The 72,089-nt window shown below is 39.3% G+C and overlaps 3 protein-coding genes and 1 long non-coding RNA gene across 5 annotated transcripts in view; 3 read left to right on the forward strand and 1 right to left on the reverse strand.

Annotated features, from left to right (window-relative positions):
• LOC139149879 (uncharacterized) overlaps positions 1–4,834 on the reverse strand; it is a 16,732-nt gene extending 11,898 nt beyond the window's left edge. The window contains exon 1 of one of the 2 annotated variants that reach the window (XR_011556161.1): positions 4,378–4,834. This is a non-coding gene — a long non-coding RNA (uncharacterized lncRNA). The remainder of the gene's footprint in view (positions 1–4,377) is intronic. The other variant, XR_011556160.1, reaches the window with a different exon arrangement.
• A 15,123-nt stretch (positions 4,835–19,957) lies between these two features.
• Positions 19,958–25,838, forward strand: LOC139149882 (sarcoplasmic reticulum histidine-rich calcium-binding protein-like). Its single transcript, XM_070721886.1, has 5 exons — positions 19,958–20,233; positions 21,411–21,482; positions 23,494–23,548; positions 24,507–24,543; positions 24,858–25,838. Exons 1-5 carry the CDS (start codon positions 20,021–20,023, stop codon positions 24,922–24,924), a joined length of 444 nt encoding a protein of 147 aa, XP_070577987.1. The 5' UTR covers positions 19,958–20,020; the 3' UTR covers positions 24,925–25,838.
• Positions 25,839–26,152: 314 nt separating this feature from the next.
• Positions 26,153–28,908, forward strand: LOC139149880 (citrate synthase-lysine N-methyltransferase CSKMT, mitochondrial-like). Its single transcript, XM_070721885.1, has 2 exons — positions 26,153–26,299; positions 27,151–28,908. The coding sequence occupies exons 1-2, from the start codon at positions 26,197–26,199 to the stop codon at positions 27,843–27,845; spliced, it is 798 nt and encodes a 265-aa protein (XP_070577986.1). The 5' UTR covers positions 26,153–26,196; the 3' UTR covers positions 27,846–28,908.
• A 25,486-nt stretch (positions 28,909–54,394) lies between these two features.
• The window catches only part of LOC139149883 (muscarinic acetylcholine receptor M1-like), a 173,555-nt gene continuing 155,860 nt past the window's right edge, over positions 54,395–72,089 (forward strand). The window contains exon 1 of the mRNA XM_070721889.1: positions 54,395–54,586. The gene's annotated coding sequence lies outside the window, so the exon portion shown is untranslated. The remainder of the gene's footprint in view (positions 54,587–72,089) is intronic.

The raw sequence follows: 72,089 nt of genomic DNA on the forward strand, positions 1-72,089 counted from the left end.
TGTTCCGCTACAGCTAATCGCCTCGCTCACCACAACCCTGCAAAGACCCGTACGTAGGGTCGGTGACTTCAAATCCATTTTTGGACTTGACGTAAAAAGCCAAATTACTGTCGAAATTCAGCGTTCTTGGGCCCAAGTCGTATCCCTGCCTACCTCAGCTACTCGATCGCTTCCAAAATGCCAGTCTTTTATTCACTTTTCGTAAATAACCGTCGATGTCGGCAACTCTCTCGCTAGCCCTGTGTACGATGCTGTGTGTTAGCTGTAGCGGCCAACACACAACATTGCGTCCATCAGCTTTCCATTTTGCTTCTTCGGCCCCCGTTTTCTACACTGCTTATACTGCCGGCAGTCATCAGCCATGTTGGATAGCGTCTCTTATGAAGACGTGCGCGCATGCGCAACATGGTGCGTAAAAATTTACATGATCTCCTCAAGGTATAACGATAACGCTGACAGTAATCCGGACCGTTAAACAAAAAGAAAATAATAACTCGCGCAGTGGTTAGAAGGCCATGTTTTCACTAAAATTTAAGACATTTTCCAGTACAATGTTACCTCACAGTTTTCTCTAATAAAAAGATCATATTTCAGGGGTTCAGAATATGAAATAATCACAAAATCGCTAAAATTTACAAAGGAACCCGAGTCACTACCTTAAAGCTCCATAAGCTGTATCTTTTGGCTATTTTTTCAGAACTTTTGTTTTGTGGTTTCCCTACACTTTCTGCATTGAATCCCTAATTCGTAATTTAATGCCAAGTATTTAGCATATCAACACAACCTAAATGAGTATAATCTACGAAATTACGGTATTGTTGAAAATTGCACTCAAGCCTGGACTAGAATTCATTTGTAAACAATAAACAATGATCACTACACACATACAAGCTGTGTTGACAAAAAGAATACTTGAAATTTCAGCATGACAAACTTTTTAGGATCAGACACAGTAGTTGATATACAGAAGCAGAACACTGAAAAACTTGCAACAAGTTACAGCTTATGTCCCTTTAAATCCCACGTTGACAGAATATAGTATTTTCCACAGAAGATTCAAGGGTTTTACATGTGTGTTGATGTCCCCCAAATTTCTAAAATGGTCCCCTTGGGACAGGAGTAGGGGTTTACAGTGACCCCCTGTTTTGACATCCCAGATTGAACAACAACACTGACAGAGGTGAATGTTTTCACCTGTGACGTTGCATGTTCTGTTCCTTAGGAATATTACCAAAATCAAAATGACTGTTAAAATTGAATTTACTCATCACATGTTTCACAAATGTATTGTTTCCTACTGCAGTAAAAGCCAACATCCTTCAGAGCTGAAGTAAGTTTGTGAAAATACAGTAATTTTGGTGTATGTGCAATTTTGCACAAGGTAAAGATTGTGCTGTGATTAAATATTTGCCCAAACATGCAAACACTGAGGATACTGTGCATACCTGCACTGAAATCTTCACATAAAGTGCACAGAGTAGTCTAATGTATAATGCAGAGCGCTGAATGTTTTCAACTTAGACATTGTATGTTCTATGTCCTTAGTAATATTACCTATTTTTGAAAATGGGGAATTGCGAGGTGTAAGTCTTCCTAAAAGTTTATTTTCTAGAATCGATTTTCATTCTAACATTACTCAAACCTAGCGGCCAATATAGCTCCGCTGTGTAACTAAGGGATACTGTCGCATACAGTTGTCTAGCAGCAATTCCTTGCAAGCTCTATTTTGGAGGCCAAAAGAGTACGCGACAGCTTTGAAAAGAATTGAATTTTTATGTATAAAAATGTGAAAGAACCTTGAGGCTCCCACCTCAATATCAAAACGTTTATGTTACAATATAATTTGGTCTCGACAAGTTTATCCAGCAAAATCGCTGTAGTGAATATCGCCATGCATTCTGGTCATTTTGGATAAAATTAGCATATTTTTAATGCAAATTCACGTACTTGTCACATTTAAGGTGTCAGAGATTCAGAGATTGTTTGTAATTGATATATTTAACAGCAACGCGGCTCGGAGCAAAGAACAGGAGCTGTTTCCAGACCGGTTGGTGGAGGGACGGTGATTCACATTGTATCTATGAGGAAACCTTTAAATCTTATTTTTCAATACAGAACTAGCCACATCTGTGTATTTATAGATGCTTGATTATTGATCAATATTAATGTACTTAATTAGACTGAGCTGGTTACTAGTGAATGTTGGTGCAAGAAATTTGGTTTTTCGAATAGTACCGGATGGTGAGAATAGCGTTTGAAAGCAGATGTGAACAACAAATATGCTATTGGACTTTCACCCAAGTGATTACATGTTTCTAAAGGTTTAGGGTATTCTTTGAAAGTTCAAAGGTCAAATAAGAAATTTTATGTCAGTTATTAATAAACATCAAATAAGACTGTGACACAAAGGACAAATGAAAGTTGGGGGCAATCTTTTTCTTGAAAACACTTTTGAAGGGTGATTATTCTACATTTTCGAAGCACCAACCAACACCCCAACCCTAACCCCCCCCCCCCTGTGTTAGCGCTGGGTTTGGAAAGCTGTTAGCCACTGTGGCGAATAGTGACAAATTTATTAGCCACAGATAAATTTTATTAGCCACACATTTTACGAAAACAAAGCATTGTATAATGCTATAATCTCCAATGTCAGTTGCATGCACAAGAATAAACTATCAACACATCAACCTTGTATCCGATTGTCTTCATTTTAACACTTGAAATTGCTTGATTCTGGACCCCGATGCAAATCGACAGCAACACGCAACGTTGAGACCACGATTAAAATGAACTGCAACACGGAAGGTTGGGACCGCGATGCAAATCAACAGCATGACAGCAACACTGAACGTTCGGACTGCGATTAAAATAGAAGTTTGGTTACACGGAATTACGTTCCATACACGTAGTGTCTTTGTCACGTCATACAAGACGTCGCGTACATGTGGCACAGACGTTCGGAACGTCATCAAACGACACTTCTACACGTAGTCTTAATTACGTGTAGTAATTTTTAGATTTTCTTGGTGATTTGCGGGAATTTAGACAGGAAATCTCGTTAAGTATGAGTATCAAACATCTTTGATATCAGAAAATTCCGTAGAGTTCACGTGTACAAGACGTACGTGCTATGATTTCCTGACATAAATGAAATGTTGTCGTCTAATTCAACTTTTTACCTGAAGCTGTCACAACAATTTCCCTAAACCACATAAATAACTGTATTACAGAAAATCGGTAAATTTAATGGGAGGATACAACGAGTTTGAATAGTCCTCGCGTAGAGAAATTAATTGTTTCTTAAAACTTAGACAAATTTTGTAAGTTTCTCCAAAAAAAAAATACTGCAAAATTGACCAAAAAATCACAACTGAGCATGGATACGCGTACGCCACTGTGTGCCTTCAGAAGTACACGTAATTAGATTATAACCTCTCCAATGAACAGCAAACACGGAACGTCGAGAACGCGATGCAAATCGACAACAACACGGAATGCGTCGTTGGGATGGCGATTTTAATGAACATCAATACAGGACCATGAGGACCACGATGCAAATCGACCACTATTAAAATAAGACCTCGATTAAAATGCGCAACACGGAACGTCTAGACCACGTTGCAAATAAATTTCAACATCGAACGTTGTGACCACGATTAAAATGCTTATGTCTGCTGTAACAAAAGTTTCAATTCTTGCGCGTGTTCGCTTTGCTTGCTGTACACTGGACAAACATGACGTCAAATTTATCGCGAGACTAGGGCTCGATTGCGTCTGCCTGCATTTTCAATTCTCGCGATAGTCATTTATGTGTATGCTGTACACTATGCAAATTGACGTCAAATCTCTCGCGAGACTTGGCTCGATTGCAATTGCGTACGTCGGAGAGAACAATACGGAAGTAGATTTAGTTTTTTCGCGAATCGCCGAAAGAGAAGCGCAGATCAACAAAAGACTAAAAAACCCCACGTTTTTGCTTATTTGCGGAATTTTTTCAACAAAAATCACTTTCGCCACTGTGGCGAATTAGGATCGATTTTCTTCGCCACTGCTGATTTCAATTCGCATTTGCGAACGTGGCGAATGGGCAGCGCAAACAAAGCCCCCCCCCCCCCGGTAATTTCTGTACAGTCCCTCGCCACGAAAAGGTCACATTAGCATGAAGTTGCCTGGGGATTAGATGTTCATTGTTTATTGAAATTTTATCAGCAATATCGATGATTTAAACAACACAAACGTTAAACATTTTTGCAAGATAAAGACATTGCTGAACACGTTTATACGAGAAGGAGTAGACGTATGTAAGAAAAGACACTTGGGCTGGTTACATATGGCTGGTTAAGAATAAGACAAAGAGGAAAAGTTAACTATACATACCTGTACCTGGTATACTGTGTACACGACCGCCGTCCAGCTGATGCAGGACTCAGCAGCGATCGAGGGGGTCGACCTTTCGCCTGTGCGAAAAGAGTTGCCCTCTTCCGTCCAAATTGCTAAAATGGGTTGTCGAGTTTCGTCCCGATAGAATGGAGAATAAACTTGCTGCTTGTCGAACCGTTGAGCTTCTGGTAGTAGCTCTAAAACGTAACTAAGTTCATGACATCGACACGATTGGACGACTCTCCAGTTGTACTAGATTAAAACGTACAGCGTAGTCGTCGAGATGGTCCAGGATTTCAAGGTAGACTGTAGACATTCCTAAACACGGGCGGGACATGTCAGTAAACGCTAAAAGATGAACGACTGGAGATTTTGATCATGGTTGGCGGTACGTGCAAGCGCTAGCGACGCCACGCCGACACCACACTGGGTCTTCTGATTGACCTTTGACCAATATGGCTTACGGCTCCTTAGGTTTTCAAATATTCACGAAACGAACTGCGAAGAATTTGATGATAACTATCATTTTTCACTCAATCTTGAAGAAAATGTTATTTTTTTCGCTCTCGTTGGACAAGAATATTGCTAACTTAGCCCCATCTTCGTCTTACACCAGATAAGTGTACAAACTCAAGGGCAGCAGGCTAGAGGGTCAGTTTTGCCGTGCTATCAGACTGCGGCTTGTATTGTATTTACGCAATATTATCCTCATGAATATTCTGTGTTACGCACACAGACGTGCCAAACCCGTGCACAGAACAGGAACATCGAAAAAAGCTGTTCCGAGGCGATTTTTGAGGGCAGAGGAAATTTTAATTTTGCTCAGGCAGGGAACATGTTTTTAAGTGGCAGGGGAGCAAATTTTAGTGTTTGTTTTGTAGGGCAGGCCCAGGGCAGATATCGGTTGATTGACCTGGGACAGGGCTTGGCGAAAAACGAGGAGAGAGAAAGCTACTTTTAAAACGGGGACAGGGGAAGTTGAGCCATGGTGTTTCTGGGGATTGGGACACAGGGCTAGTACTTATAACTTTTCATGTCTGCAGGGGAAAAGGAATGACAACATTTTGAGGGGATTTTTTTCCAGGGCAGGGGAAATTGGCAAGTTTTTTTCGCCACAGGGCAGCTTCAAAAATTCATAGTAGGGAGGGGAAACGGGCAAAAATAAGTGGGGAGTGGGTTTGAGTGCGGCAGGGTAGGTCGAAAAAGTTTTAGTGGGAGGGCAAATTATGAATTAATTACCCTCTCGACTGAAAATTAGTCAGTTCACATTGCTTGCCGTGCACACTATATACCTTACCATTAGTAAGGACCCCTTTAAAAGTGAATTGTTCGTTGGCTGCACCTGGCTGAACCGGATATTTGGCGAGGTCTTTTTCAAAATAGTAAAAAATAGCAGCAATTAGGCCTAATTAAAACTTTGGGTAAGGCCTGTAATCGTGTGTCAGTCATACTACGAGGTACCAAAACGACTGAAGACAGTATTTCCGAACCAAAAAAACGGGGGTGTCAAAGAAAGTCGATAACTAAATTTTAAAAGTTGAATAAAATATTCATGGTCGTTGCTCACTGTTGATTAATTCGTGGAAAGTATCGTGTCTCCCGACTTTGATTCAACATACCCTCTCTTTCTTTCTTTTTTTTTGTCGATCGATAAAAGTATTTTAATCTTTAATATTCCATCATTTGTAACCGATGTCATATCCAAACCTACTATATTTAGTTTCTGACGAAAATACAAGGACGTGTCCAATGCGCCAACGTGGTGCAATATGTTTTGAGACATTGAAGAAATATTGTTGTTCGGCCGCGCTCAACCAGGTTGCTCCAGAAGTAAGGATGTCACAACAAGGTCTAGGCGAAAAGATAACGAATCAGTTATAATAAAACACGGTTTTTAGTTGGATATCGTATCTGTTTCAATTTCTGAATAAGCTTTGGAATCAGCCTGGTATAATAACTATCAACCTGTAGGCACACCCCCCCCCCCCCCTATGAAGGGAAAAGCGAAATATAAGCACTTTTTTATGCAATTCATCATCATCGGGTCACGGTCGCGATTTCACATGCGGAACTGAGCTCGATGTTCACCACAACTTGATGTGGGATTTGATGGAGCTTGGAGGTACCGGTATGAGTTAGGTAGTCAGAATAACAAAAGATTTATGCATCAAAATGTACAGATTAATGTGACTGAACTATCGTATGATTTGTTTGCTGATTGACGTTTGGGGCAAGGCGGCGAAAGTCCTAGGCCAAAAGAAGAAGTACGCAGTCGAATCACATAACCACCGGTTTCCATAGGTACTGTGCTCAATCCGGCCCTGACTTATGCTCCCGTCCTGTTTCCAAGAATAAGTTTTCGAGCTGCGTTGCTAAGCAATGTCGCTAAACAACCTTGACTCACCCCCGAGCCGATTTTTGATGTCGTTGATGCCCCTGGTGAATGTTAATGAGAGTGTATTGGCAATATTCGAAAACACACCGGTACAAAATGTAATGCAGCTCTCCTATAGTTATGTGTCAATTAATCAATTTTCGTCGCAGTCACATCAATTTTAACAAAGTTGAACTCACAAGAGAGTGTTGTCTGCTGACTGCACATATTTGTCATATAAATGAGCGACATTTGCGATGGCAACCCTAACAAATCGAAACGAGAGAATTTTGCTAAATATTATGATCTTAGTTGTCCGCGGATTATAAGATTATAAAGTTGTTATAAAACGTGCCTGTCTATAGAATTCTTTGGAAGTCTTGATCGCTTACGTCGTACAATGATTCATAATAAACTGGACAAGTAGAATTCGGACGTCCGTCAATTCTAAATCTCTCATGCAGGATTTTTTTACTTAATCAGGCAGTCTGGTATAGACCATCTTGTAAAACGCTCCATCTCTATATACTCGCTAACTCTTTGCAATTGGAATGCTTTGCCTGGGAAAACAATACGAAAAGTTCAGACATGTCGCCATACGGTATATTTTCTATACACTTCGGGGGAAGAACAAAATATAAAATGCTTCATACTTCATAATTGATTTTATTGGTAATACAAACAGATGAAAGCCGATGTACATCAGCTCTCCTCAACTTTATTACATTTTGACTGTATTTTGGATAGTGTGCGGTTGTTGGTGTACTCTTTACATGTAGCTACCGCGAGACACATCTGACTGCGTTTCCGCTGTATATCGTAAATGTTCTTGTTCTGTACAAGTTTACGAGCATTTTCCTCTCGCCAGTCGTTAATAACCCGTTCCAAACGCCAATCATGTGATTTTACCCACCCAGCAAACAAACAAAATCTGCCACACATCCAGTTAAAATATTGTTTCACTGCCCTTAAAATATCCACTGTCATTAAAAAATAAAACGATTCCCCTGCCCCTTTTCGATGAACAGCTCCGTTGACTACCTGTACCTGAAAATTTAGCGTTCTTTCAACTGTCACTATGTTTCTGGTCAGTTTCTTCGGCCTGGGGGATCTCAGGCCATGGAATTTTACCCGAATAACCGCCGTCGCCCCACAAAATGGAGTGACCATGAAATTAACAAATCGCACAAATTGCGTAACTTCTCACCCGTAGGATGGGACTGAGAATTAGTCTTTGACTGTTGAGAAGATTTTGCGGTCATGTAACGTCTCTTGTCTTACCAATCAGATATTGTTCATTTATATGTTTATCATCAAGGGGAGGCGTTAGAATCTAGTTTCGCCTTACAGAAGTTTAGCTATGTTTTGTTGATCCTTTGACAAAAATGCTATCGGCGCGTGCCATGGGACCGCAAAGTCATGCAAACACGTGCTTTGATGCAAATACTGTATTGCTGATGCGTCAGTTTTCGGTGCGGAGCTAAATCGTGGCGATCAACAGTGCTCAGTGAACGATGGCTTGAAGCAGGGGACCTGGGCGATCTTCACCGCTCCTAAAATTAAAGGCTGTTTTTTTTTTCAGTGAAAACCGACTGTTTTGGAGAATGCCCGAAATGTCACCACCATTATCGTTTCACCTCTTTGACACTGATAGTACTCGCACCATACACCATAGGCGAAAGAAATCAGTCCCCTGGGGTAGGGAGGGAGTTTTTTTTGTGCAACGGTTTACCTTATTTTATTTTATTAATTTTGACTGTGATATTTCAAATAAAGTTTAACTCCAAACCGTCTGACTGCTTTCTTGATCATCGAAATCTTTATTTGAAATACCACAGTCAAAATTAATAAAATTACTTTTATTAATTTTACCACAGTCAAAATTAATAAAATTACTTTCATTAATTTTGACTGTGGTATTTCAAATAAAGATTTCGACTCCACACCGTCTGACTGTTTTATATATACCCAACAAGTCCTTATCTCCTCTCCAACGTGTGTATACACCATTGTAATTGCTCCGAAAACATTGCCAACTTGCTAATCCGTTGTCGGTATCAGCGGATTAAGTGATTGAGTCAACACCACAGCCGCCCCACACATGTGGGACGGATGTGGTGTTGACTTAATAAGCCAATCCTCTGATACGCTGATACAAGTTGGCAATGTTTGCGCAGCAATTAGAGTGGTATGTGCACTGTTTGAAGAGGAGATAAGGACGTTGGAAACACAGTCAGACAGTTTGGATTCGAAAGCTTTATTTGAAATATCACAGTCAAAATTAAATAAAATCAAATAAGGTAAACCGTTGCACAAAAAACCTCCCACCCCGGGGACTTTCATCTGCCCCCTGTGCATACACAATGAACCATTAATTACAACACCGTCCCTCCACCTAGGTGGGTGGAGGGACGGTGATTACAACATCGCTTCAACCCGTGAAAACGACAGGTTGAAATCTCATTTCACATGCATATGTGCAAATCCAAAGCCAAGACGGCTTCATTTAGATGCAAATGAACGAAGGGTGCAGTTGCTAATCATAATATCAAACAAAGGACAGCCGACTTCTAAGAATACCTAACATTAAACTATTTCCCCATCGATCTGCGTATCATAATATGAAAAAAGTTCTCTGGGAAGGAAAGCAATTCTATAATTTTAGCGTAGCATTGCGGTGTTTTTGTCCAACAGTAAAACCATATACAGAAACAAAGCCTGTGGTTAAAAATGAGCTTACGCGGACCACGGTCCCTTGGTGGAGGGACTGTGCACGGACAAGTACAATGAGACATACACTGATTTTCTTGATTTCGTTAATGCTTTCCTCTGACTAATTTTTCTTTGATTTTTTTCCTTCTGAGTCCACAGTAGAATTGAAAGCCATCTAGTCGATCGACACCCGTGACACACTTGTAAGATGTTATCTTCGATACCTCTGATGTCCGATGCAACATTCTCTTCGACAAGCTTGCTTGACTTATTCTACCTGCAACTTAAAACTTATAGTGATTTTGTAGCTCATTCTTTACTATTTTGCGTAGTATTTGATAGCCGGTACGTTCTCTCGATACCTCGACACACTTGTCCGACAACCTCTCAAATGGGTTATTTCTCCGGGGAATATATTGGCTATGAAATGCGGACCTGTGAACTTTTATCTCATTTTTGTACTAAATTGAACTGACTTGGCTTCAATGTTTGTCGGCTGAAATATTTTTTTCATGATTGTTTAGAGAGTTTACTGGCGCAATGGTAATTGACACGTTTTGTACAAAGAAAACACCGTTTGAAGGACTTCCTCTGCGGGAAAAGCGTACCCGTTTCACACGATCTACATTTGTTCACCGTCCCTCCACCCACGGAGGGACGGTGATTTGTTGCATAATTGTTCATGTCAGTGGCTTTTCTGCATTTTGGAAAAAAGTTATCTTTCTATCATTTGTCTTTCACTCGTAGTTCTGACGTCGCGAAGGTCGGACGAATTCTGATCGCATCGTTTAGATGTCAAAGGAAAGTTTCACAAACGGCGATTTTCATAAATTCTCTCGGATATTTGAGGAAGCCATTAGGCCGATTACCTGACAGCCATGATATAGCTGAATGATCTGGGCCTGACCTACACTTTGACAACTGTAATTACCACGATAAAAAATTGCGTTAAAAAGACTGATAGCTTGTGGAATAAAAGAGTTTGCGTAGCGCTGGCTACCGGTGGCCTACCGGTGGCCTCCAGCCAGTCGTTTCAGCCCATGTCGTTACGATCTCAATTTCCGGCCGCAAGTCACATCGGCATCGTGACCTAAGTCGTTTCAGCATCCCTGTTTCGATTTTTTGTTTTGTTTTGTTTTTCTTGTTGTTTTTTTTTTTTTTTTTTTTGGGGGGGGGGCAAACTTATCAGTCATTGACTGACTAGTCGTATTCGTAAGCTTGATTGACCTTTGCCTTCTTACCTTTACTTTTACGTGCATTTTGTTTTTTCTCCAACGGATCCGCCTTCAAGCTTTTGATTTATCAGCGGCTAGTGCTATCGATAAACTTGTGTCACAGAATTGAAAATGATGTGAAGATATTACTGTGTTTTACTATGTTCCCTGTAAGATAGAACATGCTAATGTTGACACTATACGTTTTGGAGCTTTACTTTGTAACAACTTTAATCTTAGGCTTTGTAGGCAGTCCATCGAGGTAGCCTGTGATAAATAGATGTCGCGGTGCCGAAACGACTTACGTTAGAAAACAGAGAGGCCGACACGAAACGGCTTGCGGTCGGAATTTACGACTTTATGCCGAAACATCTAGAAATTTAACCCGGAAATAAATGTTAAAATACGTGCCAGGAGGGACCGTGGCCAGTATCATGGCGTTTCCAGTCAGTGGACTTTTTCAGGAATTTCCCAGTTTTCACTGAAGCGCCATTATAAATTGACGAAAGTCCATCATGTGTTTTATGATAATTGCTTATTGCATCTGTCTTTGAGGTTGCGGTATTTTGTAAGTATATCATAGTTCCCAGCGATATAAACATGATAGTGCTGGTTTGCTCACAGTGGCAAGAAAATTCATATCATGCAATTGCAGATTCCATCGCGAAACATGAGGTGTCAAGAGGTTAGAACTACATTTACACATAAGTACCAGATACACCTCCATGCTCTATTGTATTTCACATTCAGAACAGGCGTGATCGGCGTTTGCGAAGAAACGCTTTGCGTTGTTCATGTAGTTATGTGTTTAGGGACTGTCGTTGTACATATGATTGTCAAATTGATAAATCGATGTATAAATAAGCGACATTTCCTATAGTATATGTATTCTTGGCAGCTATTCTATTCATTCGAGGAGATTTTCAGGGGGATAATTCACTTCACTCATGGAAACACGGTCCCTTGATCGTTCGAAACGTCAGTCGTACCGGCTTACTGTCACTCACAACTTTTTATCCTGTTCGTCCTGTAAAACATCGGAACATCGTTCCGTCGCAACTTACTGAAACCACGGTATTTAGCGGTTCACTGACCTTCAAAAACAGGAACAATTGTTTTCGAAAGTTTGCGTAATATGCCTTTTTTTCTATAACACGACCCTAACTTACACTAAACTTTTTTTCGCATTTCAAAAATTACTAGTGAACTTTCTTAATTTTATAGTTTTTTGTGCGTCCCTATTGACCAGCCAGCGTTTTTGAATGTAAGTTTCGGGAAACTTATTTTAGGCTCAAATCAAAAGTAGCACGCGCGCACCTAAGGACCTCAGTAGGTAACGACATCGTCCAATTACTGATCAACGTCCAGCCAGAATTATTGCCACTTCGATCCTGATCATTCTGACCGCCAAGCTGTTTGTGTGAGCAGTCAATCCATGGCTAATTACAAATCAAATCAGAGTGGATTGAAATGATTCAAAGTTAAGTACATCTATAGTTATGAGGTAAAGAAGGCGCTAGGCGACAATGCGTGCTGGTAGACACTAATGAATGCCATGCTACCGTGCCTCGGAGTGAGAGTTAACACGTTCTTGAACGTACTACATGCAGTATCTAGAATTAGCTTCGCCTTAAAACGTGCGTTAACATGAAGAAAAGGAGTGAAATGAGAATTTCCCTTGTTGGAAGTGACTAAAAAGGGGAATCAATGTGGCCGCGGCAAAACTAGACGTCGAATAACTCCTGTCGAAATGGTCCGGGTGTCCAAGTGAAGCTGGCTACCGTCAGCCTTTAGTTACTGGGAAGACTACATATTTACTGGGAGACATTCTGTGCTAAAATTGACCGAGGCTGCTCCACTATTAATGTTCCTTTATATACCAGAACTAAAAGAGTGTGGTCATAGTATTAGTAAGGCACGTAACTGAAGCGAATCATACTTCCTGTGTGTTACCCGAGCGCGTTGCTTATGTAATCACAACGGACAGTAGTGACAATTGCCCCGTCTGTCCACTGACGCCACTCGCTAGCAACTTCGACATAGTTGAGTAACCCTGCTCGAAACCATATTTTCTATCCAGTTTTAGCTCCGTAAACCACAAAGTGCATGTTAAAGACAACGTAGATCACTATGTTAGCACTATAGTTGAAAATTGCAACGAATCACCCTGCTGAAACGTGCATTTGGGCGTATTTGTAGATTCGACGTACACGGCCTGTAACAGCTTAAGTGTGAGATTTAGGATGTGTAAGTTTCTGCCGGTCACACCCCTAGGAAATATAAGCTGGCTTAATCGACGGACAGGAAGTGGATAAGGCGCGTTTACGTTAGCTATAAAATCGTAAACGCCCGATTTCATACAGTGTATATATATATATATATATATATATATATATATATATATATATATATATATATATATATATATATATATATAATGTCGGACGTGTTGCTAAGTTGATGGATTGAGAAGACACCATGGCATCTGATTGGTCGGACTTTACCATCGTTCTCAGATAGTAACGAACTTTCCAACACCGTGGGATGTGCGGGCTAGCCATGCACATAATCATAAGCCAATATGTTCCATAGCCGTGCTTTATTTTCCAAATGAATTACATGTCATGATAGCATACCAGGTCGCAGATGGTTTTTGCTGTGAAGATTACGTTAGTTTTCGAAAGGGTTTATCTTGCACGTGACATCTAAATGACCTTGTGGTAGATTTCTTTTCTTTGCAGGTTACATTGCTTTGGTTTCTTCTGTTTGTGCGTCAGCTGCTGGTCTTACGCATTTTTCAAGGTAATCCTGCACCCGACCTCGAAACGGTCTTAGTAGACATAATATCTTTCTTAATCTTGTTTTCCTGCTTATATTTTGATTATTTTGATTACCCGTTTGTTGTGATTCCCTTTTCTATGTCTCCCTTAAAAATGGATGATGACTTTCAGTGATATTTGTGATCGACAAGATAAAAACTCTAGAGTCTGAGACAAGATAAAGACTCGTGATCAGTATCACGGATGTTGATGACCTGTCAGTTAGATGCAAGATTCAATCGTGTTTCCGCCAACTCTGTCCAGGTTACGGTTGGCAGAAACTCATACACGACTAACTCTTGCAGTCTACCTTTCAACACACTTACGATAAAAAAATAAGTAAACACGCGTGTTGAAAGAAATATTCTCCTCATATTCACGCCGTGAACATGTTCTCGTATTCTTCTCTCAAAAGTTTGTCGTTGAAGGTTACGGAGTCAGCGTCGGTAGCACGAGGCATGTACACAGGCAATGTTATCGTTAACATTCTATGAATTCTGGTCAGGACTATGGATACACTGAGGATGCGTTAATGGGTCGAAAGATGGACAAAGAAATAATTTTGGGAAGTAGGTCAAGAAACCGTTTGTCGAAGAAAGAATCAAAATACTGGAAAATACACCAAAAGTTACATCTATAATAGCCTTTTCTTTTCAGCATCCAAAAGTAAATCGGTTTTTCTATTGACCAGGTTTCGCGAGTCTGTGAAGCCCAACATGATTCCTGCTACGCCTTAGATGATGATGATGATGACCATGATGATGATGATGATGGTGGTGGTGATGATGATGATGAAGATGATGATGATGATGATGAAGATGATGATGATGATGATGATGAAGATGATGATGATGATGATGATGATGATGATGATGTTGTTGATGATGATGATGATGAGGATGGTGGTGATGATAGCGATGATGATAATAATAACAATGAAGATGATGAAGACAACAGTGGCGTAAATGATGACATCAAGTTCAAAGTACTTTGACCAAAGAAATTGGGGTTCAATTTAACCTAGGTTAAATAACTTACCCTCCTAAGGATAAAAAAAGTATCCGCAGAAAGTAACCATATTAATTGAAACTGGCAAATTGATTCCGTTTGTAACGTCTTGAAACAATTTTCAAAAATGCAATTATTCAAAACCAAGCAGCTGGAACGATCTGAACACATGCCTTACTGTTTCAACGTGGGGCAGGTGTGTTATCGTCTGTGGTTATTTTGTGGTTATTTCGATAATGCAGGTCTTACCGCCGACGGATGGCCCGCTCGGAAATTAACGCCCGCACAACAAACACTTTTAGTTTTACGGCGCTAGAAATCTTATCACATATATATTCACGACTGTGGTCTACCAGAGAATATCCAAAAGTAGCACATGCGATCGGATTCCGAGTGTCAGCGACAACTTAAAGAACAACGCAGAGATAGGAAGTGTCGGCCAAGACTTGAGTTTTGACACATCCATATATGCTGCACTGTGTGTGTCTATCGTGCTATTCTTATTCACATATAAGTTAAGTTGTATAAACGAGATTTCTTTTGACTTACATGATCTCTTTTTTTTCGAATAAAAAAAATAAAGAACGCGTCGCACGATTCCAGCAAATCGAGTAAATGAATTTTTATGACACTTGTGAATGCAACTTGCTAGGACGATATTTTACGAAATGCGGATGAGCCTCTTCCAACTGAACGGACTTCTTAGTGTATCGTCTCTTCAAAATGTAAGCAAATCAGTTCGACGTCGCTGTAATGCAATTGTTAAGAAAACGCGACACAATAAATATATTTCACCCGGATGAAATCACAGTCTGCATCTAGTTGCATTCATCTGTTATGCATTTCATGCTTTTATTCTTTTTGAAAGGTATAAGAACCTTGCCATTCTTTCGCACAGACGTGGTGATTGTGTGGATATATCCGTCTGATGTGTTTTCTCTGACGTTTCTGCTTAAAGAAACTGCCACACCGCATCGATCATGTACAGCTTGAATCACACGGTGAGCACTGGCAGGCGCTCGCCGTCAACGCCCCGGAGTCGTGCTGATGAATTGCCCGTTTCCTGCGCCTAAACGATGAGACGGCACCTTCCGTTGAAACACGAAAAAAAAAACGTCGAAGTTGACTGGAAATCAAGTTCCATGGGCATTCGGCGGAAACCGTTGCATGCGCCAGGAAATTGAATCGCGCAACGGCAGAATAGGGTTCCTCCAAAACGATTAGCCACTCTGACACCATGCCAAATTTTAAGCGAGATATTTGTCGGCCGTCTTCATTGTCCAGCTGGTGCAGGAAGCCATTCCATCGGCGATAGAGTGCGCGCGCCACAGAGTAGTTGCGTGACAGCGGGAAAGCCAGGAAGTCGATTGAAAAAAATCATCCGGAATTTCGCTTTGTAATATCTTGACTTATGATTTCTTGATTTTCTTTAAATGGGTCGAGAGGGAAGATAAAGAAAAGCTTGTAATCAGGATCATTGTGATGCTGTGTTCCTGGATGCTGTCCGGTTATTTCCTTGATCGTAAACTAAAAAACAAATCAGTTTCATAGGAAATGCCAACTTGTGAGTTGACCGTGTATCTGCATAGAGTGAAGGGTAGGTAAGTAATAAATATTCACTGTCAAGTCTTTTATTTTTCCAAAGTTTATGCTTTGTCCTGTATCGAACAGGACAGCAGGGCCGGGTGCCCCATTGCATGCTGCACAGTTTAGCAAAAGCAATACAAAATTACACAACTATGAAACGTGGACGGTGAGTGTATAAATACTCGCTTTTGTCATATTTCTTTATAATTTTTATGTTTAACTTAACTTGCAAAGACCGTGTCATCCGTTGTAGTGACCCGACCTATACCCTTAGCTAAGATCCCATATTAAACTTTGCATCTACAACCGACATGTTAGTCCCCATGAGTTGTTCTTACCAGTTCAAAGCTCTATCAGTTCCAGCATCTCGGTTTGTTTGGTTTTTTGTTACATTGCCTTCCAAGATAATCGCACATCATGAAGAAATTGTATTCTTTTGCCGGATAATTTTTTCATTTTCTGTTCGATTTATCCACTCTCCCTCGAATTCTTTTCCTTTTCAACAGATTTCGCCAGTTACGTTCTATCGCGATGTTTTGTCTGTTGCCAGGTAGCCTTTATTTCGTGGACTTCAACTTTAATTGCTCAGCATTGTCAGTGTTTATCTCCATAAAACAACTCTGTGATTTTCATACCCTTTTAATTTTCAGTCAGGAAAGACCGTTACGTATATGATTGTTCATGACCAATTACAAGTCCCAAAAGGTAACCAAAATCGACGCGTAATAATCGAAAGCAATATCTTAAGTAAATTTCCGGCGGTGATTCTTCGCGCGATAATAATGGCCGCTCCTATGCGGATAATTGTTTATAAGATGTCAAACCGTACCAGACTTTCAAAGACCACGCATGCAGTTCATCTCCAAAGTCGTCTGCAGCTGAGGAGAAGTTGACACACCGGAAACTACTCCGGACATCAAGAACACGCGTGCCAGAATAAGGGATACGCCAGGTCACAGGCGTTCGGAATGCTGAGTATATACGTGTAGTAAAAGACGCCAAACAATCCAAGTACCTCAGTGTTGCAGCCAGGACGCGCCCTGGCGAAAATGTCCCCATAACGGAACCCGTTGTCCCCCATTCTGGCGCACTGCGGGTCACCCCGGGCGCACTCATGGCTCGACTGTGTCAGAGACATTCTTCTTGTCTGTGACTGTGTTCAATGGGTGTATTCTGCAAGTAATATGAGTGGCTGACGATGGCCTCTGTTTTTCATGTTATACTTTGAAGCTTTATATTTACTTACTTTCGAAGCTGTGATTAAAAATAACTATGACACAGCACTTGATTGTAGTCCGACTGAACTGATCTGATTGAAGACAGATATGGTTTATACTGTTTTTGCCTCAAATTAAAGCATAGCGACGTGGTCTCGATTATAAGCTTGAGTTTTGTTCTGTGAAACTGATTCATGATAAAATAATACAAAATTTGATTTGACTGTCCCCAAATTGTGCAAAATGTCCCCAAAAGTAAATGTTAGTAGGACACAGTGTCCCCTGGTTTCAAATTCCTGGCTGCAACACTGGTACCTGTGCAAAGAACGAACGATTGTTGTCTCCTCGGACGTAAAAAATGCTCTTAAAGCATCGGGTTGCTCTGCGTGGATAGTTCTTGGGCACTACTTCGTCATAAATTTGTACACGGCTACTATAACATTTGTAAAACACGAATACTCCTACGATAATACTCTATTTTATGTCTCACATAGCTCTTTTATGGGAAACGCATTCCATGTCAAGTTCTACGGTTTGTCTTATAGGCATGAAAACGCGATCTGGCGGGACAAAATGTACACCCTCTAGCGGACTTGAAAAGATAGTTAGAGAGAGAAAACGTCTGGTTAGAGCATTCGACCGCTGAGGGCATACACCCTAATAACTAAAACCATTCGTCATGATTGAACAATTATATGCGTTTCGAAGATTAGCATATAATTACTATCTATTCGTTACATAAGAGAATTCCTTTGATTGACGCTTGTGTCACCAGGTGTTGAATGCGTATATATTGGTGTAAAGGACTTTTGTCTCTAGTCTCGGTCGAAATTCCACGATGTCCACACAAGTATTTTTTATGTGTATATTCTCTAAATCTTGTGATGCAGTTTTATAGACCTTGTAAGTCCGTTGCCTTTTGACAATGCGTTGTAAGGGGGGAATTGTGTAAATAAAAGTGGTGAGTCTTTCGAGGGTATACAGTACGCTCGTGGGGTGTGACGACCACCGAATACCGCATATTATCGCTGTTGTGTATCATTTACTTATCAATTCTCGAAGTTCAGTATAGATGTTCATATCCTGGTAGAGGGGAGGTGGCATCATCATGACTGCTGTATATGACCGTAAAGTTTAATGAAATATATGATAAAGTAAATAAAAATCAACACATTTTCAGTTTAATCATTTATGTTCTTTCATAAAAGATCGTGACAAACGTAAAAATTGGGTTTTTATGTTATTTTTTTGCCTATAAGCTTCCTAATATACATGCAGACGTGACTTCAGTCATCATTTTGTTCGTTTTTGGAGTTAAGAAACCGCGCTATAAACTTAATGATATTACTGCAACACTCACCATGCACAAGGAGTTTAAAATTCAAGGGGAGGCGAAGATTTGAATATTTAATTGGATAAGGACACGTGCACGTAGAGCAGGAGGTGTGACACGCCGACGATCGACACAGCATGGATGAGTATTATGTCCAATGTTGTTATTGATAATTGTACTCTAGTTCGGACAAGAAGTTTTCAACATGCATTGAGGGGAGAAAGAAAAATAGTTTGTCCACTGGAGCAGAAGTGATGATAACATTAACAAAAGCTAAAGCTGCTGATCCTTTCATACTTAAGACCAAATGGCCTAAATTCGATCTATCTATCTATCTATCTATATATATATATATATATATATATATATATATATATATATATATATATATATATATATATATGACGTTATCAATAGGACGTTAGCAGTTGATCCCAGGTGGAGAGTGGAGTGGAATAATATAGAAAACTTGATTGATACACACTACCACACCCAGTTGTTTGGTCCGTACGTATTTTAATGAACTTGTGATGGTATTAAGACAAGATTTGACAGCAGGCTGGGAAACTGTCTTTTACACACAGAATCGCATCAAAAGCAATAGTAGCCGATGTAGCGTTTATGTTGAATGTCCCCAAGTCGGAGAGGACTCGGCAACTATAGTAAAGAAGATCAGCCGAGGGCAAAGTACAGTGAGAATGAAGTACTCTGCAGAAAACGTGTCAAGTTCTTGAAGATTGTCAATCCTCGCCGTATGCTGTCTGAAGTCTAGCATGGTCAGTTTTTACTTGTCAGCTGTAAGAGCACATTCGTGACGTAAAAAAACTGTTTCATAATTAAATTGCCTCTCGGTAGCATGTAATTATTGCCTATACTCTCCTTGCGGCATGCCGTAACTTGGTTCACTTTCTCGTCTATCTAATAAAGGCGCACTCAGTGCATATGTGCATGCAATAGGTGTAGCATCTTAAGGTGCACAAAGATTTAAATTACAACACAAACTGAAACCTACATTGCAATAGCCAACGAATATAATTTACGTTATTAAACTTGGATACAGAAAAAATGTTCAAAATGCCATCGAAGACACTTCGAATTCCACCTTGTATGGGCAGGGGACTTAAAATTTTCCCAGTCCATTAGTGAACGCCGCCAAGAAAATTTGCAGAAACCATATTTATTTACTATAATTTTAGTCTTTGGTGCAGAAGGAAACTCTCCATATCATTAGCCTCATGTACGGTCCCTCTGTGCCATTAACAAGTGCGCTTTCAATAACAAAGCGCGCATGTGTCACTTTCAGTCACCTTTCACCCTCAGGTCAAGTGATCAGCTGACTCCGTTGTTAGAGTAACTCTCCCCCGCTCTACTCAGCCATGGCGTGGACGCGTACCACCTCGCTTGCCGGCGTCGCTCTCGTCGTCCTTCTCGCTCTCTGTGCAGAGCGAAGCGTCGTCGTCCTCGCCGACGACGTCGACAGCTCGGCGAAGAAAACCGAGGACGCCAAGGAGCAACCCAAGGAAGATGAGTCCCAGTTGCACTCCCTGTACGCTGAGGGCTCCCTGTGCGGATATTGTGAATATTGCCGGGTGAGTAAAACTGTGTGCTACCTCCAGGGTAAGACGATGTCCGATTTTGCCCGGCCTAGTTGAGCCGTTTTCTCCTACATCACGTGTTTTTGGAAGGAGTCCAACGCCACTGCTTGTATAGCAGGGACTCGTGTAATATTTGTCCATTTTCACTTCCTCCCTTCACCATAAGTCGGACGCCGGCCTACACCACATATCAAATCAGCGCTGAATTCGATGACTCTCAAGGCCTGCAAGAGTGTATTAGGCCTACACGTTAACTTTCGAAAGGTTTGAGGTTGCGATGACCTCAACAAATATGATATTGGGTCTCGTTTTCGGCTTCGTAATCAAAAGGTACTAAAAGGCACTACAGTCTCTCACGTCTACAACCATGACGTGTCCTAGTTTATGCAAATAACCTCGGTGTTATAAAGTAGGCCATTGTGCGAAGGCGTTTTGTCGCGGAAGAATGTTTGTCGTGTTCAAACATGTGTACAAAAGTCTACATTTCCGAACTGTGCAGACCGTACAATTTCATCTATCTATCTATCTATCTATCTATCTATCTATCTATCTATCTATCTATCTATCTATCTATCTATCTATCTATCTATCTATCTATCTGTCTATCTATCTATCTATCTATCTATCTATCTATCTATCTATCTATCTATCTATCTATCTATCCGTTCAAGGTTGAGTCGTCCAAACGAACGAGAGAGAGAGAGAGAGAGAGAGAGAGAGAGAGAGAGAGAGAGGAGAGAGAGAGGGGGGGGGAGGGAGGGGATGTGGAGGAGGATTTCTATGCGATTTTGATTCCATGGCTATAAATGCAACGTATCTTGTGTACTAAAAGCACGAAATTGCCGAGAATAAATTGCTGTAGCATCCACATGAACACATCGCTATGTGAAGTGAGCGTTGATATTAGTAAGGAATTTAAAATCAACAACTCCGCAGTCTTTATCCCTGTTCCACGGTTTCAAATTAGCATTTCGTATCCAAACCACTGGAGAGATTATAATTCGTCGGTGACGCGGAAAAATCGATACGTTAATAATCAGTTCTCATACAGGCCAAATGAAACGTAAATACAGCGCAGTAAATGCCCGACTTCCGCCAATCATACTTTCGATCGACGAGATTTAAATGATGCTTGTCATTTTATTGTTCTCTTCCTATATTTACGTCACAGTTCTGCGATCTGTGTAAGAAGGACTGTCCCTGCGAGACAAGCCCATCCAAACCCAACTGTCACATGTGTAAGGTAAGAATTTATTACGTTCATTTCACTTCCTAATGCATTAAATCATAGTGGGTCTATGATTAAATCATTTTCTTATAATTATCCCTGGACACGCCGTCGACGGGTCGTTCGCGTGCGCAGATTCACGTGTTGTTTCGCGATCTATTAAACAAAATTACATTTATTTGCGTGGTATAATAATTACTTTTATTTCGTAATATCATGAGAGACAGACAGAAAAGGTTAATGAAACCGCATTTGTGGTCATCAAGTTGCTATGACACGACGGAGCCAGGATCCAACTTGAAGTCACAAATAGTTGCATGAATCATCAATGGAATCTTGGTTGTTGTGATCTGTATATTAAATCCTTGAATCGTTTACTTATTAAAGATATACAATTAGGCCAAAGTAATTAAATTCTTTGTTTTGCGTCCCTACCCGCTTAGGTTTTTAAGGTTTTCATGGAAAGCACACACAGTGTATTTGAATAGGAAATTTTAGGACATAACCGCTTAGCTTTTCTGAACTAAAATTTTGTTACAAATTTTTTATTTGCTGCAATCAAATTACATTGTGTTAATTTTCTTGTGTGTGTGTTTTTCAGCCGCTTGGACGCGTACCTTTTCCCATTTAGTGTGGACGCAAAACAAAGAATTTAATTACTTTGGCCTTAGTGATCATTACGAGCAAATAGAAACCATTAAATACCTCAGGCTTCTGGCATTGCCTGTAAAAGATATTTGGGGAATCCGTCGGAATGCCTAGGATACAAATATACGAGAAAAATATTTTTATTATATAAGTCTACGTGACAATATTCATGAAAATAGTTCTATACAAATATGCAAGAAAAATTGTTATGATCGAGGAGCGCCCTCAACAGAGTCTAGGAAAGACTTATCATGCAGTTGATTAAATGAGGGAAAATTCTAACTTTTTAGTGTAAATTTGTCGAAATAGTTAAGATATAAATATACGAGTAAATATATTTATCATGTAGGTTTACAATATTCATAAAATAAAAATAGTGATATAGAAATGTACAAGAATTTTTTTTAACATGAAAGTTCACAACATTCACAACATTAAAGTAATTAACTAAGGCTTAATTATGTCATCCGTTTATGAAAGTACGTCACATAGACGTAGACCGTACGTGATTCAGTGCTCAGCTCCTACAATCTGTGCAAGTGTGGTGACAATTTTGTTTTGACCCAAAGTCACGGTGTTGGATTTGTCTCATTATCGAGGAGAACCCTAAACCATATCTAGTAAAGGAAGGGGACATTCTCACTTTTTTTATGTAAATTTGTCAAATTTGTCATATTTATTTTTATTAGAGGATTTTTAAAGGTTTGCCGTTTGGTTTAGCGAAAGCTGGAGAATCTTCACGAAGTCAGGGACCATTTTAAAGTTTTTGCCAGCAATAGGGATATCAAAGTTTCGCACAGATGTACGATAGACATACTGTGTATTCAACGCCCCAGGTGAATTGTATTTATACAGTTTAAAGAAAAACATCATAAAATGCTGTTAATTGGTGTTCTTAATAGTTTTCATCTTGCAAAGCCACAGTGTTTGCCCGGCCCAGAATCCTTGCTGAAATGGACACATTCGAAGAAACCAAATTGAACATATTGTGCTTGTCCCATCAAAAGTGCGCGTCGTTACTGTTTCCCTGAAAATTAATATTGAAAGCATTGAGATTAATTTTTTACTCCGGTGTTGTTGTTGGTTCCTTGGCTGTCAATAGACAAGGGAATTTCGCGTAATCACTTGCGTTGTTGTTGCAAAACTTGGCTGTTCAGTTGCCCGAAGTTGTGCAACTGATAGGTGACTTTCTGGCGGCAAAAGAACTACACAACCACAATTATACCTACCTTCACGTACCAAAACCGACGGGACTGGAGAAATTTTGTTGCTGCCCTTGTGAAGCATCATGGGCAATAACTAACTAACTCACCTACCATGGAATTGAGTACAGCCGTACTCGAACGACATAATAACTATATTGTTTCCCTTTCTGCAGTATTGCAAGTTTTGCTACCTGTGTTCTGGCGTTTGTGATACGGTGTGCACCCCAGGTAAGTTACGTTCTGTATATTTTATGACAGAGAATTTTGTACATGACAGAATTTCCTGCACATATCGAAATCATCTGCCCTTCAATAGTCGAACTCATCCATCTTCTTGGTGTTTTTCTTACCGTTATTAGTCATATTGTCTGACCAACTGTGGCCTTCAATATTAAGAGAAAAATTGCTGAGTGCATGTATATATTGTTCAAAAAATGATAATCAGAAATACCTCCTCTTTCTTGGCTTACGTTTGGTTTTGAAAGCCATACTAGTGATCCAAACATTTCTTTATATTTCAAATTCAAAACGACCAACAGCAGTGACTGATACCGGAAAAACTTCGGATGGACTCGAACTTTCCAAGTTTCCGGATGTTTACTATGCAGTTCTGTCGCTGATTTAGTTTCAAACGTGTTTGAAATGTAGACCCCGATTTGGGACGACTGTAGAAATCACCATTCAAATTACAATTAAATTGTTTTCCGTGCTTCGTTCGTTACACAACTTTTGTTTTTTTCCCTGTTTTCTATGTTCGGCTTATAAAAAGTCTTTTAATGCACTGTTCTGCCCTCAACGCCAAATAGTAAGGTTCACAACTTCTCATATGTCGATGGTCACAGCACTTTTTACGGTGTTTTCAAACGATATATACATAACCTGCAAATGTGCAGAGAGTGTATCAGTACAGACCAGACCATTGAAGCCGCGGCGTTTTCAAACACGGAAGTTTTGAATTCTTACAAGTCCTCTTAAAAAATACAGTATTACAACCGTATGTTTTGGGCTGATGTGCAGGGTCTCGAAGGCTGTTATCCAATTGAGTGGCTGAATCTTACCGTAATAATTGAATAATACAAATAGACTCCCTAAGTTGCTGTGAATAGTGTCAATCTTCCGAGGACGCTGCGCATCAGCAGTATGTGTTACTTGATCCCCAGTTTAATTTTTGTTTTGATTTTCACAGGTGGCGTCATCGATTTAATATCTTCATCAATCTACAGGTACGTATAAAATATCCCCTGTAAAGCTTGCATTAACAATGTGAATTCTCTGTGCAATCAGCACAATAAGCATTACCCGGTAATACATGTAAAAAGCCACTCATGTACCATATAGATGCTTACAAAACATAGTTTAACGATTCTGTCTAAAGATTACTCAAGGGTGTAGTAGTCTTTAGTTTTCAAGGACATATATTAGAGTAATGTATTTCTTCTTACAAAATCGACCTTCAACCAAGTATAGATGAGCTACTTGGAAAATAGCTTTATATTTACTGACATCTAGCAACTGTCTTATCCCAATTTTATTACAGAAATATACCGAAGCTTGATTTGCTGCAGTTAACTGACGACATCGACTCCGTGAAGGACTATCTCTGACGCCCTCAACGGCAATATCTTCATTTATGACCGCCCATAGCTTTACTTGTCGTGACATTTTACCATAGATACATAGATTTGTTTTCATGTCGTGTTTCAAGCCAGATTGTTCCATGTCATGTACACGTAGCTTTATTCCAGTAATCGCTGATGTCTTGATTAGTACACAGTAGGAATACTGCGTCTTGTGCAGCGCACGTGCTCATTGGTATCCCGCTCCATATACGGAACGTACGGAAAGTGTGTGTAATGGGAAACTTGTAACTGTCAAATGATGTTTTTCATGAAGAAGTTTTGATTAATTCGGTTTGTAATACTCCAAGGAATGAAAAGTAGGCAAAGGAAAGAGTGGCAGATAGAAACGCATGGTTTAAAATTGAGGTTGAGGCCGCACTACGAACAGCAGCGTGAGATCGTCTGTGTGACGATGCGTCCAAGTCGCACAGCAACGTTTTGAAATAAAAACACAGGCCTGGCCGTCCGTGAGTTTGACACTACACACAGACTCAAAATCTCAGTTAATTATGAAAAGACAATCCGTTTAGCAGGACAATCTCCGTTCGACAGTGTATAGATTTAATCCGTATGCGTTGTAGAAGGTGTACTGTGATGCAACTCAAACAATACCAGAGTCGCTGTAACCTTTGCACATGTAAAGAGTCATCGTGGTGGAAGTCATATTCAACTATTGTATTTGAACGTGTTAAATAGAGAATATGTCATCAACCCCCAATATGGAACTGTGGTGACGTTGTTCGTCGGACCATTCATCACCAATGTGGAATCGAAATTACAGCACCCCTTTATCATCATACAATGTTTTCAGGTTAGATATTATTCAATGCCATTTTTCTTTTTGTACTGAATTGTCTCATTTTAATAAAAAATGATTACACTGTAATGGATATCAAAAATGTGGCCTGGCTTCAATATGAGTTTATCTCTACAAAACTTCTTAACTCTCTGAGTGCCAAAGTCAATTCTTGTCGCCTTTACATGCATTTTTTTAGCTTACACACCAAGTTTGATCAAAAGCTGTTGAAGAGTCGTGTCCTTTAAGTCAAAAATCATCTAATTAATTGCTGAAAATTCATAAAAATTTGTAAAATGTTGCACTACTATTTTGGCGGGAAAAATTACAGCAATCAAAGGGTTAAACTCTATTCTTATATAATGTACACAAGGAAATACCAACATCTCCGGAGCTCACAGTAAAAAACAAAAGAATTTGCACAGATCTTGAAGAGGGCATAAGTCTGCGGCAACGGGATAATGGCCGCTCCTGTCGCGGTCAATTTAGGAGCAAAGGCGAGAGTGTTTTCGTCGTTAAACAGGACGCTGCACATGTCTCTGGTATACCGTAGAATGGCAACAGGTAAGATGTTTGCTCGACAACTCTCAAGAAGCCTGAATGACCGTAGATTAGACTGTGTCGGAAACGTGCACTTGTATAGTTAAATAGACGGTCACGCTGCCTCAATCAGAGGGACAGTGTCCACAGATATCAGATATAGGATTTTATACTGGCCAGTCAGTGTACCGGGTAGGTCGCACATTTGCCGAAAGCACACGGTTATATACTGACGCCGTGCAAAATTTTAGACCGTTAGACGCCTCGTGGAGAAACCATTGACAGCAGATATGTAGGCTACATCGGAACTCTTCGACACTGAAACTGGCGCTGTTGTGTGTACGGTTGTGTTATGCTACAGGTCGTTGAGGGCGATGTTCAGTATGCGAAGTCTCCGGAGTGATCAATACTAAACTTAGAGATATGAGAAATTAAATATACAAAACACAGATAATATGCGGTATGCGGTGGTCGACATCGTGGAGTTTCGACCGAGACTGAAGACAAAAGAGCTGTACATCAATGTATACGCATTCAACACCTGGCAACGAAAGCGTCCATTAAAGGAAATCTCGTATCCAACAAAGTAATATCTGCTGATCTTCCAAACGCATGTAATTTATTGGATGAATATTAATTTATTGGATGTGCATTTGCAACGCTATATTTAGGCTACTCTCGGTGCAACCTAACATAAATTTTGGTGCCTAAATTAAAAATCTTTCAGCTATGTAAATCAGTCATTACTCATATGTGATCTATCACGTTACCGTTGCACAGGTGATATCATCTGTTTATGAAACACCTCACCCCTCGCAGGTTTCAGTGAAGATACTTACAACAGCATCACCATATTTTCTCTCTATTTTGACCAGACCGCAGCATCGTGAATAACATGGGCGACAGGTCTACATGGAACAGTTTCTATGAGGACAAGGAGAACAAGACATTTGATTGGTTTATTGAATTTGATGACGTATACGATCTCGTCAACCGTTACCTTCCGAAACCAGGTAGTGTACGACCTGGCCGAACGTTCAGCATTCTCGACCTCGGCTGCGGGACTTCGAATTTCAGTATTCAAGCGCATCAAAAAGTTCAGTGCGAGTCCCGCCTGTGGTGCGTGGATTTCTCGGAAGTAGCCGTTTCGCAGTTGGCCGCCCTCTGTACCGAAAGGATCAAGGCCGGCGCCGGTGGCCGCTCAGCGCCGGGCCGTGAGACCCACTTCGCCGTTGCCGACGTCAACAGCCTGCCGTTCAAGGACAGTTTCTTCGATCTGGCGCTCGATAAAGGGACACTCGACGCAGTCTTGAGAGCGAAAGAGGGCACGGAGGTTGCGATTTCCGGCTTATGTGAAGCGATGCGTGTGCTGTCACCTGAAGGTCATTTTTTACACTTCTCAGACGAGCATCCAGATGTTCGGCTGGATTTACTCGAGAAGGCAAGGAACCGTTACACCCATGCTAACAGGCACGTTCGCATCTCAATCGGTTTCAAAAGTGTGAATGAGAACTCACATTCCTTTGAGTATTTTCTGTACAACATGAGCAAAATTGACCGAAAAGAATAAAATATGGTTCGATGGAAACCTCATTGTAGTTTTCAAATGGGAAAGAAACAAACACACCAACACTTCAAATAATGCCAAGTTGTACACGGCATCGTCTACCTCGTTTTGCAATCCAGGATCTCATATATCGTTTTCAAAGACACCAAATACTTTACACTAGTACTCATTGTACACAAAGTTTTAATAGAAAAACCTGCAATGATAATGTCACAAGGGTGCATGGGTAAGCTTGTGGTAGCCAGTGATAATACACATATTGCGAGTTATGTTTTGTAAAAGTAAAAATCACCCTACGCAAACGTTGGAAACTGACACTTCCGAACGATTAAGACTCAAAAGTCCTACCCAGCATAAGTTCATAGAGTTGACCAAAACGCATGATTCTGTTGAACGATAGACGTTGCTCGTCTTGATTAACGTGCAAGGCCAACAGTCGAATATACCAATTTTATTGCTCTCCGTCTTTTGCCAAATATTTTTCATCCAAAAATCAGGATATATGAACCAAATGGAAAATCCTGGTGGTTTACAAAGCCTTGTCTACTTTTTAAAAAAAGCAAATGATATATTTAGATTAATTTCACAATATCTTTCACTTCGCGTGTATTTTTGTTGTATCGGATTTGCAGGATTTCTCTTTAGCGACCCGAACGGTGAAAAACAAATTTCTACTGTGATCGCATTAACATTTTACACCTTATATGCGTATACCTAAATTTTCTTGACATTGATCTTGACCCGTCATCTTCTCACATGATTTTAAAGTAGAGTGAAGTCCATTAGCGAAAACGAAAAACGCTTCAAGGAGATAAAGGTTGGCTCAAGTTGATCGTCTTAATGTAATTTCGCGAGTGAAACTCACGATATGCGGTCAATAATGAAAGGGACTGTCAATGTAACATTTGTGAATTTGCCACGACTATAGGTTCTTTTGGAATTCCATTAGTGACTTAGTGAGCAACTTCAAGAGCAAAGGTGCTCACCGTATTTGGAACTGCCGCGCTCCGTCTTTTACCCTCGCTCGGTCAACTTAATGTAATGTAAAATTACATATGATAAATCGAAAATGAAATAAACACATAAATAAATAACGAGTATCCTGTAATATACCGTCCAAGAACAGTGAAGGAACATGTAGGTTGGATTTTTGTGGTCGAATCAAAGTGAATGCAGTCTTTCGAACAGTTATCGCTTTTCACCCACGCTCCGTACCCACATACGCAAAGACACACGCTTAAGGTACTATGCGCCTCGAAAGTGAAAGACTTAAACTTTTGCTCAAACTTTCCTGAATGAAACGTCCAATCATCCTCTTACCAAACCAACAATAAAAATCGGGGGTCACCATGCAAAGTTTGGAACTAGCGAAACAAATTACCTAACATTTTGCGATATTTGAAATTCAAAATGGCCGTCATTCCTGGGGGGGGGGGGGGGAGTTAAATTTTCGATTTTCGAAAAACTGAGAAGGTGAAACTTTTTCTTTTCTCCAAGAGCTTTAAAATGAGCCTATACAAATGGTAAATCAGAAAAGCATTGTAGAAATTTGAGTGTACGAATATCTGTCCACGTCGGAGGCGCATTCTACCTTAAGCGAAAGAAACATGTTTGGATCACATAGTTTTGTCAAACCACGTCAAATTCAAAAGTTTGCCTAAATCTTGCTGAGATTATTTTACAAAATGTAGGTCAGTAGGTCTGAACTAAGGTATTCAAGACTATAAAAAAATATAGCCGTATTATTATCCTTGGCCTCATATCGGTGACGGACCGTGACGACCGTCCATTTTGAGGCATGAAATGTCATGTGACACGCTTTAATGAGACATAGGGCGCCCTGCAATCGTAGCTTTTTGTAAGCGAAAGGTTTATTCACTTTCATTAGGAAAGTGATTGATTCCCTAATGCATATTCTCAAAGAAGCCATTTCATATTTTCTTCGAATATCTGAACCCCTTCGCTTATCTCTGAGATCACTTTTTTGTTTCACTAAATTGGTGAGCGGTTGCGATAGCACACAATTGATCTTCTGCCTCGAAGGTCTCTTAGCTGGATTTGGCTTGATGGTTTGGTTATAAATGAGTATTCGTATATCGCCGTGACAAATGAGCCGACTTTAAACCTTACATCGGTGAGGAATCCCGGTCTCCTTGGCGTCACCTGTCAGTCACATGGCTGGAATAAATAGCTCATGTGATTGATAAGAGTTTCGATAAAACGAAAATGAAATTAGATTTTGCAGTGAAGAAGGGAAGCAAGCCTAATTTTGGTTGTTTGCGCTAGCTCTCTGTACTCGACTTCGCCGACCGCACCGCGCGCAACGCGTCAGTGGAGTGTTGCAAGCACGCACAAATGTTATTTTTAGCAAAGTACGCGCGCGCGAAAACCCGTGGTAGATGTAAGTTTCTTTGCGCCGCGCTTTTCTGTTAGACTGGTATTGCACATTTGATATTTGCGCGGCGTGACGCGAAAATATGAACAAGTCGACGCGTTTTTTAATAGCGAATAAGTTTAACGCTCGGGGGCTAAATGGCGACCGATGGATTCCTTAACGAGTTTGTTTTGGCAACAACTCCATTTCCGGCTGCAGTATAAATTTACTAATCTTAAAAGTCCATTTCAAAAGAAAAACCGTCTTGTCTTCGACGAGAAAACAAATGTAGACAATGTCTTGGAAAAGTGCGGCACTGATAATAGACCGGGTCAAGATTGTTTCCAATTGCAATCGCACTTAGCACGGATTTTCCATTTGACTTCTCACCATCCCCATTACTGTAGCTCAGAAAAGATGACGTGCTAACGTTTTTAAGACCCTTCTACAATCTGATTAGCTCTGTTGTGTCGGCTGTGGTATAGCTGCGATCAATTTGATATGCGCGCGGGGGTTTATATTGCTTGATTTGTGACATCCAAAAAAATGCTCTTGTCGCCGTTAATTATCCATTTGCCACGTTTCTTCGCTGATGCCGTGCCAAAGGTTACGTTTAAGTCTCACGCTAAAAGAAGCTTTTCTATATTTTCGCGTTTATTAAGTTCCAACGGCGTTGTTAATGCTGTAGAATTATGACGTGGTCCCTGCGATCCCAGAGCTGCCCTGAATTAGAGCGGGCGTTAAAGATTGGGGTCACACGTCTCGTTTCAAACATAAGTGTCAAATGGGAAAACGCTGTAGCAAGATTTCAGAATGGAGTGTTTTTTTTCAAATCGCATAATTCATATAATGTTATGTCGCAGTAACTAAAGTAATTCAGATTATTGTCTCTCCAGATTCAATCACTTCTGACAGTGCCGACACAACCGGCAACCGATCATACAATATCTTCGCGCTCTCAATCGGCCGTCCACGCGCAGGCGCAGAATCCATTGAACGACGAACTGTTTCCCGCCTAACATTTGTGCATTTTTTAAATCATACCCTCAGATTTTGTGATCTTTCACGTCAACTGCTGGAACATGGTTATGATAACGTTCGAATATATTTAGCATCCAAAAATTTCGCGAAGTTACTGTTGAAGCAAGTGACCGCAGACGATATTGCTAGACCATGGAGAGATTTATCTGAAGAATGACAGATAAGCGCCATTAACAATGCTTGCTTATATCCCTTCAGAGTGAAATAGTTTGTAAAATGGCAAGGATTATGAAAATCGTCCAACTGGCTTTGAGTTAAGTCGTCGCTCATCTACAAGTAAATAAGAATTCAAAGTAGATATCGGGAAATGAAACACGGTGAATTATTGACGACTGCCTAACGATTCATAAGGATTTGAGAGTGTTAGAACATGAAATGCTCTGAATAACATCATTCGGAAACACCCCTCAGCGCTTCATCTAACAATTTGGCTCCGTTATGTTAGATTTCCTCTCCCGAGACGCATATTATTAATATTCCAAGCTATTAAAGTCCGCCATTATTGCAAATCCCTGCAGCAAAATGTACCACTATGCTCTGTTCTGAAAGCTGTATCGCATTCTTTGAGAGGTCACTGCAAACGAAAGTAGCTTCCTTTTGGCAGGAATAAAGAACATGAAATCCACTATTATCATTACTTACTTTTGATGCTATTGTTTGATCATTGTCCGTCGTTTTGGCCCAAATTTTACCATTGTCATATATTTTCGCTCAAAGATAGACTTGCCATCAAATTTCAACTAAGTCTGCCAACAGTCTTTCAGCCACCATATTGACTATTGACGCTGGTTGGAGAATCACTCTTGTTACTGGGTCTGAACGACGTTTTAGTTGACTGTTGAGGAATTTCCTGCCTTTTTATGTAGGGGCTATCATGTTGGATTCAGGTCGTCTATTTGAGAAATCTACTATATAATTTATCAATAAATGGACGGAGGTTCGAGCTATCTTTTCAGGAGATCATAAAACTGAAAAAACGTTTATGGAATCTTTTTGAATTCATATCAGAAAGTGAATCTTGCCATTTTATCGAAAATTCTAGTCAACTTACTTTCTCTTAAAATTGTTATTTGTGTGTAAACGTGTATGAACGATTGACTCCGCCAATCATTATTATTGTCCACCACTCTTGTATTGAGCGCTGCGTCGCGCGCGATAGAGGACGTTATATAATATTCACGCCGAGCAGCATATCAATCAATCACAGGTCAACCCTTGACACCGATGTCTGCAGTAAAACACGAGTCAGGGATTTAGCTATGGGTTTGCCTTTTAATGCATACCATTAAGAAAACGAGGATCCGTAGAATATTGGGCATTAACAAAAAGCACATTAAACACGCAAAAGTGTACAAGTCTGCTAATCTAGGCTGGCGTGACTTTCCGAGACTATTCAAACCAGAGTTTCCTCTGTTGAATAGAATAGCCCCGTTCTTCAATGGAATCGCTCGTGCTATATATAGCCAGAAAACTCCAAACCGTCGAGAGCTCTTGAATCTTATCAGTTGCTCTTCCATTTCATATTATTTCCACATTCATCGCGGGCTGTGAATTGGCGCGTCAGTAAGTTGAGTAAGCATAAGTGATAATGCCTATCTCACATCGCATGTGCAGTGAGGGGGCGTTCGTGCGTGAACAGTCACAGCGCCAACACGTATATAAGTTTAATATGGCATGGTATATAGGTGGCAGCCAACGTTGGGACGAAGATCATAGAATCCCCGTATTATGCAACATTGGGCGTAACACGTTAAGAATCAAGCCATCCCTAATCGTAACTCTACTGTAGTTCGAAGACATTAAACTCATAAAATAGACTGGGTACACGAAAAGACAAGGACCGTTGGAGCTAAATATTGTCAGACCCAGGGGCTAGTATCTCCACGCTATGTATGTAACCTACCCGGATGTGGTCGAATATGGCGTCGAATCAGCCATTTTCTCCACTGGCAAACTCCCCTAGAATACCATCGACAGGCTGCTTCAACAACTAAAAATATGCAGATAAAAAATGACAATTTTAATTTTTGCACACACTTAGTTCAGAGAAACCCAAACGATCGTTTGTCATAATTAATAAAAATCAGAATCAATGTTAAAAAGTTCGGACTAGAGAATCACGTTATATGCCGAGATTTGAAATTCAAAATGGTCAACATTTTCTACACATGCGGAGAAACATTTAAAAGTTTTAAGTTTCCAGGAAAAAAAATCGACACGGCGGAACGCAATTTAAATTACCTCTGTTCATTCAAAATGACCCCACACAAGCTGTAGACCAGCCAAAAATAAGGTTGTGAATTACTGATGTATACCGGTTTGCCGACGCACATTCTTCCCTGGAGCGACCTGAGAGAGCATGCCAAGAGTTCGCTGTGTAGGCCAGAAAATATCAAGTGCTTTCCAGCACGTGGACCCAGGTAGTGTATTATCCACATCTATTCGTATCCAACTTGAATAAAGTGACATTTTTTTGAACAACTCCAGGGCTGGCTTTCTGCCAGGGGGAAGACATGCGCATCATGTTGTTTTACCGTGCACTTCACCATGATACTTCTTGTTATGTGACTGAAGTAAACTCGATAAACGGTGTCAACTGGTACAGATTAAGTTCACCTTGCCTGTCACAACATAAAGGCACAATAGCTGTGCAATAGCGCGTCATACTCTGCTCAAGTAAAATGTGAATCCGATCCTTTAAAAATTGCGATAAAAAAATGGAATCATCCTTCAACCAGATATGAACTGTAAATGCTCACGTGTTTCATTATATATTGAAGTTATGTGTAAATTTGAACCTTTGCCACATGTTTGCAACTTCATTGAAATTATTATGATCAACATAATGAACAATAATCACCGCCGATTAATTCTAAAAGGTCATGAAGTATACAAATATGTAATTAGCTGAAATAAAAATATTAAAGTAATTTTACTGCTCTTATTGTATCACCACTTTATCCAGCAAGTGTAATTACCGTTGGCCAAGTCCTTCAAGCCATATATGCCGAGCTGTGAAAGCTCATTAGATATGCAAATTATAAATAAGCTGACATGAAAATGTGAAATGACTTTCGATATTGTTTTGATCTAGTACCTGGTATAATCATCAATGTACATAGCATGTTTTGCCAACTTTGATCAAGTAAATCCCGGTATATATCCCTAATAAGCAAAGTTAATTAAATATGTAAATTAGGAAGTGGCTTTAGTAAAAATGCTTAGTGATTGTCAGTAATGTTGTATCATGGTATCTGCAATATGTGTAGCAAATTTTGTCAACTTTGGTCAAGTTAATTCAGACATATATCTCTAATTAGGAAAGTTCATTAAATATGCAAATTAGGAATTGGCTGAAGAGAAAATGCTTGATGACTTTCAATAATATTGAATTATAGAGTCTTTAATATACATAGTAAGTTTCATCAATTTGATCAAGTCCATTAAGATAAATATACCTAATTATGAAAATTCATTTAAATTAGGTTTTGGCTGAAGTAAAAATGTCTTTTGACTTTCAATAATGTTATATCACAGTATCTTTGATGTATATAGTAAGTTTCAACAACTACAATCAAGTTAATTCAGATTTATATCCCTAATTGGGAAAGTTCATTAAATATGCAAATTCGGAATTGGCTGAAGTAAAATGTTTAATGACTTTCAAAAATGTTGTATCATAGTGGCTTCAATACATGTAGCAAGTTTCATCAACTTTGGTCCAGTCATTTCAAATATATATTCCTAATTAACAAAGTTCATGAAATATGCAAATTAGGAATTGGCTGAAATTAAAACGCTTAAAGACTTTCAATAATGTTAAATCATAGTATCTTTAATATACATACCAAGTTTGGTTAATTTTGATCAAGTCAAATCAGACATATATCCCTAGTTAGGAAAGTTCATTAAATATGCAAATTAGCATTTATCTTTCATGTCACCCTTAATGGTTCCCACTGCTGATATATCTTGGTGTGATCAACATTTGTAGCAAATCTCATCAAATTTTGTGTAGTTGTTTTTAATATATATCCATTTTTTCTAAAATCATTAATTATGCAAATGAGCAAAAAGTATGCAAGCTAGACCCACCAAAAACTAATCAGTTCTTGCCATTTGCTAACTGAATATATGTACCAGATTTGATTCTGATCTGATAAGCCGTTTTTGAGAAAATGGACCAACAGACAGACAGACAGACAGACAGACAGACAGACGGACAGACAGACAGACAGACAGACATCGCTGCGACATATGCCCACGTGTGTAAACACGTGAGCAAAAAAGGTATTGTTAGGGACTGGTCAGTTTCTTCGGCCTGGGGGGGGGATGGTGGATTCATGGGGGGGTCACCCTGTTTTTGACTTTGGTGAAAGGGGGGGGGTCACCATGTTTTTGAAATGGCCAATAGGGGGGGGGGGTCATTGTGTTTTTGAATTTTGACACAGGCTCATCATTGCCTAAAATGCATCGTGTCAGCCACAAATTTCATCCAGTTGCAATCTCGGCGCGCCCTTCGGGCGCGTAACTTTAATAATCAGACATATTTTTCAGCACGCCCAACTTTAACATATCAGGCATACATATATCAGAGATATATGTATGTTCAATATTTTTCAGCATGCTCTTCGAGCGCATTACTTTAATATATCAGACATTTTTCAGCACACCCTTCCTGTGCATTACTTTAATATACAAGACATATATATCAGAGATATCAGGATGTTTCACATTTTTCTCCGCGCCCTTCGGGCGCCATACTTTAATAAATCAGAGATATATGCCAGGGATATCTTGATGTTTGCTAAGTGAAAGTGTACTATTATGAAATCTGCATTTCATATGAAAAGCATGACAAATTCCTGATACTTTTCTGTTCTCTCTATGAGAATTCAGTATGAGAAAGCAACATGCACAAATATCAATGTTACAAGAAAAGGTCATCTCAGACTCTGCACACATCAGATTTGGCTAAAATGCCTCTCTATGGTTCCTCAGGAGATTTAATTGGATGGCTGGCAAGTCTTAACACCCATCAAAGTTTTTGATTTACTGCTTTTTCCTGTTTGATATTAATAATTGACATCCATTTCTGTACAACAGTTCAGGACATCTGGTTAAGCATAGAAAGTGTGAAATACATTCACAGCTCATTCAAAATGTACTGTATTCAAACTTTAAGATTGACACTTTGAAATTCCCATCTTACAACTGACATGCCAACAATTTCATTAAAACACAGAATGACTTAAAATATAAATGTATATAAAATATAACATATATATATATATTTACATATATATATATATATATATATATATAATATATATATATATATATATATATATATATATATATATATATTACAGTATTATATTATTACATATTACAGTTGTCGCTTGCGGGGGGGGTCACCCTGTTTTCAAAATTTGGAACAGGGGGAGGTCACCCTGTTTTCAAAATTTGGAATGAGGGGGGGGGTCAGCCACATTTTGACATCGACAAAAAATAATCCACCGCCCACCCCCCCCCCCGGCCGAAGAAACTGACCAGTCCCTAAGAACCAAGTTCTTTCATGAAAGTTAACGATATTTTTAAAGACTAACAATGACCGCCATTTCTATAAAGTGATATTAAGGTCTTTGTCAGTCTTATTTTAAAACAGCAGTTTTCTGGTATTCAATAAGTTATATCTTCGTAGGAGTGCCCGCGGTGGCCGAACACGGCAAATGAAAGGAACGGGTTCGTACTGCCATCCATTCGATAGGGAAATAAATACTGTGCTCATTTCGCTATAACTTCATCAATACATCACGCGTCACGTTGTACCCCTTTTTCCACATATAAACATGAATCTCCCAACGGACACAAAGAAATATTTCCTATAGTTGAAGTTGGACATGTCATTGCTAATGGGCACAAACAAAATGTACTGTAACATTTGAGGTTTTAACGAAATTTAAGCCACTTATACCGTAATACTAAAAGTCCATGCTTTATACGACCTTGCAGATTCGATACTGGGTTGATATATCTGTCCTAACCGACTATAAGCTCATTTACTGCACATGCTTCGGGAGAAATTTGTGGCAGTACTATTACAAGGACTGTAGTAGACAAGGTGAATTGAATTTATCCAATACTGAGACACAAACAAGATTTATTTTATCTATTAAGAGCCCGCAGATTTCTAAAATGGGGATAATGGACAGAAACTAAGACGTGTCTTGCAAACCTTGTACACGTCAATGGCTACAAATTGACTTCTGATATTCCTGCGTGTTCTACTAAACTTGTAAGATCCGTCCGTGTCACCAGACTCCCGGAAGTTCAATTTCCGACGGAAAATGACTTGCAGTCGCCGCCTTAATAACCACCAAAAGTGTCACAAGTGAACTTTTAATTTTACTGTACGCCCTGGGAGCAGGTCCCGTGACAGCGACAGGTAGAAATGGGGACGACATAAACGAGGTCGGGGTTATTGGGTCACGCTGAATCAAACTTCAGATCTCGTCTTGCCATATCGTTTGGAAGTCAGTGTGGATTTCGTTTCGATCGAAAGTGGCGCCAAGATCATGTAACCGTCGTCCTTATCAATGGATAGCAGGAGATACATTTACAACAGCGTTTTTATTACGAAATGGCAGAAAGTACCAGATGAGACGAGAGGTTTCCACTTCCACATATGTGTCATGATTTCGTATCGTCACTCAAGTAGCCCTAAAGTGTGGAAAACTGTAGCTGTCTCAAGTTAAAGAGATACAGTCCTCGGAACTGCGCTCAAAGGTCGTATGGGACCCATACGACCAATGTAAAACACTGTATCAAGGGTACGATGGTGATTGATGAAAGTTAAAAAATGTCTGTCGTAATCTACATCGTATAATTGAAATGTTGCAGCTATGATGATGAGGTGCATTTAGATATCGTGCACGAAATACATTGTTTGTAAACAAGAAACACAAGTGTACCGACGTCTGTTTCCCTTTAAGTAAAATCAGGTGACAGGGTGCGCAGTCGTTATATTGTGAAGGACGTCTGTTAAATTGTGACGGGCATTTGTTGTGTTGTGATGTGTTTTTAAATAACGAGGCAATACAAGAAACTGACTTCATTACCACTGTTGGCATGCAGTTCAATAGTACTTTGTCATCTTTAGATAGGACAGTTTATGCATGTAAAAAAGCCAGATCCATTATTAATTCTCTGCGTAGCTCTGGTGTTGGACCAAAGGGGATTAATCCTATCATTGGTGCAGAGGTTTGGGAAAAATGTGTATGCCTGCAGCTTTCCACACCTGTGAACATTTGACAGTCTCTGATACTGAAATGTTAATGTTAGAACGGTGCCAACGATATGCTGCAAAAATAATACAAGGTTTACCGACTAGAACTTCGTCGGACGTTACTATAAGTACGATTGGCTTGTACTCAATGGAAACACACTTAGATTTATGTAAATTAAGATTCTTTGGAACATTTTGTCGTCTTGGTAACTCTGCTTTGTGCAAAAAGGTCTTCCTACATCGTCTTTTTGAATTCAAACTATCTGTCATTGAAAGTCAAAGAGGCTTTATTCCTGATGTGTTACGTATTTGAGCAAAATATGACCTGTTATGTTTTCTGGAAGAATTCTATTTTTCAGGATTCTTTCCTAACAAAGCACCTTGGAAATTAATAGTGAAAGACACTGTGTATGAAAGAGAAAATGTCTTGTGGAAGGGTAGACTTGAAAGTAAAAGGAAATTTGATTTCTTTCGTACTGTGCATCAAAAATTGAACCACTTTTCTTATTGCGCTTTGCAAAATTGTTTCCTTTCTTCAAAGATACTGCGATATATATTTTACAGATCCTTGCAAATTTGGAAATAATACATTGTCCAAAATGTGAGGAAGACACGAATAATTTGCTTATCCATTCTGCTGTAACCTGCAAGGAAACAGAACAACAGAGGATTGATCTTTGGTCTAGGTTGATTAACCACACAAGTGTGCACTTTACAGTTTTCCTTAATGGCCTCAGTGATGAATTTTTTGTTTCAGCAATGCTTGGAAACGAATATGTCATTAACAATTTCAGCTCTGAGGATAGTACGTTTCTCGTAAAAACTTCCCTGGAATTTTTTCAGACAATTTTTTTGCGTTAATTAGTTTCATTTTCCTCTCTGATGTAACTTTTACGACTCTTAAAATGTAAATATGTATGTTGCTGTGACTCTTCTTTGCGAAGGAGGAAATAAACAACAAAACAACAACAACAACAACTCGTTATATTGTGAAGGACGTCTGTTAAATTGTGACGGGCATTTGTTGTGGTGTGGTGTGCATTCATAATATTGTGATGGGCGTTCCTTATATGGTGAGAAGCATTTGTTTTATTGTAAAGTGCATGAGTTATATGGTGAAGGACATTTATTATATTGTGAATGGCATATGTGATATGCATTCCTTATACTATTATTTGCATTCCTTGTATTGTGATGGGCTTTATTGTGATGCGCGTTCCTTATATGGCGATGTACATTCCTCATGATATTATTATGTGCATCCCTATACATCTGGCTTATAAAGTTTCAAAATCCATTCTTTGGAATACCACGTACAAATCTAAGCATGTTATGTGCATGCATATGTACAGGTACCCTAAAGGGCCAATAGTTGTAACCTTTCATGATTTTCCGCTACTTTTGTTTTTAATGCAAGGTGCAGATTTTTGATCTGCTCCCAAACGTTGAGATCCATAATACTGAGCTTGTCAACTCAGCCCGTACATACGTTTGCAGTTTTGTTTTAGTTGGGAAGAGGAATTCTGGTCCGAAATAGAATTCAAGCATAACCAATCACAGTGCTTCTACACGTATAGACGCTGTGTTGACAAGGTAAATAGTGCATGGGTGTTTGAACGTGCTTTCGGGAGTGCAACAAGAACTCACGATTGACATACAGAGCAAAAAAAGTGAAAATTAAAACCATCAAAAGTTGCAGTTGCTGGCCCTTTACATGTGCACAAACACATCCACGTCCATACAGAAAATGACCCAGTAAGGCAAACAGATTACAACTGCTAAACAGACAAGCATACCTATAATAACCGTAAAACATGCCGTAAAGGATGTTTCAAATTGTATCGTATTGCATAAAAACATCCTTCGTGAGAAAAGTCTTAATGAATGTAATTTTATAAGCTGTAAGTGTCACTTTGAGTTGACACTGACATTAAACTTACATTTCTGTTCACACTCACTTTTAATAAAGGACTGATCTGTACTTCGACCGACGATTTGTGATTCGTGAGCTGTAAAGTTTGTAGGGATTAATACGATCGACGCCCTAAGCAGAGAACGAGGGGCACAACTATGTGTAATTGAGAGAGAGAGAGGGGGGAGGGGAGGGGTCGTTAGAGGGAGAGATTGGTTTGAGAGAGAGAGGGGGGTTGTTGCTTGCATGTAAATGATTAATCGTTACAGCAGACCTTTGTTCGTTGCTACATGTATTTAACATCAAAACCGTTGTAAACACTTGCTGTCATGTTCAGTCGTTTTCTTTGGGATCACCCTGATTTGTAGCAATGTCGTAAAATTTCAGAAGATATTGTGCTTTCACTTTGGAAGTGAGGGGGTCAAGGTACAAGGTCAGTAATGTTATTTATGCCACATGATGCCTCGCAAAGTTTTTGGTACTCCTAATCCTGGTAAATATGACATACAGTATAAAGACATGTTCATTTTTGTATATGCATTTAAATTTATGTCGGCACAGTGAGATAGATAACAGGAACATAGACAGTAATTTTAAAATTAAAGAGAAATTGTGTTTTGAAGAACGCAACTGTGACGGTACTGATGGCTGCCTCCATGAGCGCTTGGCCACAAAGAGGATGCCTCCGAATGACAAGCGAGACCACTTGTACACGGCCGACCATGCGTCATTGTAATGACCCAGGCAATGCCGAGGACTGGAAAAAGCATCATATCATGCGATAGTGGAGCAGGCGAACATACACCCTATAATTTGCGACGGAAATATGATAGCTGCGGTACGAATCGACCGCAAGGAATCGTCTGCTATGTGTCATAAAGTTGTGTTTACCGATCAGTGCACATGTACGATAATGTGGCTATACGTGCATACATAAAGATTACCAAATGGTAAAATATACGTTTGCATAATTCATGTTTTGTCGATCGATATTTCTCTGAGGTGATACAAGCTGAAAAAGGTGTCTACTTCACATGATTTGGAATCTTCCTGAATGCTGTGGCACATTTTACAGGACAACTCCCGTTTTCAATGCTTCCACACAACTTCAAGTTACCTGTGTATCTTTCACGAAACTAGAATTCTCTGGAATTTGCCACAGAAGTTATGTTCTTCCGGGCTACAAATTTATTTAAGGTAGTATGGGCCTCGAAAGTAAAAGACTTAAACCTTTGTACAGACTTTCCTAAATGAAACTTGTCCATTCTCTTACCAAATCAGCAATAAAAATCGGTGGTCACCGTGCAAAGTTTTGAACTAGCGAAACAAATTGCCCAACATGCATTTTGCGATATTTGAAATTTGAAATGGCCGCCATCCCTGTGTTAAATCTATGGAAAAAAATTAAACATTGGACTTTCGAAAAACTAAAACGATAGAATGTTTTCTTTCTCCAAGAGCTTTAAAATGGACCCCTACAAGTGGTAGTTCAGAAAAGAATTATAGAAATCTGAGAGTAAGCTTATCTGTCTCCCAGTCGCGTTCTACGTTAATATTGTATTTATTGTTAATATAAATATTGTTAATATTGTTAATATTGTAACATCTCTAGGAAACATTGGTCATTCAACAAATACAAAAGTACCGATTTTGTGACTGATGATCACGCATGCGAATCGACAGAAAAGTGACATTTCTTACAACACCAACATGATCTTCTGAGCTATTGTCATTGAAATCAAGGTCTTTATAGAGGAATCGAGAGAGGGAAACAATCCTTTATAGTTTATCTTGACCTTCGTCTTTATCATATTTCTAAAATCGAACGCCTTGTTTAGTCCCCTCTATTACGAAACTTTGCTTCGTTAATCGTCTTGACTCAAATGAGTCACTTTTAGTTTATTCGTGTGTGTATGTGTGTTAATCTTCTGCTCGACGGCTTTGTGCCTCCATCTCTTCTTCTCCCTCTCCTCTTCTCGAGTCTTCCTTAATTTCTTCTGAACTTCGAATCCCTGATCAGAAAAAAACCTAAAAAAGAACGAACTTTTGATCCTGAATTTTTAGTGTCATTTACCTCGTTACAAGAACATGTTTTTGCTGCTATGGCTTGAGGAATGGTTCTTCTCATGGTGTTTTTACGCTTGCAGTTCACAACGGTGAGTGCGTCCTGTTGGACAATAAAGGGACACTATCTAAACTGGCATAACTTGACCATCAGCGTTGAGCTTGAACTTGAATATCTTCGCTCGACCGTAAAACGATTTCGGCCTTTCTCATCCGCCATTTGAGCTCATATATATCCCTATATTGGCACACAGTCCATGTAGCCGACAATGGGATGCTAATGATATGTGTAGTGTACAAGTTTAAGGTCTCCTCGACTAACTTTCAGGTGGTTGCTCACTTTCTACTATTTTTACAGTATTTTATACAAAATCACAGACTTATTCTACGTGCAACTTAAAACTGGTAGTGACTTTGTAGCTCATTTACTATTTTTCGTAGTATTTGGTAGTCGGTATCACACAGTTCGTGTTCGTGTCGGCTACAGACGATCTGCCAAATAATAATACAATATACAGCCTACACATGTAGGTGTAGTCAGGTATAGTATATGCATGCGTGCGCGACCATCTATTAATCCGATTCAGCTATTTCACGTGATTGTGTGTACTTGTGTGTCCAATCATACATCTATAGTCGTTGGTCTTGCTTAAATTAATGTGTTGATACACTCTGCGGTTGCCGTCGCCACTGAAAACGGATTATCACCCAGGGTGCCCGTGTGTGTGTGATCCATCGACGATGCGTAAGTCGACTGACGGCTGCGTTGAAATCAACACGAACTCGTCAACTTTCATTTACCAGGCGATCTGTCGAGTAGCAAACATTACCCAACGAACGAGACCAAAAGTTTAAATTTAATTGATTGGCCGTCGAATAAAGGGGAGAATCACGAGCCACATTATTTATTAGAAGCATTGTTAGCCCGAAGGGTCAACAACTCCAGTCAGTTGCCCCAGCGCAACGTTTAAATAAATTAACGACTTGGATCCCAATTAATAAGTAACTATCGTTGGCAAACATTTCTGCAAGATCAAAAGGACTCCGATTTGACCTGCAGAAATGTCGATCACGAAGACGATGCCTTGGAGCACCGGGACAGAACTCGTTCTTATTACCCGTATATGAGTTAAAAAGCTACGTGCGGTAAATGTACCTTGTTGCAAAAATGTTACATGAGATCACCAGGAAGGATACCGTATTTTTGGTCAGATTACCAAGCTTGATGTCAGAACATCATGGAACTTGATTCGTTTTTCCAACGAAAAAGTCATTCCCCAAGACATTTTATCACGTTGATTGCCTTGCTACTGCAAGTACATATCACTGGACAAAACAAATACTAAAAATACTTGTATTGTTTGTAACAAGTTTATACTCCGAGTAATGAACAATATAATATACTGGAACAAGGTCACTGATTAAGGTAGAATTGGTGTGCCTGGGGGAGGACACATTTTATCGATTCTCAATCAATACTCTATTGCTTGTGTGAACTCATTTGAAGTCGGTTGAGTGAATAAAGTTTTCACGGTCCTTTTTTTTTAAATATCGAAAATCACATTTCCACCCGTAGAATAAACAACGGTCACGGCGGCCATTTTGAATTTCAGGGAATCAGTAAAATTCAGGGGCTTTTTGTATCCTGGACTTTGCAAGCCAGCGAATGGTTCAACGTTTCTTTGAGGAAAGCTTGAGCAAGTATAAAATCAAGAGAGACCAGTAATATCTTAAACACTTAGAAAATATTGTTACATGAAAAAATGTCATCGGCAACAAAGTGTGAAGAAGCGATTCTTAAGAACTATCTATCTTTTAATTATCCTTGGTCTGCTTGAATGACCTTAAGATTAGTCTTAGCGGGCAAAGTGTATTTCATGTTGTTTTCAGTTTCGCCTGGATGTGACTATATTCCTCGAAATGTTAGCTGCGTGGATGAGACGAGATATCCGAAAGTGCAAGTTCTCATCCTGTCATCATCTACATAACATCTGCATGATCTTTGTCGTCCCCTGGGCTTTCAGACATGCTAATTTGCTCGCCTATCAGATATGCGTCCCTTTCATTCCGCGACCTTTGAACCTGCCAGAAATTGAAATCGTGATTTTGAGTGAAAATCATCTTCTTTGTCCATCATCGGGTACGCATCCTGCCCATAGTGGGGGCTGCCTGTGCTTACCTTATTAATGTGAATATTTTGCAACTGATGAAGACAGCGTCACTTATAGAGTATCTTTCGGCGGTGAAATATATCACGTATGCTTGTTTCAAAACACAACATTACATTCATCATTTTTGCTACCATGGTGTGTCTCGTACCCGGTAGAACGCCACAAACATGACAAAAAGCAAGTCTTTTGATGTTATATTATTCCAAAGAGCATTAACAACTGTCGAGAACTGCTGTGAGGTAGAATGCGCCTCGGGTACTATATATTCGGAGTCTCAAATTTTTACAATTCTTTTCTGATCTTCCACTTGTTAGGGCTCAATTTGAAGCTCTTGGAGTAAGGAAACTTTCACAGTTTTTGTTTTACGAAAATTGTCAATTTCATTTTTCTCCATAGGGTTAACACAGATATGGTGGCCATTTTTAATTATCTGTAAATATTAGTTTTTTTACTTCTCTAATTCAAAAATTGCACAGTGACCCTCATGTCTTTACTGCTGATTTGGTAAGTTTATGGTTGAAAGTTTCGTCTAGGAAAGTTTGTGCGAAAGTTTAAGTTTGCCAACTTTCGAGACGCCTACTACCTTAATAATCATATGTAACAACTCCAGTGCATCGTGATGACCAGACCCGAAACAGTGCAAAGATTGCCTTACAAATATTTCTCATGATTACTGAATATGATTAAACAAACTTCAATATGAGATGAGGCTTAGCACTAAACAGGTATTAATAAAGTATCGTGCACTTTTCTGAGAACTGCTGATAAGCTCTGTATGGATCTTTGCGACGACCTGAGACTTTCACGTAAAAAACTATCTGAAGGTTTTTCCATAAGGAATAAATGTATTGATTTTCTGTAGAGAATATGGATATGATGGTTCGATTTTGAGGTGTCTGTGTCACTCTTGATTGAAGTTCCGTGTCTTATGGTATGACATTGAATATTGATAGAATAGTATATGCCACAATTCACGGACAATGCTCACTCTTCCTTGGACCAGACATCGGGGGATAATTTGTAAAGTATATATGATGAAGAGAATGATTAGATGGTCTGATTTCAATGGAAGATAGCCATCTAGGGAGAATCACGGTTCGCACTCTTTTACAATCACGGAGATAGGGAACGAGCGACCACTACGACCTCCAGGGTAGACTGAAGGATCACGCTCGGTCCTTTCAAACGTCACAGATGGCCACTTTCCCCAAGATTGTATAGCTGCATTGGGGATTTTAACAAGCGGTTTATCTATAAAACTTTCACCACCGTGGTTTGGCCCAAACCAATCCTCATCAACAGTAGTTGTGTATCCCGCTTATAGGGAATGGGAATGAACGGGTTACAATGAGGAACACGCGTCGACATGTTCGCATATGCCCTTAAAATGTGTTTTGCAAGACTTTCAATATTGTTGGCATGGTTAGGGTTTCTTCGATAACTCAGGATAGATGGCGCAAGAGAGGACATTGAGCGGCCAGCCAGTCCCCTGAACTGTAAGTGTAAATGGAACACCAAACCGTTCGTTTCTTGAAATTCCTCATCAATGTCGGACGAACGCATGCTCAGAAACACACACGGCATGAGTAAATTACTACTTTCCATAAAATTAGGTTAATCTGCCAAATACCCACTGAGGACCATAGAAAGACAAATGAGTGACGTTAATGCCCACAATTTGATGATTATTTTATAGCCTGTCCATAAAAAGCTGTAATTTGTGAGTCTAGATTATCAGAACATGTAATTCCACTCGCTCGGAAGGTCAAATATATAAGCTGACGCATTCCTATTATAGGAGACTCTTGGGCCGCCATTTATTAGCCTTTAACCTCTGCCTGCCTTGATGGGTGTAGCTATACGATATCTCGTCGTTTTCATCGGTGAGATGCGAAACTGTGTAGAGGGTTGTTAAGTGTGGACTATTTCTGTCCAAGATATATAGGCTCCGGGCAGTTTGTGTGTAAATTTACTCAAGCCACGGTCTATTTCTCTGCACGATCCTTCCAGTAGATAGTTTGAAAACAAGCAAGACGCTGGGAGCTTGGACTTGTATGGGTCAACCTGCTCGTTGTCTGTAGGGCAAACTCATCCCGAAGTGGCATGTCCAATTCTTAAAGTACCTTTTCATGGCTTTAAGACCGGGCTGAAAAAGCGGTACTGTCTCCAGGAATTAGACTTTTCATGGCACTATTTTTTCTCCCAATTTCCTCATCAAAGAGGCTTTATCGAGAATGTCCAAGGTAAAACGGGAATGCATTTTTCAAGCGGATGAGAAATAGGAGGCAGTCATTCATCTCAGTCAGCGATACTCAGTCCTATACGAGAAAAACAAATACTGAAGTCAGTCAGACTGGGATACTTATACACACATCCAGGCACTTGCAGAGACGTTTCCATCAAATTACCCGCGTTCTTTCCAAGTCCGCCATTACGCTACGAGTGATGGCACCATTAAACATCTTTGAAGAGATTACACCAGGGCTCCCACCGAACGACGCAATATCAGGGCGCATAAAATCGACTTGAAGACCTGCGGTGATTGAGCTTGGGTCATTGTATCTCTTGCACGGACCGATCAGCGTGTAGTTGCCTGTGTATTTTTCTTTCTATAATAAATCTTGGTGTCTAATGATGATGAATTCGAGGCCGGGTAGGTAGTCGCTGACATTGATGTAAAATCCTTCATCGTTCATCATTGACGACATCATTTTTTTTCTAAAGAGAAATTACGGCCCGCAGTAAGAAGCCGGTTTATCGCGGATGTTTACCCTGGTCGTCGATGAACGCTGGAAGTTTTATCGCTTCCAGTGGATGACGGAGACAAGCTAGTCGTGACATCCTCATTTTCTTTCTTTAAACAATTTCTGCATGCAATTTAAATAGCTGTATGAGCTTCTCACGATGGTGTACTGCAAGTCCAAGACGAACCACAGGCGGCCCACACACTATTAATAAGCTTATTATTGACTTTTTCTCAGTTTTTCTCTATCAGTTCCTCTCCTTTTCTTCATGCTCTGACTGATCGTAGTAAATAAAATAAATGACTGTATAGCCTAACCTAGCCTCTTGACTCTTTATTTATTTTACACCCCATTACAAGGACGTTTATCTCTCATATACACACATCTTGTAATTAATTAGTCAACACAACTAATTATGCTAATCCGTGGATTTATCAGGGATTTTATGGGTTGGTCAACATCGCGAAAGATAGGAAAGGTTACTAAAACGGCTCCTTTTCATTAAATCTCTATCTTTCCAATGTTGACCAACCCTTAATAAGTCCACGGATTAGCATAATAAGTTGTGTTGACTAATTAATTACAAGATGTGTATATGAGAGATAAGCGTCCTTGTAATAGGTTGTTGAATGAATAAAGAGTCAAGAGGTTTGGTAAGGTTATATAACCTTTTATTTTAATTACTCCGATCAGTCAGAGCATGAAGACACAGTCCCTATATCCATACAGAGACTGTACGAAGAAAAGGAGAGGAATTGATAGAGAAAAGAGTGAGAAAAACTCAATAATAAGCTTATTAATAGTGTCTGGGTCGCCTGTGAACGAACGACGCTCGTTAAAATTGGACGCCAAGCATTATCGGTTAACGCAGTGATTTTCGTTAAATTCGCCAAAGCTTTACAAAAATCCCAAAGACAGTCATATCTTTTTAAAGGTTCTGCGATTGCCACATTCGCTCGTCAAAATAATTTTTATAGTGCACGCTCACCCTCACAATGATTCTCACAAACCCACTTGTGAAAAGAAGCTGATGAGCATGTAGGTAAATATATCCAAAGTATTGAAGTTTGTTCTTACAATGTGCAGCGGCTCGGAAGGTTATATTTGATTGGCGGATTGCCATCATTTACAGCAACGAAAGGATTCTGATACTGAGGCTATTCTTTAACGGTATACCTGATTGGCTGTTAGGAAATAATTCAAAAAGAACAATTAGTTTTAACCAAACAATTGGCTAAAATCTCCATTAGTGTGTTTGCTGTTATAGGTAGAATGCACACGTGACTCTGGACAGATATTTCGGACATTTACTGTACTGTTTTTGTCTTCCACTTTTTGGGGTTCATTTTGAAGTTCACGGAGTAAATAAATATATTCACCGTGCTTATTTTTGTGAAACAAAGAGATGGCGGCCATTTTGAATTTTAAATGTATGGAAACATTGGGCAATTTGTTTCTCTAGTACCAAATTTTGCACTATTGGCCCCTGATTTTTATTCTTGATTTCGCAAGCGAATGGTTTAATGTTCTCTGGCGGAAAGTTGGAGGAAAAGTTTAAGGCTTTCAATTTCTAGGCCCGAACTACCTTAATTGCTCATTTTACACCCATAACCTGGGTGCTCAGAGTTTGTCAGGCACCACAGTCCCTCCACAGTGTGCTGGCGCATTAGATTACAACATGGTCCGCCGTCTGAAAAGAAACGTGTACCTTTGGACTGGTGTGCTGGCGGCAGGTGACAGCAGTTTGCTCGGGGAGTATGCTCGCGCGTAAAGAGATCGCATCAGACTTTTAAACTTCCGTCGTAATCACTTTCGCTAGTTCTTACTGTACATATATCTTGATTCATGTAAGCCAAAACATTTGGACATGGTTCAAAGAGCCGTGATAAACCCGAGGAAAGATGACGTTGCCGAGTAAAGTGTACACCAAAACTACAGGTTTTGAAGTGTTTGGTTGGACTTGTTGCTGGTTCGTTTCTTATTCCACCGGTTTCTCTGTTATTATCAACGACAGTACTTTCAAAAGTTGTCGATACTGCACACTTAACGGTTTCGAGGTTGGGTTGAAATCCGCATACAAATCATTGTCGTCACAATCGTGCGAGCCATTAATTGCACGAATTAATGAAAACGAAAAAAACGTGGGTTGACCGCTACAAGGCATTGTTAGAATCTCACCATGTTCAGAAATAGACTTTTAATCGTAAGATATCGTCTTGCAATGGAATAGTAGAGGATTGTAGCGGATAACTGTAGATGGAAAGTCATCGAAATTTGTATACCGAAAAAGAAAGAAGTTACCAATCCTGTATTGTGTCGCAACGGCTAGAAGATATATATATATATATATATATATATATATATATATATATATATATATATATATATATATATATATATATATATATATATATATATATATACATATATATATATACTGAGAATCTAGGAACTTGTAGTTGTCACTCTACAGGCTGTTTCATGCGCTAAGCAATCATCAGGAGTTATATATATATATATATATATATATATATATAATATATATATATATATATATATATATATATATATATATATATATATATATATATATATATATATATACAAGAAAGAAGCCATAGAAACGGTAAAACAGCTTACGTCAGCAAAACCAGAAGTTTGTAAATTACATAAATCAGTACATTGGTTCTAAGGTGTAGGACTACCACACTATCCATTCTAGTGTTAGCAAATTCCGTTGAGTCGATCAAAGTGAATGCGATTGTAATGTTGTCATTTTCTCTTAACTTTCACGCAAGACATGAGAGGCATGATTATTTTTAAAAATGAAATGTTTTTATAAAGTCGTGTCGCGATGCTAATTTTCAAGATTAAATGGCAAAATTGCTCCTTTACAAAGGAACTTGCGAAAAAAATACTAACCCAGCAAAATTTTCTCTTAATTGATAATCAGGGAATTCCACATCCTCATTTATTGGTTAGGGAAACCACAATGCGTATCAATACATTTAAAAGACTTTTTTCAAGGAACGTTTCAGAAAGCTACAGTGAACTGGTCTTAAATAGCTACACAATTCTTTGATTACAGGACTGTTGCTTTCAGAAAGCAAAAATTGAATATTTATGGACTAGTCAGTGATAATTCATCCACTACATCATTTCGATGTGTGTGGCACATAGTATGTAATGTATATTTACATCACCCGCAACAAAGGTGCTGTCTAAATTGTCACCATTGGCACCGTAAATTTGTGAGTAAAATGTTGTAAATGAGGTGTGCCTGCTACATGTTTACTCATAGAACATCAAAAGGATTAAGTAGTATTGGTGGCGCACTGTTTTTCCACTGCCACCAAAGAGAAAATCGACGATTGCCAACCAGTATTGATAAGGGTTACCCGATTCCTTTAAAGTATACTAAATACATCGAAGCTCTGCCGGCATCTTTGTTTCAACTCGATAGATTTCTTGATTTGTTTTTGCAACTATTTCATAAACTTGTACTGTTGTTCAAAAGTAAACAAGTGTAATGTCATACGACATCCATGCATTGAAGTCAAATATCTATAGAAGTAGTTTCGTCAAGATATTCGTTGGTTAACATGCAATGGAATTTTTTTTACACTGGCGAGTCATGTTTTATAATTAAAGTTGTACATGGCATATGCTGTGAAAAGTTGAAATCAGAGAAGTCGCACATGTACGTATGGATAACATTGTTTCCAGTGAGGACATCGAGTTTGCGCTTCCCGCTACCATGTGCAACTGAATCGTGTGCAGAGGGACACTGTTTACAGTACGTTTTAAAGGCATACGACCAATACTTAACTGGTATCTTCGCAGGAACGCAAGCCAACTGCAAGAATAGCATTTAAAACTGCGTAGATAGACGGTTAAGTGTTCTTTTCTTCTCGTATTTTTGCATTCTAGGCTCTGTGATATCGTAGAAGTTGTATTATTATTATTTGGCGCAGTTATATATTGATAATTATTGTTATTGTTATTAACGTTGTTGTTGTTGTTGTTGTTGTTGTTGTTGTTGTTGTCGTGTTTGCTGCTCTTTTGTGTGTCGCTTTTTTTTACATTGCCGTTACAGCGTACTCGCTGTAACCATGAAGGATATCTTTCAAAAAATGTATATTTTTATGGAGCGATTGTGATGAATGCAATTCTTGATTACTTTATTACATTTGAAGGCACACAAGCGGTCAATGTCACCACTCTTTCTGTCTGTGTTTGTATCAACCTGGCCGTCCCTCTGCCCGTTCCTCTCGGTCGTCCACATTTACTGTCGGTTCGTAGACAAATTTGTGGAGTTGATCATTTGAAAACTATCGGACCAAGTGTCACAAACGTGTAGAATGATTGTAACATATGAAATCTTGCATCAGGTCTGATTGGTTAAGACAAATTTGCATAACTAACTGGGCTCAGCTTAGCTATACCAAAAGCTTGATGAACATGACATACTGGTCATTAGCTTTATTTGCACATTTAGTGATTTTCTGTGTGCAGGCCATATATCAAAAATGAACGCACTGATTTTGAACTGAACTCTTAGGTACATTGGTCGTACATTGGTCACACTAAGTTTTAGATTCTGATTATATTACCGTGACCCCGTTTTGGACATCGAATGGGTTTCTGTTATCTGGCCATATATCAACGCTGGATGCATGGGGTGTGATTGGACTTCAAAAGATCCTTTGTCATGCTGACAATTTTACTCAAAATTTTCACAAAAGGTGCATTTCATGCTCCTGTACAAAGATATATCAAAAACTCAATTTTGTCCAAACACGAGTTACGTGACTCTTGCAACGGGTCATCGAACCGATCATTTGCTATTTTGCATATTCAATGAATTTCAGCCATGAGGCCATACATCAAATCCGAACACACTGTATTTGATCGGACTTCTTTGTAAATTCATCATATTGATGCTGAAAGCTTCATGGGCGCAACATACTGATCGTTTGCTCATTGTACATTTAATGAATTTCTAAAAATAGACTATATCACAACACTGAGTGCACTGTTATCGGGGTTATTATTATATTACTAAATTTTAACTGTAGGCCACTCAAGTCTTACATTGATGTTCAAATTTGGGACTGTCACATAGGCCTATATTTGCATGAATAATGTCGTTGACTTTGCAATTATCATATGCCACCATGAAAGTCTTACTTTGGATTTCCTGGCTTCAAAAGTGTACGGGATGTAGTTATTCTAGTGTTTGTGTTAAACAACAACAATAATAATAATAATAATAATAACAGCAGCAGAAGCAGCAACAACAACAACGGTAACAACAACAACAACAACGGTAACAACAACAACGGTAACAACAACAACAAAACATGTGAAAGGTGTTTCCCTGATCAGATCACTGCGACCGACTTCAGGAGAATCTGAACAACATCAAACGGCAAAACAGCGATGAAGTGGCCTTCATTTGTGAGCGGGTAGACAATACCACGGAGGAAGATGGGATACATTGAATCCATGTAACAGTCCCGTGATCATTACTTCGGCTGAACCGGGCTATGTTTCACAATAGTTTGATAGCAGCGCTAAAAATGAGCGTTTGATAATGAAAACATGGTTTGAAAGGCACGGTTAGGAATACCAAACGGGAGCTGAAAAGAAAGAAATGAAAATTTCAGTTGGAAAAAACCAACCACAGACTTCAATACTGTAGATAAATGCTATCGATAAATTTTCAATATACATTTTCGCTGCATGACTCGTAGGGATTGACATCGACGGTTAACAATATCATATGTAAAATACTGAGTTCGGGTCCGGTAAATGACCTTATATCAAGTGCATTATGCTGTAGTCTGCAAACAAAGGCGGGGTAGAGAGATATTTATTTATTTATCTATTTATTTATCATTATTTATCCAGTCCTTCATTTATTTCGACACAAACTCAGGTCGTTAGTTAGTTATGAAATGCCTACAACGTCGCAAATTACGAGCGATGGAAAATGTAACGGAGTCCGTCAACGTGTAGCGAACGGTAAAAGCTAAAATACATCACATTTAGAAGACAGCTATGACTATTTTATAAACATATCTTAATGGCAAGGAATTTCACGTATGCACAGCGTCTGATTTGGAGACATGTCATCCGTACTTTATGATGTATCAGTGGGCCCATCGGGCGTGCAGTTTGATGAACTTTAACGACTGAAACAGAATACCACGACAGAAAACAGGATGCTTTAGTGAGGAAAACAACGTAAATCAGCCGATGGTGGCTGTCACGATTTAACACCCAAAGGTTCGGGTTCTGTATAGTCTAAAACTAACATATATAGAAAAAAAGCCGTCTCTGATTGTGGAAGCGTTGCCAAACCCAGTTCAATTTCATCTATAAAACTGTTCTATGATGACAACTCGCCGATGATATACGACCAGCAATATCTGATATCAAAATGAATCAAGATTATAATGGCGCGCTTTGAACTTCATACCGATCACTCCGCGCAACCCGACACCCAACTTGAACTAAGGTGCACTAGTCTCGTGTCACGACCTTGACACGATCCGCGTTAATTATGTTGTGTCGTACTTTTTTGTTGTTATATAATTGATGGAGAGGTTAGGGCATGTACCATCTCTTGGCCACTATTGTCTTGGAGGTGTGCAAGTCCTGCGTTGTGTGTCCTATAAACATGGTTGTGTGTGGCCACTATTATATACACAGCTTGTGTCAACCATACCATCGTGCACGTGTTCCGAGTTTTGTTTGCGTGTAAATGATCCTCCAATGCACGAGTCCAGTAATGGCGATATGCAACCTCCACAACAGCAGATTAAATTTGGCTTTATTGGGGGCGCATTGGAGTCGAGCGACATAGTATGGGAAAGGTCGAAATCGTAAATTATAAACTCCGAGGCGTGTTGCATCACCATTGGAAAATGAGCATACCTACCCGTCAAAAGTTACACTCCAGTGAGCCAATGGTCACAGAACAGGGCACCCACGACTCATGCCATACGACAAACTCGTACCAGTAAACGTTTGGGTGCGGCTTTTCCATATGCTGCATCGTACATTGAATCACTCGATCGCACATTTGGTCGACCTCAGCCTTCATCAGCGAGATCTCCCCGCATCATCATAGAAGAAGACAGAAGTAAGTGTGTATATAATGTCACTGAAATGGCCAATATGAGTAAGAGCTAATAGTTTTGATTGCTACATCAAAAATCTATGCAACATAGTGCATTGCATGCAACGAACAGCAGATCCGAAGGGAGTTTAACGTCCCTGCATGTTGTAGAGAAGCATCGTTTCAGGAACTTGTGCAATGCTAGGGCCCGTGGCCCGGGGCAATACCGAACGAGGAAACGTCTGTCTATGTGTCTCTCTGTCTCTCTGTATGTGTCTGTCCGACAATCTATCTATCTATCTATCTATCTATCTATCTATCTATCTATCTATCTATCTATCTATCTATCTATCTATCTATCTGTCTGTCTATCTATCTATCTATCTATCTATCTATCTATCTATCTATCTATCTATCTATCTATCTATCTATCTATCTATCTATCTATCTATCTATCTATCTATTATTCTAATAATCTATCTGTCTATCTTCATATATCATATATGAGTGTAGTGTTTGTATGTTTAAGATTAGTATATATTATCCGTAATCATGGTGAGATGTGGATGTTTATTTTATATATATATATATATATATATATATATATATATATATATATATATATATATATATATATATATATATATATATATATATATATATATACATTTGAGTTAAAGATACACAAAATGGATATATCTCAAAAAGCCGGACAGACAGACATATAGACTGGAGACACTGTGCGTGTAAGAATCTAGTATTAATAATCCATGTGTTCGACAGGCGTTTCTCCGTTCTGTTTGAAGCGTCCAAATGTTGTTATACGTTCCTAATGGCCACAAAAATTGGGCAGTTTTCATCGAGACATTTCCAGTACACTTAAAGTCCATTCTGTTAGCATTTGAGGACTATAAACGACGTTGTTGATGCAGTTTAAAGGTTTCCATTGTTGAATCGCAGCGAATCAAGATCTACTCAAAGTCAAGTGCGTAGGCGTGTACATAGGAAATGCCACCGTTCGTACCTAAAAAGGTGGTAATTTTGAGTTCGCAGTCGAACTATATTAAATGAGGTCGATTTCAGTCACTCGATGAAATTATCAGGTTCAAATCTTGGGACCTTTTTGGAAAATATCGACTATGTTTTCTCCCTGGCGCTGCCTTTTATTACACTTGTCATAAATATCGTATTGAATTTCATTCTTATCGTGTTGACGCATTTAATTAGTGTCTTATCTTGATGCAACCCTCTCTAGTGAAATGTAATCGAGTCTGGCAGGCTGACACTCTTAAATGTAGTCTTGATATTTTAACTCTGCATTGATGCGCCATTTGGAGTTAGTTTCCAGTTCAATTCATTAACAGGTAACACTACTGTGTGCTTTGCCATTCAGTCTATATTAACAGCAAACGAGCAATTGTGTTCACTAGTGTTCATGGAATCAGCAATATCGACAATATCGCCAAAAATTGTATGAATATGGTACCTGTACCTGTTGCGCTGCTTGATTTAAGTATTACAATAAGAGTGCTAGTAACAGTTATTACTCATTGACTTTCGAAAGTTTTTGTCAATCAGCCTATGCAAATGGACCGTGATTCGTTTCCACCGTGTTTCGGTTAAAATGATATATTCTGACGATTGGCTTCTGACTTCTATCACATATTACGGGGACAGTTATAGCCAAGGAGTACTGCCGAATTTCTCTGTTTTGCCACGTTGAAGTTTGTGTGGAAATATTTCAAACATGTATATACGAAGTATTTTCAGCGTTCAATATTTTTATCAATCAACTGATCATGTCTTTTTTGTGCGAATGAGAATGTAATCTTATTATTAAATGGATTTATTGAAACCCTTTCCTGACGATCCTGTAAAACAATTTAAAATTTCGCAAAACAAAATGTAAGTAAACATTACGTGCAGTAGACACAAGAATTTGCCAACATGTTTTACTGTGGTACTTGAACCTTGTAATTTTTGACGAGACTTTACGCAGGGATAATCAAACATATATATCAGGGACCATCCGCAAAATTTGGTACATTTGATCGAACAAATTTCCTAAAATTTGCCCATATTTGAAATTCTAACCATACCGTGTGTTAATTCCATGGCAGAAAATTAAATTTTCGGTTTTCACTCAAAAAATAAGAAGGTGCTAAACGTCATCTTCTCCATAAGCTTCAGAATGAGTTCTCACAAAAAACAGACCAGCAAAATTTTGTGTAAATTTGAGAGTATGAAAATGTCTCCCCAGTGGGTGTCCTGCTTGTGTTTATTTTCGGATAGGATTATGTTCTTAAGGCCAGCTTGTTTCACAGTTGTCAACATGGTAAAGTATATTATTCCATTGCGCGTTTCAGCAAATTGATCCACGACGAAGGGAAATAAACAAGTACTCGGTCTAGTTCAATTGAAAGTATCAGCTCTGACCTAGGAAAAACAAAAACTAGTCACGATGACGCATGGATGCTGCAGGCTTTACGGATCATTAAATATTTGAGAGGCCTGTCGTGGAAAAGGATGTTCTCAGTAAATTTCAGGAAAAGACAGACGTCAGCTTTTTTCTCGAATATGAAATGCTGGTTTCACCTCTCAAGATAATCCGTCCCGTCCCTCTTTGGAAAGTGGACAGTCAGCAATGCATATTTTCCATTCGGGGTAGTTTCATGTTTAATTTTCACGTAAAATAACCCCAATTGATATTTGTGATCATGGGAATATACAATAGTCACGGTCTTGGAAGCATCTAGGTCATAATCGGACAGTGATTACACAAACATTGACCATAATATCTTAATTGCCATATAAATAAAACATCTAAGGGTGCGAGGTAGTGAACCTCTCCAAATATTACCCGTACATATGTGTAGTTTGCCCTAATTAGCAAAGTGCTGTAATAAGGATGTGTAAAGTGAAATTAAAAAAATGTCAAAATTTATCGACTGCGCTTTATTTTTACGAATTAGTACATCAAGCAGGTGGGACCAGTGGTATCCAATTTTCATCAAAGTATTGTTATCAAGAAGGTCGTTACCTGTCATCGCTTGATACGTCAGTGACGCATCTGACCTTATAACACCACTTATGAGTTACTTTATTACGTCAATTATTCCAATTTGAGAGCATAAATATGTAATTGAATTATTTCATAACTCAGAACTTCCAGTGTCAACTGCATGTGCAAAAAAACTTGCGACTGTTAAAAAGCATCACTTAAGAGTTCACATTGATATGGTTGCTACGTTTAAGTCGTCGCCATAGAATGTCTGTACGCGATGCATATTTTTTTATCACTGTTCCTGAAAGTAAACGACACAAGCGGCACACTTGCGACCGCGAACTAGTGAAATCCGAATTGTTGGAAATGTTGAATCGTCTGTTCACGTTTTTTTAATTACTTGTGGCATGTGACTTTATTTTTTCCTTTAAGTTTGCACATTCTGTCGTGACAATTTGTAATCCACGTTCAGGTTTTCTTTGAGATTAGGAATTGAAATTTTATGGTCGAAGAGTGTGTATTACGTTTTATGAAAGCGACCCCTTTGTTGTTATTGATGAATGAGAACATTAAAGGGCAGACACGCTTGTCGTATAATCTCCCGGGAATTAAAGTAATGATTGGCGGTATTTGTGCTATGGCGGTCGACTTTTAAGAGCAATAACCGATATAACTCATCCTGTAACGAGATGATATTTTTTTACGATTTTCTCGTCTCTTTGAGACGCACCTCAAAGCGACCACTACGTCACTTATCGCATTTTTGCTACGGTTATGTCATATGGGAGTCACTGGGACTACACCCAGTCAATGAACTCAATTTATATTTAGTGACGGTTTCCCGTTGCGTACTTTTTTGCTTCCCAAATGAGCGCGAGGTTATTGGACGAATAGCAATGTATATCCTGGCCATATTTCAAAATAATGAAAAGACAGACGTCAACAATCAGAGTAAAAAGCAGCTTTGTGGTAGCTCTATTAAACCATTACCCCTGGCAAAAAATCTAACTTATCTATATTGTGGTTAGATATGAGTTTGTCATAATTGCCCCTTCAGGACAGTTTAATGAAGTTACTATTTAATAGCAAGCTTAGAAAGTAAGCATGACGCAGTAGTCTCATGCAGAGTTTCCTCTGTTGATTTGATAGCCTCCAAACCGTAGCGTCGTGTCTTAATTGAAAACGAAGTAATAAATGTTCGAATATCGTTATTTACGACACTACAAGATGATCATAATGACAATTCTATAACTGTACAGTATGTTTTCATCAGATCCCATGAATTTACGGTAGCACTAAACAACATCTGCTGCTGATAGTTCAGAACAACTGCCGCCTAGCCATGCAATAACAAAAGTGGAAAATGTTTTGAGATACTATACTTTACAACCGTTTTAACTACATTCTGCTGGAATACGTAGAACTTGGTTTCATTGTGTGAGTGTCTGGGATGGAAAAGATAGATATCTCTGAAATCGACACAGAAACCAACCCCACCCACAATGCACTACCAATAATTTAATTCAATTGAAAAGATGTGCGTTTATTGAGTGCGTGGAGACGGTGCACTTACAGTTGAGGTCAAACTCTAGTTTGGATAAGCATATATTCCTTTTTCATAACGAGATGACACCTGTTATGAAATGAACGCTTACGAATAGATATTCGAGACAGAGTCTAAAATACTCGTATGTCATCCCGATATGTAACAATTAACCCGATGAGCAACATCAACTCAATTTGTAACAACAAAGTACTCCATCGGTAACGTGAATCCCGGTATATAATTATGTCTAACACTATACCATAGACAGTGGAAGCACTTCACTATCTGTGTACTAACCATGGAATATATACAAGCCGCATTCAAGCCATATGATCAACCAAATACCGTACGCTTCTTATAAACCATATTTTCTCAAGTCGTTCTTCATAGAAAGCATGTTTATCAATGCATGGCCAGTGTTATTTCAAAACTTAAGTGCATTTATTTACGTGATGTTTGTTCTGTGATGAAAATAATTTTCCAGTCAGACTGGCTAAAGACTTTCATACTAACAACTCTACGGCATGTATTTTTATTGAAGCCGGGGTCGATTCACCTCTTTCGTTACCTTGTACTGTGCTTGAAAAAAACCTTCAAACTTTACAGCATATTCGTAGATAAATAGTGATAGAACGCGAGTGGCGTTACTTGAGGATAATTGCATCATGATAGTCTTGAAAGTCACGCGAAATCTACATGTTTACCTTTTTTATCTAATTTTAGCTTACAAAAACCTTTAATATATATATATATATATATATATATATATATATATATATATATTTATATATATATATATATATATATATATATATATATATATATATATATATATATATTCTACAAATAGTGATAATCAAGTGCTGTTTGTATCTCTTCCTTCTCTTTAAGTATTCCTAAGACTCTCAAAACTGCATTTTGCACCTCATGATGCAATTTACAAAAAAAGTTCAAATCGTGTTAGTACACGATCCATGTACTCGCATGAACAAAAGCGCTCTTGCTGATCTAAATGATTTTTTCTGTCAGCTCACGCCATGTTTTTCATCCTTTGTCTGAATGTTTGTTTTCGCACCCATTCATTGTCAAGCAAAAGGCTTTTTCTCCTCTTTGATAATATACGCTCTATTCATCATCACAAAGTCGGCTTTATTTACAATGTCGAACTATTGAATTCTGTGACCAAAATATTTCTTCTACTCTCGCTAACATGCATTTTATGGACCGTGATATTAAAGCTTATGGTAAATTATTTTACACAGACCAAAGATATAAAAATAATAGCTAGTGGTTCTATTTTTTATCAATATGCAATATTACAAAAAGTAGAGAATTCAGATCCCTACAACTATACGTACGGTGCCTGTATCATACTACAGAAGTTATCTTTGAAAAAATAGGAGCTAGCTCTTCGTGCCCGGATTCTCCACCAAACATTATAGTTCACAGTCTGTCATCGGGGAATAGCCAGCGAGAGATTGTTGGGATACAGAAACTGTGTTGTATATTACATTAGTATAATATTCAAAGATAACACTGTTTATTTCTCATGCCTAGATGTTACATTATACACATATTGACTGGCTATGAGGGCAACAGCATACGTCTGTACCCCGAGGGACTGTGAGTCACCCGCAAAAACAGACTGTTTCCCGAGGCCGTAGGCCGAGGGAAACAGTCTGTTTTTGGGGGTGACTCACAGGCCCGAGGGGTTAAAGACGTATGCTGTTGCCCTCATGCCAGTCAATATGTGTTTTGTAACACACCTCATCCGTAGCCATGCATAAGAACGTACTATACACAAAACTTGTCGCATGTAGGTCTGTGATGTAATATGTTGGAGTGGTTCAGTAAGAAAAAGTTTTTCCTTAAAAAACCGCAATACTTCTGCAAAACGTTCAATTCACCTTTGATTATAGTTTTTGTCCTTATCGAGTCCTTGTTGGAAACCAAAGCATTCAATTCTTCTTCAGAAAGTAGGATAAACCAATAAATTTCTGGATTATCGTTTCGATCGGCCGCAGACGACATCTTTGTTTACATTCCGGTCCGCGTTCGCGTCAAATATCGTTTTTGACGTCAGCGGGCATCATTTTTCAGAACTGATGCCTGGCAGGCAACAGTTCAAACGAATGATGCCTGATGACGTCGTTTACGTGGATCAGCACAAAAAGAACGCATCCCACGTGACTATCAATTGGCGAATTAGAATACAGACTGCGGATGAGGTGTGTTACAATTTGTCATGTTTCCCCCTTCTTCGCCTGTATTCATAAACGTACGTCTTATATACAATGGTGTTTGCACACAATAGAGTGTAAAATCGCCATATCAACCCCTGTACACGTGGATATCGTGCGTGATCAGACCCTTTCACGATATCAAGCCAATATTGTTTATAACTCTTTTAATAAGTGAAAGGTAAAATGTGAACGACCAGCTGACGAGTAACATAATAATTGCAAAGTTGACAGTCATATTGGCCACACGTCAAAGTGATTGACCCCTGTAATACAATAATATGCTGATGTCCTCGACAAAATATGTCATGGTACATTACTGGCACAATTTGCTGTCGTGGTGTTTTGTTGAGAATATTTCCAATAGGTACATGAATAAACTTTTTGTGTTACACGATCTTCATAGGATGTTTCTGTTTAAGGGTCTTGAAAGCATCCGCTCTGATGATCACATTAATCGATGCCATGCATATTTATTACATCTACTTACGTAAAGTGTCTTTCCGTCAGTCTGAAAAGACTAATAACAATTATCTATGAGTTCATAGTACGTCTTATATCTGTTTAAGTCGAAATCATTCCTTCCGATCTTAATTGTTTTAGTCGTAAGCGCGTCTTTGCGATTTTATGTACAGTGTAACGCCCGGATACGAGGGCTCTTGTTGGATATAAAGTTCGCCCCTTACAACAAAATGCCACGGTTGAGGGCTGATACTCGTCATTGTATTGCAGTCGGACTTTGCATACCTTAGGAGTCCGATACTGGGTTTTATGAGACTTAAAAGATATCATCTTAACGGCATATATTTAACATAAGATTTTTGACTCAATCGTCTCTATTGTCAATTTAGTATTTTTAGGATCTTCTGAAAACATTTATTATGAAGTTAGTCTTCCTATACAGTGGACCATACAGAGAAATCTTAGTTTGCTGCTGGGTAAAAAAGTGCCACTATCTGCTGTTAATGAGAGAGGAACGATCAATCAATGGTAAAATTCCCATATTTTTGTCTCATTGAGACGGAAGTTTCTTTATGAAGTTTATGACAAAATAATTTAGCTGTTTGCCTATGGACCATGTAACATATACACAAAAGGAAAAGCCATTGAGCTCATATCTTTGACGGTCGAGATGCCAGTGTGGGTTTTTAATGGTATCAAATCAATGCATATTGGTCTTAAATAGGTTGCCATTACCATGACAATCAGCAACAAAGTTGGTTACATGGTGATTTATTTGCCTTTATTTAGGTAAACTGACCGGCATTGTGATAATTTTTCGTCCCATCTGAATGCGTATTATCAAAAGCAGTAACTGTTATAATACAGCCAATTTGTTGTTTGAAAGCCGCGTTTTTGAATGATTACAAACAGAAACAAAGTGCGACGTCACCTGATCGACAGATAGACAGGCAGAAAGACAATCAGAGGCAGAAAGAGCCTCGAAGAGAGAAGGGCATATACAGATGTGGTAGATAGAGGAAGGGTCAGAAGGATCGAGAGGGAGAGGATGGAGGGAGGGAGGAAAGACTGGCAGACAGACATAAAGAGATATAAAGATTGAGTAAGAGAGCGATAGAAACACAGAGAGGAAAGGCAGACAGACAGGTACAGAGAGGGACAAAGAGACATTCACAGTTCATCTTGGCAGAGATCTAGCTTCGCTAGCTAAAATTCTGTTCTTGTCAAGTTTATTCTTACAATCCAGCGTAAGTAAATACACCATTAGGCAGGAAGTAGAACGGTTGTATCTTTGAATGGTTGGTGTACATGTCACAGATTAGGCACATAACATTTAATTATTTAACGGTTGAAATTACAGTAGATGGAAGCACTCCTATAACGAGCAACCCATATGACAAAACATTAACGAAGCTCCCGATGTAGTTCAAGGCCGCACTTGACGTCAGTGGCATTAACGCAAAAAGATGAATGCGAACCAAATCTTCGTGTACTCACAAGGAGAAGAAACATAACGATTGTCATAGATGCAATATCTGCGATGAATGTGTTGGAGTACCTTGAGAAAATGGCTTCCATTCTTTAGCTTCTGTCGTATATCGTATGTAGGATCTAAATTTATGACGATGTTGGTACCAGTAGAATACAAAATATTCAATTAGTGTTGACGCGAGTCTCGTAAAATTTGTATTTTTTATCCCGAAAGCAAAGGCAAAAGAGTAACCTTAGTCAGTCATTAGTGGTTTGTAATTATTTTCTTCGGATCACGTGACGATTTGGGGGAATCTGAGAACATCAGATACATGCATGCTGAAGATTTGAAAGGACTGTGATCTGCGTTCGATGCTATCTTTTTCTTTATCTGTGGGCGTTCCGGTCGAAGTTTATCGACGTGACACTTTTACATGCGCCGGCCGCATTATTCACAACGTCTAGGATATTCTTAAATATTAGAAGTAAGACTAAATATCTAATAAGCGGACGGACGAACAAGAGCGCTGCAAGGGTTTTTCGTCGTCCAAATGATACTTAAGGATGAGATTAAAGATAGCGAATCTAATTTGAATTTGATCGAAATCTCTGCAACTTATGAGATAATTACATGGTTATTCCAATCCTCCAGTATGCGTTTCTGAAAAGGTTTGAAGTTTAACCGATATGAAGTCCTTTTTCCAACACAGAGCTCAAACTTTGTGATTGTATTCAGTATACGCTTGTAAGTGCAATAATTTAGCGGTGACAAGTGTAAATACTGAGCCGCAGAAACTATTCTCTATCTCGAAGGCAAACAAAGCTTTACTCTTTCAGGTAAAAAGTCTAATGTTTTAACGGAACTGTATTACTACATGCATAGTTCTGTGACGTTGGCACTAACAATAATAACACAGGCGTAAAATGGATACCAAATCATCCGTCACGCGAGATTGCCAAAGGGATCTTCTGTATATACCAGGCATACAAAGAGACGGATATACTTGACGTTGGGTATAGCGAAGATAGCACGGTTTATTATGGACAACTTCGGCCTGCCTCCGTCTTTTTGAGATATTACCATTCACGATATGTTATGAATGGGTTTCTTGGCTTGACAACAAGTATAATTTTGTATCACTTTGTTGAAATAAATTTACTGACCTAACAGATGTTGACGCGTCGAAATGTAAAACGATCATACGCTTACTTAAAATTAGAAAAGACGTAATTCTGTATTTTCAAAGAGCCCGATGTCATCATAGTAAATCTTTGAATTTATCATCAATATAATTTATCAACCCATTGTCGTATTAACGAAATCGTGTTCATGTATAGGTCAAAGGTCAGTTACCTTTCAATTGAACTCTTCAAATTGTCAGCATCGCAATGTGCAGGTATTTGAAGTGTCATTCTACCCACTTAATCATCTGTTTTCATTCAGGCGTTGAATTTAGGGTGACGGTAACATCATAGTTGCCTCTGTATCACCCCGATATGTAATACTCCCTAATAAGTAATAACACTTAACCCAATATGTAATACAAACCCAGTATGTAATAGCAATCAACCCAATATGTAATGTTACCTCAATATGTAATAACACTTAACTCAATATATAATACTCACCCAATATGTAATAACACTTAAACCAATATGTAATACTAACCGTATATGTAATAACACTTAACCCAATATGTAATACTAACCCAATATGTAATAACACTTAACCCAGTATGTAATAAACCCTGTATGTAATAACACTTACCCTATATGTAATACACTTAACCCAAAATTGGATATGTAAAACTGACCCAATATGTAATAAAACTTTAACACTTAACCTCTTGTGCATCATGAAACGTGATATCCACTTGCCGGGCTGAAAAAAATCCGCTCCTGGTGACACGAAGCAATCCGTCTTTAGTATCGTTCACTGATAGTCACCCAGTTTGATGGACAATGCAATCAAATTACTTCAGCAATGTACAATAATGGTCCCCTAATCTGGACGCGCCGTCTTGCGTAGATCACGGCGATCGATGTGCCTCCCGTTGTCGATTTCATTAATTTTCCAAACTTCAACGCGATACTCCAAGGAGTATGTACTATTACTCTTAACGTTCAGTTGCATGCAATAAATTTCATACTGTGTGTCTGATGGAGCAACTGGTAAAGGATGTGAATACTTCGAAAGAGACCATTCTGTTTCCTGCGAAATAACTTTTAGTTTGCAGCATTAAAGCCTAAGTTACCGTTACTAATTACAGTGATGTTTTCTTGCATGGATTTTGTGTCTCATTCTTTAAATATGAAGTAAATGTACAGTCGCAAACAGACAAACTGAAAACGACAGTAAAAACACAATTCTCTCTACAAAACAGCCTTTGACGTAGATGTTACCATGGCAATTCAGAATAGGACAGCAAGGCACGCCGTTTGAGATTTCCCTTTAAAGACTAGTGACAACGTTAATCATATCAAAATATTCATTGTGCGGATGCACCGTGATACGGTTATCATACCATCTAGACAATCTCTTACAAAGGCGTAAATCATTCGTACTAGTGCCAGATTCGCACGGGAAAACAACTTCAAATCATATAAATAGAACGATGCCGGCGGCGCATTGCACTCTCGCGTGAAAGGACGCGAATACACGATCCGATAAAGAAGATGACAGGTGGAATATGACGATGGTGGACCACAGTGCTCCAGGTAAAAAACCATGGGCCTAGGGTCTGTTGTGAACAGGACATCGCACACAGCATTACGAAGGGTTGAGCCTAATTCTAATTACAGTGGCACGAGGATATTAAACGTCGCTAAAATGGATGTGGATTGACTGGTGGGCCTACGGGTACATTATCTTTCCATGTTATGCATTCTCGTTGGCAGAAAAGCTTCGAAATTAATTGAGTGATTCCCTGTCAATGTTTGACTTTCTGGCCCTCTCAAATATTAACCCATCCATTGTAATTGTTTTCATGTTGCTATCTCAACCAAATATCTCATGCCATAACAGCGTCGTTTGATTTTATCAAACGCTTAACACACTGAATTTCTTGTTCGCCACAGCTCACTTGAGAGCACCGATATGTGTGCGAAAAAAAAGCTGAGAGCGTGACGCTCTTTCCGCATCTTTGTTTACGTCAAGGGTAATGCCTCAATTTCCATGGCAACGTCACTCGTCAGATTCCCCCCTCCCCCCGTCACTCAAATTCTGCAAGATCGATGCAAAAACTCCAGTAACGTAAGCTGGGGCTTGTTACAAACATCAGCATGAATGACACAGATATTTACTATACTAGGAGACTTAAGTGACATTTTAAACGTCACTATGGAAAATACACAGACGTTTGTTACTATGGTAATGCTTTGTAACCACATAAGCCGTGACACATTGTAAGCTCATATACCACTCTGAAAAAATTACCTGTAATTTTTGTCGTCACGTGCACATACTTGTATTTCTAAATGGTTGATAAACGCTGTATCTTGATCAACAGACGGCCATAAAAATTTTACCTCACGATTCTCGATTACCAAGAGACTGGGCGCCTAGAGAATTCTAATTATCATTGTAATAAGACGATTGCTTCGTAATCCTTTGAAGTTTGCAAAGGCCCATACATTATCATTTTCTGTCGTAAGTAGGTACCTTCAGTACCTTGACGACTTCGCGCTCGCGTTTGTGCAAGTTAAGAGTAAGGACATAAAAGATTGGGATGGGGGATCCGCTGGATGAATGATGGCGACCGGTACCGGGGACAGAAAGGCCAGTCCTAGCGCCCTCGATTTCAAATTTAGTCCGAGGCACTAGAAATTCGTGGATGCTGTTCACATTTATGGGTCACATCAGTTTGTCATGTTCCATGTTCCAGGGCCTTACCTTTCACCATAGTTAATCTCCATTTTGCGGCCCAGCAACTCATTTGCGTGTACCTGTTCTATTAACTTAGGGACGGCCTATTATCTTCGAAGGAGTGGTCGGACTGACAATCGGCATTTGTTAAGATTCGATACAATTGGTTTTGAGGAGGCGTACATAATTTCCATAAAATTTTCATATATTTGCTTTTAGGGAATGTTGATATGTTTTGTAAAAGCGGCAGCTCTGATTTTTGTCGAAAGGTTTTCACTCTGAATTATTTTCCATTATTACCCCTCCCCCAATAGCTAATGGTCCATCCTTCATAACATCTCGTTCATTACTGCAATTGCTTGGGCAAACGCGTTCTGATGACTCGACCGTCATCAAGAATGCAAACTTCTCGCGCGATTTTAGCCTCTCGTCAATCATGCACATTAGACGGCCAGAGGCGCTAATCTTAAGTATGCCATCGCACATATATATCCGTTGTTCTGTTCAAAGTCGTTTGTAAAAAAAGGACAAAAACAAAGACAAGAGCAAATGAAAATATTACGTGGTATTGCGTGACTTTTTAATCAAACTATTCCATAGGGTATAGAATGTCGACCCCTGCCCATTTTTCCTTTACGGATGATTTGCGCAGATTTGCAACAGCAATTGCCTCGTCGGTCGTTAGGAAGAATTAGGAATATCTTATTGGGCGATATGATTTGGCAATTCATCTTCTCAATGATGATGCCCTTGGCGAATCTACGTAATTTTGATTTATCTCTTACATCGAACGATAAATAGCGCTCGTTCAGCGCGAGCAGATCAGCTTGCCAACGTTTTGTGAATTTATCCAGACGATGACGGTCAAGTTACCCCATGTTACGCCAAAGAGCTCCGCAGCATCAATACAACTCTCCTCGGCTAGTGGGTGCGTTTGTTCCCTGCGCGTCATTCATTGTCAACGTCATTATCGATACGACACGCGCTCCAGTATAGAGCTGGGCTGTCTTCTGTCAGTGCGTAGTTTCCGCGGTGTTTTTAAATCAGATGTTGGGGGCTGCAGCTTTTGATTCACTGAGTCGGCGCGAGCGCGGGGTTGAAAATCGCAAGTACAGAAAATGAAAGCCCGAGGCATCTGTGTCTTAAAATAGTAACATGAAGCTTAGATCAGAATACAGACCCCCCCCCCCCTCCTCATATCATTTTGTCCGGTTATCCGTTATTTCCACTCTGTTTGAAACGGACTGAAGATTGATAGCGAGCTGAAACATCCAAAAGAGACACTGATAATTCCCCTGTAACTATATCATTTATGGATATTGCCTATCATATTGTATTGAAATCCCGGCTATTACAGATAGTCTGTGCCCACAAAGTGAATCAATTTCCGATTCTCTTGCTTTGCCCAGACGCTGGCTAGTAAATGCACTTTCCATTTACGACCATTCAACAGAAACAGATCCATAACTGCATGGCCACTTTATTTTGCGCCATTATCGAGATTACAGTGTATTTGCCACGCACATAATTACATACGATTGAATGTCGATTTCGCGAGATTGTAAATATGATGTAATAAGAGATATGAAAATAGGCAAATCGCTTATCGCAATAAAGAATCTAGAATAATTTCAATCGCTCCTTTTTTTATTGCGGGGACGAACATCAATTCGTATAGATATCACATGCACTGCCGAAAAACGAGTAATATGTAATTATAGACAACAGATATGCCCAACCAGAAACCAATTGAAAGTGAACCACGCAGAACAATATGAGTATGTGATCCGGTTTAAGCATAGCTTGTGGCGACAGACTATTTCTGTGCAACCGAAAATAAAATGAAATTGTCAGCAGGATCTCTTTTGTGTATAGTGATCGAATCACTCTCAGTCTTTTGTATGTATAGTTAGTGTCTCCGCCCGGAGGAGAAAATACATCGAAACGTCTGCTGCAATTTTTTATCCAACAATCGGATTCTGTGTCTACATTTTTTGTTTTGTCTGCCTTTATTGTGTTCCGTCCTCGAACAGCCTAAGCACTATACCATGGGAGGGTTGTTCGTTATATTCGCACCCTTTGTGCTCCATAAGGTGACGCAATTTCCGATCAACTCATGTACCCACCATGGCGCGCAACTTTACCATGCTTACAATGAATCTGGACATCCTGTGGCTCATGCTTCTATATTTAGCTATTAGACGACCTATCTCTACTAAATGCGGGGGGGGGGGGGTGGAGATACACCCTCAGCATGAGTCTCGAAAACTGTCTGTCGAAATTCGTGTCTTTACTCCCGATCAATTCGTGTCCTGTATACAGTCCTACGCGTGGATGCCGGAAAATAAAATACTGTCAAACTAAACTTAACAAATAGCAAAAATATAAGACACGGTTTTGTTGCATGTGATTAAGGTTGTTTTGCGCAAAAGAGAAATTTGTGAGAGAGCATTTTTATCGCTTATATTTGAATTTGTCTAATTTCCTTAATCTTAGGCCAAAAAAGATCGTTTCTGGTCACCGCGCGTCATTTCAGAACCTGCACGTCATGTCTTTTCTTCTTCTTTTTTTTGGGAGGGGAGGGGTTACATACTCATCAGTACAACTATCCTCGATATCCCTGTTTGCATGTCCAAAAATGCTAAACAGAAAACTGAAGTATTATGCAGCCAGTGATAAAAGACAATAACTCTTGCATCAATAGTGTCAAACCAGCGGGGGGGGGAAGAAAAAAGGAAAACCGCGTCGCCGCATCCCTTTTGCTTAATATCAAGGACCAGAAACAGTTTTTGGCCTTATATAACTGACTCAAAGATCAAAACCTGACTTAGTAATAACAACAAAAAGTTTAATTTAACAAGCAAAACTGTAACATTCACTGACGGAAATAAAAAGGCATAACAAATTCAGAGAGAGTAATCCCTGCTTTGAATATTATGATACCTGTGGCATTAAGAGGTCATTTGGATATCATGACATCGCGTCAAAGCCTTTGCTGTTTTTAAAAATATATCGAAGAAAAAATGTGGTTATTGAAATAATAGTAGCCCCTCAAGACGGCAGTAGAGAAGCTGTGAACTTAACCTTTTTATTTTTGAGTTGAGTTCTACGGCCCAAGGAAAACGAGCAACTTGCAAAAGTTTTTTCCCCTCATGTTTTAGGACTTTTACGACTAAATGGTGTACGTAGACGTTTTGGGTCATCTAAAATGTCCATTTTTTGACCGCACATGAATCGACTACTGTGATAAAAAGCATTTTTCTCACGATGTTTGAGGAATGTGATATACAAAACTTTCCTATGCATCAAAACTCTATATTCACTGCATTTGAATGCAAGTGAACAGGACTAGACAAGTACGTGGAAGTAGTATAGCCAAGAAGTGATGATGTCACTGTATTAACTAATAACGTTAAAATAAAATTAACTTCCACTTTCTTCGAACCACTTTCACAATTTTTTACTGTCATCACTTTTTGGCTATACCACTTCTACATAGTTGCCCAGGACTATGTAAATCATTTTCTATTTTGACATCTGTTAAACTCCTGGCCTAACGGTATTTCAGGTGGTTTGAAATAACGGGTATGACCGGACTGTGTTCGAATCCGTACTCAAGAGAAAAGCATTCACAAACGATGCAGAGAAATGTCAGAAAACCATGTTTGTATTTATTTCCTCCACGACCTGTCATCGAAGCGGGTCAAAAGGCTACGAAACTTTATTTTTACGGTTGTTACAGTATAGACGACAGTAAACAGTTATGGTAACCCTTGTTTAAATTTATTTATACTACGTTCCTCGTTCCTGTAGGACTCGTGTGACCCGACCCTTTAAAGATTTCCAACTCAGAAAAAATAATCTTTACGTTGCCGCTTGGGATCTTTCCATCCCGTGCTACTTTCAAATTGCTTTCTGACGTCTTCCAGCGACTTGCCCTTTAAAAGATAATTCGGGACGACTGCAACCATCCCTGGGTCTCTGCTCTCTGTTAATTTATTAAGCAGGCGACCAGGTCTATTAAATAATCATGTGAAATTACAAAGACTATAACATGACATTTATCCAGTGGTCAATATAACAGGCTAGCTCGCGGGTATGATTCACAGACCAAGTAAAACAGGGATGCGTCGCAAAGGGTGCTGTGTGTCTCGTAATAGCGCAATTGCCGTGCCCAGGGGTGAATACCGGCACAGCCATGACTTAATTTCACTGGCGAGTACGTCTCATATTTTCTCAACAGAAGACCTTGACATTCATGGTGGCCTTCTATTTCTAAATTCCCTCTTTCAGTGTTAGTGTCGCTCCGATAGACAGATACATCGCGTCGGCATCAAACGACGTGTCACCGGGGTCAGTAGCGAGAGAAGTCTCGTTCGAAACCATTCATCGATTCATCGAGTCGATTGGTCTGCGTTGTGTGTAACGTGTACCCGTTTGTCATCGCCGGATACACATTCGTCTCTCTCGTCTCTCTGTGCTGATCGCCTATTCGTCATCGCCGGTATTTCGACGCTAAGACAGTTTTGACTCACTGAAAAAAAGATGTTTTGAGCCGTGATGCGTGAAAACTAGATTGATTTCTAAGCCATTAAAACCTGTGGGGAAAAAGTATACTAATTGACACAGGGCCCTGTCGAGGTCTGCCACGCGACGCACTTTTACAACATCCTTTATGTGTAAAGAACAGAATGGTGATTATGCCACCGAAAATCGTTGCCTTGGTTACTTTTCTGTTGGCTCTCACGAAGAAGCAAAATTGTCACTGCGATGCGGTTCAGCTCCCCGCGCCTCGGGCTTCATCCGATTTAAGTGATAGCATTCGGAGTCAAGCCGCTGTTGTAATTCTCGCTGATTTCCCGTGACAATTCCTTGATAAGCAATGTGAGGTACCCATACGAGACTGTATAGTAACTCCGCTATTCAGTCGTTTCGGTGGT

This window comes from Ptychodera flava, chromosome 14 (assembly GCF_041260155.1).
Source record: "Ptychodera flava strain L36383 chromosome 14, AS_Pfla_20210202, whole genome shotgun sequence".
Classification (NCBI taxonomy): Eukaryota; Metazoa; Hemichordata; class Enteropneusta; family Ptychoderidae; genus Ptychodera; species Ptychodera flava.

What these genes read in the sequence shown, in the direction of transcription:
- LOC139149882 (XM_070721886.1), top strand. Translation starts at nt 20,021, where the DNA reads ATGGCGTGGACGCGTACCACCTCGCTTGCCGGCGTCGCTCTCGTCGTC. An exon ending in GATATTGTGAATATTGCCGG is followed by an intron (nt 20,234 to 21,410) that starts GTGAGTAAAACT and finishes TTTACGTCACAG; the next exon opens with TTCTGCGATCTGTGTAAGAA. An exon ending in TGATACGGTGTGCACCCCAG is followed by an intron (nt 23,549 to 24,506) that starts GTAAGTTACGTT and finishes TGATTTTCACAG; the next exon opens with GTGGCGTCATCGATTTAATA.
- LOC139149880 (XM_070721885.1), top strand. Translation starts at nt 26,197, where the DNA reads ATGGCCGCTCCTGTCGCGGTCAATTTAGGAGCAAAGGCGAGAGTGTTT. An exon ending in ATACCGTAGAATGGCAACAG is followed by an intron (nt 26,300 to 27,150) that starts GTAAGATGTTTG and finishes TATTTTGACCAG; the next exon opens with ACCGCAGCATCGTGAATAAC.